The sequence below is a fragment of the Pagrus major genome, chromosome 21 (assembly GCF_040436345.1).
Source record: "Pagrus major chromosome 21, Pma_NU_1.0".
NCBI classification, from domain to species: Eukaryota; Metazoa; Chordata; class Actinopteri; order Spariformes; family Sparidae; genus Pagrus; species Pagrus major.
In genome coordinates this window covers 5051300-5112247 of record NC_133235.1, presented here as the reverse complement: position 1 = coordinate 5112247, position 60948 = coordinate 5051300, and the positions used below count along the sequence as shown (strand labels likewise).

Sequence of the window (60948 nt, the reverse complement as noted above, 5' to 3'; positions counted from 1 at the left end):
TGTTATAATAGCCTTTAATAAATGTTACATCTATAGTTTATTAAACTGTAGTTAATAGTTTGGCTGTTAACAAACAATGAAATGCTTCATAAACCATTTATGAAGCGATTCTAAAGATTCATAAACAAGTATTATAAACATCAGTCGCAACTTTACTGTAAACAGCTGCCTCATTGGTGGTTTATAAAGCATTTCATCGTTTGTTTACAGTCAAATAATTATGAACTCAGGTTTAATTAACTCTAAATGTATTCCGTCTACACACCCGCCACCACCACCCCTGGCGCGCACCGTGACCGGTGCGGCTGGTTCAATGCAGCGTCCAGCCTGCTGCATGCTGCAGACCGAGGGACGGCATGGGAACCGAAACACTTGCTCCGCTCGCGCAGGTCGGCCCGTTCAGAAAGACAGCACGTTCATCAATGAGACGGCGTGGAGCGCGCGGTCACGGCGCGTTAAAAACCTGCACGGTTCGAATTATCATCTGGTTTTCAGCAAAGGGAGGGGTGGGACACACACACGTTTCTAACATGTCAACACACACACACACACACACACACACACACACACACACACACACACACACACACACACACACACACACACACACAGACTCACTGTTGCCTTAGTGATAAAGTTCCATTCAAGTGGAGGTTGAGGAGCAGAGATCAGTGCAGAATAACACAGCTGATGTTTGAAAATATGTCAACAGGAAGATGTCGTCACAGTCACAGTCTTTGCACCTTATACTTTGACAGTAATTATAAATGTAGCCGAGCCTACTTATTATGAAGCTTCCATAACCACAGAAAAGAGACAGTGGACAGTATATGGTAAGGATCCGGAGGCGTTTTAAATGTGGACAGTTGTTGTTGATGCACTTCGTTCGTATCCATGCAGTGCGACATCATGAAAGGATGCGCTCCTCTAAAGGCTGTGAAATGAACAGCATGCTGTGTGTAAATGGACACGATGGAAATCTACAGTGTGGGTTAGTTTACATTCCACACAAACAGGGAGATGTGCAATACTCATGAGGAAGACACGTCTTGAAAGAAAAATACAAAATAATACAATATATCCCACCTGTCAGCATGACAGCTCTGCTCAGTCTGCTCAGGCTTTTTTTTTTTACATCATTTTTTTGTACAAACACAAAATATCAAATCAGACAGCAAATATTTGTACAGCCTGTGCCAAAATGGCTACTGAATAATTTTCCACACTGTCTCCGTCAGTCGTGTTAAACTTAATACGTTGCAGTGTATGAGGAGCAGCTCTGCCTGTCACTCATCAGTTGGGATTAATGGCTCCATTAATGATTTACAGCTGCTGTCACAGGTTTATGTAAACCATTTCCAGAAGGTTGATGGAGACTGAATGCTGATGGAAGATACATGTTTTGGCACTATGTCGTTTTTGGAGAAGAAAGTCAGATTTTCCATATTTACAATATTAATAATTACATTAATTCAGCAATATTTATTTGTTCCATAAGTGAATAAACCAGCTGTTCTCAGAGGAAAATAAGGTGCCAGGACATTGTTTGAAACTAGAAAGGTGGCAGGGTCCGCCACATATAAACAAAGTAAAACAGTATCAATTGTGTTGTTGATCTTTCTCTTCTCATTAACATTTCTGCCCTAAAACTACAGAGTGCTCCTTTAAATGCGGTCCTGCCGGTCCTGTCAGTGTTTGGTGTTGTGTTCAGCACCTGGTTGGTGCGGGGATGTGCGTGTATTGTGTGTGTTGTTTGAGACATGCGGGCTTCCAGCGACAGCTTCATTATGTGGACAGCAACACAAGCCTCATTTATTACACGACATGTTGCATTGACTGGCGATAGGGACGCAAATGGCCTTCTTCCCACGGCCGCGGCCCGTGTTGCAGCTTTCTGGTGCACCACCAAAATACACACACACACACACACACAGTTGCGCGCGCATCCAGCCTGCCCCTACGAAAGGTCCGTTTTGTGTGCAGAACAAAGTGAGCCCTTTCACTGAATTGATTTAATAGATGCGTACTTACAGACCTCAGACCGGTGGGCAGTCTCTTTTCGGTATACCGAGGAGTGTTAATATGTCGCGTGAGGTGTCAAAGAGGCGCGCGCTCCAGGGCCCACCACTGTGCTTTTATTTGTCGACCAGTTCTCCCAATCAAAACCTCTCAGGCTGGCACAAGTGGCGCATCGACCGCTCTACTGGTGCATGTATTTATAGCAGCAGCGCTGCCCACTTACTGCTTAATAAATGAGCGAGCTGCGAGCAGCAGGCTGACTGTTCTATATGTCCTTCAGGGTGGAGAGGAGAGCACTCAGCAACACGTTGACTGCCTCTCTCTACACTCTGCACTGCTCTTGACATTTAAGAAACTGTATTACAACCTGTCTTTTCCTTTACGTCTCTGTTTATCTGATAGAAAGCTGACGATCACAGCTGCTCTGTGAACAGGCTGAACAGGAACAACTAAATATTTTCACTCATGATTTTTCCTTTCCGTTAGATAGATTTGTGGAACATTTGATTCGACTTGATTTTTAAAAATAAATAGAGATATTTAAAACATATACATGTAAAACACAATTTAAAAATGTAATAATAATAATAATAATAATAATAATAATAATAATAATAATAATAATAATAGGGTTTTAACCACCTCGTCCTCTTTGTTAATATTAACACATGAAAGTGTGTGTGTTGTTTTTAGCGACACTTGTTGCTTTAATCAGCGGGAAAAGCTTTATTCTCACTGGACTGTCATGTTAAAGGCTGACCTCAGGGCTGCGCGGTAATATCACAGCATCCTGGGCTATATTATTGTTGATGTAGTATCTATGATAAATTGGTCTTGGACTATATTCAAATAACCAGGAGAAACTCACTCGATTTCTGAAACCTGCTGCCACTGAATGACTCGAGCATTTGATTAAACAGGCGCTGCAGCATTTCATCCTACCTGCCGCTGGTGAAGAGAAACTGTGCAGCCTGCAGGTTTTAGCAGGTGTGTTGGAGAAAAAACGCATACAACTGCGGACAACTGCGAGGTCACGTTGACGCGTTCTAATTTAAAAATATGGTTCTGGATTCAAAGTTCTGGATTTTTTTTTGTTGTGTGTGTGTGTGTGTGTGTGTGTGTGTGTGTGTGTGTGTGTGTGTGTGTGTGTGTGTGTGTGTGTGTGTCACTACTCAGTGTCAGGGCGGTCTGACGGACAGAATCTGATCCGTATCTTCACTTCATCTTCACACACGAAGTGAGTCATTCCAATAATCCGTTCAGACCTGTCAGAGAAACATTGAGTCCCTGCTAAACAAAGAAATCATAATTGACAGATTTGTGGACGGAGTCTGGTGCAGAGAGCAGCCGGTGTCAGTGCGGAGTTGAGATGTAAATTCAGCCCGGACACTGGAGGACAGGAGGCGTGGCGTTCTGGGGGATTATCTCGAGGTGCGCCTCGCGGACCGAGCTGTGATTGGTTGGCGCTCCTGGCAAACGGCACGCGACTATGGATGTCGCTATAAAGAAGTCTCGCGTGCCGGTTCTTCAACTAAAACTAACTGTGTTGACCGTGAGCCGCGAGCACAGAGCAACGAGTTGATAAAAGAAGTAAAAAGGTGTCATTGTCTCCGCAACAACAGGACACAAAGATGGACACCGTGCTGGACCCTTTCTCCGGACTCGACTCTTTCTCTTCCCCTCCTTATTTCGACGATGATGAGTTTTTCACCGACAACTCCTCTAGAGACGGACACTTGGACACTGATGACTTTCTGGATGACGACGTGGACTTCCTTACCAGTCATTTCCAAGACTATTACGGCAAAGACTGCGGCGGCAGAGCAGCGCCTCACGATGGAGACTACGACATCGGCAACCTGTCCTTCTCCTCCTCGTCCTCCACCTTCTCCTACGGCTGCGCCGACAGCACAGCGGACATGTCTCCTCCAATGGGCCATCACGGCGGGCCGCTGAAGCGGAGGAGGCGGATGAGGTCTGAGATGGAGATGCAGCAGCTGAGGCAGGCGGCCAACGTCCGGGAGCGGCGGAGGATGCAGTCCATCAATGACGCGTTCGAGGGGCTCCGCTCCCACATCCCGACCCTGCCCTACGAGAAGAGGCTGTCGAAGGTGGACACTCTGCGGCTCGCCATTGGCTACATTAACTTTCTCGCCGAGCTCGTGCAGTCTGATCTGCCCATCAGAAACTCCAACAGCGAGACGCACGCGCAGCCAAAGAAGGTCATCATCTGCCACAGAGGAACAAGTAGGTCCATTTACAGATGACTGTTTTTATTTTAACAGAAGTGATGCAGGAGTCATGATGAGGCTCGATGAAAAAGACAAGGACTCATAAACAAATTGTCAACCGTTTCTAAGCGTGCACATATGTTACGCATACAGTCATTTGGTTTAATGCGGGTGTGAACAGTCCTGGTGTGTGGGTGAGGATGATGATAACCTGATATTAACCGCGTCTTCTCTTGTTCTCTCTCCCCAGGGTCTCCCTCTCCCAGCGATCCGGACTACGGCCTGCCTCCCCTGGCCGGTCACTCTCTGTCCTGGTCGGATGAAAAGCAGCTCCGAGAACAGAACATTATCCGCACCGCCAAGGTCTGGACACCGGAAGACCCCCGAAAACTGCACACCAGATCGGGCCTCACAGACATTGAAAACGAGCCTCCTTTCGGCCTTGTGGCCTGAACAGAGACACCTGTGACTCGTCCTGTGAAACACACATTGTAAATGTGAAGACTTTAGTGGATTATGTTAATGTCTGTTAATGTGCACCTGAAAGCGCGTTGTGAAACTGTGAACACCATGTGAGCTCACTGTATAGTTTGTATTTAATGCTGTAAATAGTTTTATCACGTTGATAATTTTATTTTTGTAATTCAGGCAACTGGCAATCATGTATTTATTTTTTTCCACAAGTGATAATATATGTTTTAATTTAATTGTAATGAATGAGAGACAAACAATATATTGTTGTACGATGATTTATATTTATATTCACTCGGCAAATAAAAGCACTTACTGATAAAAACAATATGCATTTTTCTTTTTATTATATATATTGGTGTTATTGTTATCTGATCAAATATGAAGCAAGATGTTCAGCAGCAACATGTTTCATTACATGATTCTACAATAACTGTTGAGCATGAAGCTTCACCAGCAGCCCAGCAGCCTGACTCAATGACAACATTTCTGCAAACCATTAATATGTTCAAATCTGCACATGTCATAGGAAACGTAGCATACTGACATATCCATCACATCACGTTTGTTACCTGACTTTCATGTTGGGAGGTGCAGCCAGTGACCGCAGTTCGTGTCTGTGTTTCCACATTTTGGATACTTTAAGGAGACCTCGGGCAACATGATCTTTTATGAACTTAACTAAGTGTTTGTTGTGCCTAAACCTCAGCAGACAATAAGCACAGCATTGTGACGAGAGAAAAATAGAAAATTGAACCTAAACAAACGAAATGTTACAGCATAAAGAAAAGTTTTCACCGATCTGTTTTGCAGACATGTATTTTTATTTGGATGATTGGGTTGTTCATTTCTGACTTTGGAAAAAAAGGTTTGACAGAAATCCTTAGAACAAGGTTCACTAATGATTTAACTGAGGAGGTTAACGATAAAACTGGACTGCATGGAGCGGCTCCTCCGGTAGCCTACATGTACAGTCCTACTTTTTGAGATGGAAACGCAAAACGAAGTGAAAAGAACAGACTGCTTGGTGAAACCAGGGTTACCTGGAAATTTGGCTAAACTTTTTTAGGAGACAGAAGCAAAAGTTTTTTATTCTGAAGCTAAACATATGAACTTGTACAAACTGCATGTCTGTGTTTATTATTATCACCAGCTCAAATTCAAACCTGGTGTTGTTTTACAGTGTAAATGTTGGTCCTTCAAATAATTCATGTTCATTAAACACACATATCATGCTGGCAGATAAATAGATGAAGGGTCTTGTTATGCCTCATATTACATCATATCATTATGACTCGTGCTCACGTGGTGCTGTAAGATGCCAGCCACTAAAGAGGTCACTTTGAACTACAAGTCTAGAGGGGAAGCTAACAGTTAACCCAAACTAATATTGCGACATAAATATGCTAATGAGATGCTAATGAGAGGACACAGTATACCCACAACAGCTGAAGGTGTTTAAAGCGCAGGCGGGCGTGCAGCAGGGTGGGAGGCTGCGGCTGCTGAATGCTGCTCTGTGCTGCCAGGTGCTGCCGGGACAGATTTTCCCGTGGTAGCGGCATCCCTCCAACATGTGCCCCCGCGGCCTCCTCTGCGCTGAGGCCGCCCCCACACCATCCACACTCCGCGTTTATATGAACCATGTTGGGCCAAAGGCTGCAAACACAAGGCTGAGGCGACATGCGCAGCACTGCTGCAGGGCCGCTGTGAGCAGTGTGACAGTTTGGAATTTAAAACCCTTCCGCATACAACAGGTGGGTCTGCTCGTAATTCTTTTGATCAGAATTATTATTTGATGATTCTCATGTGTTTTGATTTTTTTCTGTACAGCCAAAGGGTCTTTTCAGGTCTTTCATTTTCTCAGAAAGCCACATACGTGTTAACCTCATTTATTTGCAAGTTGAGGGAGCTCCTGTTTGTCTCTCTCTCCTCAGCAGACTCCGGCTCCTGTGAGTAAACCGCTCCTCATTACCAGCGCGACAGGAGCATGTAATCCCATTACAGCCATTAGAAAGTCAAATGTTAGCGAGTCAATGCTGGGCCGCTCCGTCTCTTTGGCACAGGGGCCGGTTCTGCTCTGATTGTGCGGCAGCAGAGTCGGGGGTTAAAACAGTGGTAGCATTGTAGTTCCTCGCACCTTAACGCCTTTGTGCCGGTGATGGTTGTTAGTGAGCGGAGCGCAGAGCGCCTCTCCACATCCTTTGGTGCGCTCGCAGCCAAGCGGAAGGGACAGACTGAAATACTCTCGGCTATCTTGTCACTCCGGCTACGGGCTTGGCAAGGCTTAAAAGGACACGAGCATTTCACTGTGACAGGTTTTATTTCCTTTAGTTCTCAGCGGGCCTGAACATTAGAGGGCCACGCCAAGCTGTAATTTGTTGGAGAAAGGCTCGGCGCTGAACTCAAAGGCCGCTGTTTCACCATATAGAGACGCGGCGCGCTTTACACTAGACAGCCGTACTCTGACCACAGCGCTGTGACAGGAGGATATATAGCCTATTTTATGGCCGATTATTACTGAGATTAATCTCTGAATTCTGAAAACTAATTCTGATTTTTTAAAAAGGAATCAGATTATATTATATATAGATTTATATATATTATATATAGACTCAGTAATTTAAAGTCGTATGTTTTAAATTCTGAAATTCAAACTCACAGTTCTGAGGGAAAACCAGGGTTATAAGTTCTTCCACAGAGGTGTCATATCCAGGTATGTTACAATTCATTCAAATAAACGTTTAACTCTCTAAATGTGCATAACCACAGCCAGTCACTGCTGAAGACATCAGTTCAACAGAAAACAATTTAACTTTATACTTCATTAAATATCGCAGACAGATATCCTCTGATGGATATCTGATGGCTGCTGTTACTCTGCCGGTCATTATCTAATAATCCATAAATACAGATTTAAAAACCCAAACAGCATTATAATTACGACTGCACATTAACTCCGGAGAATAGTCTTTAAAATGGGGTCCTTGACTTTTAATAGTTTTGTACAATTAATTGCCAATAAATGTTCTCACCTGTAAAAGTATGACCGCAGGACTTGCACTTTAACTCCTTTGTGCCACATAATAAACAATGTTGACATTGTGCCTGTGAAGCATTTTAGGGGCATACGGAAGCGAGTGAAGGCCACTTTGAAAATGATATTTAAGTTCTGCCTTTTTTCCTTCAGAATTCTGAGAAAAACTCAGACCTCAGAAAAAAAGTCTAAACTAAACCTTTCAGTGTGGCCCTAATGCTCTTCCGTACTTTTTAAACCCCCAACAGTTGTTGTCTGTATTGTCTCAATTTCCTTTAGCTCAGAGGCTACTTAATACACCATAAATGAAGTCGTACAACATATAACTGTAGGACCAAGCTCTGCTTTAACCTTAAACAAATATTTCAAGCGAATTTTAATGAGCTTTATAGTAAACATTTCACATTAATTTCCAGGTGTTACGTGTAATAACTATATTACATACACGATATACAGGCTACCTTTGAACAGCAAACCCCAAACTTTCCTCCCAGCTCACAGCTGGGTAAATTCTGTTATTAATGGGCACAAAACCAGGAAATATATCAATGGGTTATTTTCCTTCTTTCATGCAGAGACACTTGTTGCTTTTTGCCTTTAAATGACAGAGCTTTGCAGCGGTCCAGTCATTCTCTCGAGGGTCTTTTGATGTCTTAAAAGCAGGAAGATGCCAGTGATTGGCAATTTTACGCACCAGTGGCTGGCAGTGTGGGTATTGGTTAGCGCCCATGGCTAAAGAACGAATATAACCACCAAAAAAGATAAGAGGCAATCAGGTTCAATACTTCTGCAGTGATTAAAGAGGCGCCAGCGAAGGTGTGAAGCTTTAGTTAAACTGCTTTGACTGATACACGAATCAGCGGAAAGTAAGAGGTTGTATCGCCTCTAATGCTGTCAAATCCTCTTTAAGGCCGTATGTTAGCGCGCTGGGAGAGACGCCGAACAACAGCCACAAATCGGCTTGATTTGCAGATTATCTCGCGGCGGAAACACAGCCCCTTTGGTCATCTTTAATACCTCTGACTCCTGTTTTTTCTGACCAACTTGGCATCAGTGTGCCAGCTGTGAGGCTGACGTGGTCAGACTCCCGGGTCTCTGCCGGACGCTCAGTTTCGCTTTGCAGGGGGTGTGATGCGTGTACTCGGTGAGCCGCTGGTAACCAACAGGTGTCTGCTGGGTTCACTCTGACAGAGGAGGAAGCAGAGGGAGGTGTGTGTCAGGGAGGGGAGGTAGCTGGGATCACTCTCCCCTCCCGTGCGCTCTTTTCTTTCAGACGTGACCTTCCAATCTAAATTACATCTTTATGAGCGCTTCCTTGTCCCGCTGGAACAGATCGGTCTCCGCCGTGTTCTCCGGGGATGCACCTGGTAGTTCAAACTTTGTCTCTTTTCATGTCCTTGCGCCTGAGTCCCTGGACAGCAGCTGCCTAAAAGCAAGCAAAGAGAGAGGCCCTTGCAGTGTCTTCGAGATGGGTTGGCACCGTTTTCCACGTCTTTAATGTTCCATCAGCCTTTGTGCAGGACACAATATGGCAACTGTAAAGCATGACGTTTTGCAATAATAAAACACATTTTCAATGATGTGACACCAGGCTGAAAGCGCAGCGCGGGCCAGCCAGGCTGAACATGTCCCTGCGTTTGTTTTGTGCGCCCGCAGCTAATTAACAGCGAGGGCTTTTCGCCGCGCCTTGATAAGCCAATTAAATTTATGTCTTCTGTTTTTTTTTTCTTCAGGAGAGAAAGGAGGTGGATCTGGTGTGTTCTCCTTCTCGGACCGGCCATTTTATCTTGCCATCACCTGGCGCTTTCTCCACAAGAGAGCAAACTGTCCCCGGTGCCCCCGGAGCCATACGGCTCTCACCATCCTGCACCATTGTTTCCCGCGTTGATCAGTCATTACCGGGATTTAACAAATCCTCTATTTGCTATGTTTTGTGTCATATTTTCATCAGCAAGATTAAGCAGATGCTGCGATTGTACAATCCAAACTGTAGGGCTACTCAAGGCTGAAAGAGAGACAGCCACTCGGTTGCGAGCGAGGGAGAGAAAAAAAGCTTTGGGCACATCTTCAGAGGAATAAAACATTTAGGAGCCATAAACAGACTTCAACCTGCTCTATTTCAGCCTTTGTGTTGTTTGTGAATAATTAATGTTAATAGGGACAGGTTTGTATACTTTGAATGCGGGACCACAGGTGCGGAGTGACAGGATGAATAACCGGCCCTGATTTTTGCCAAAGCTCGAGGGCTCTTGTCCAGGGTCTCCAAGCTGATGGAAAATATTGTCATCTCTTTGATTCGCAGCATTACTTTCACCGAGAACAAAGCCGGGTGATGAAAAGCTTATGTTGGAGTGAAACAGGCGATGACGGTGGCCGCTTCAGACTCCTGAAAGAAAGAGAAAGGGGGCGAGTCAATGGCAATGCGCGCTTTTGGTTTTGTGCGCAAGTGCTCCATCTAACTCAAATAAAGGAGCCTTTCCAACTTTTAAAGGACCACTTTTTGCCTTTAATAAAGGCTGGACGGCTGTAGCCATTAAGCATATGGTGCTAAGGCGCTGGTCTTTTGTCCCCGTGAAGCCCTTGAGATACTAACTTGTGTTCTTTCCGGGATATTTAACTTCTCAAAAGCTCCAACTTTATGCGCCGGCAACAAGTGGCTCCGGGGCGCACGAGCAGCTTTGCCCATTGAGAGAAGCAGGGTGGCTAAGACAGAAGAGTTAGTGAGTAAATAATTAGAGGAGGGTTTTTTTTCTTTATCACACACACGCTGTCGTACATTTTAGGGACATTTATATTTCTGAGCACGGAGAGAGATGCGTTAGCTTGGATTTGTTCCAAAGGACTGTTCTTGTTGCGCATGGATATCCATGGCAACGCATGCACAGACCGGGGATGAAGCGAGTGCGCATGGAGTCAGTTTGAACTCCCTTAGAATGAGAGAATAAAATACACTCTGCTACTCATAAAATTCACTGTTGGAGCCCCCCTCAGGGTACATTGTGTTTGTTAATAAAATATCAGCTGGTGCTATAGTGAACAAATAAAATGTGAATTCACGTGAGAAAGGATGACTGAGAATATGTCAATATTAAATGTTTGCCTATGAACCTCCTATAAAAATGACATCCTCCGTATAAACTCTGATTTCGGCTGCAGTGCGTTCATGCGTAAAAGCTGTCGGCCTGTTTCCACTGTCGCCTTATTGCGTAATGATGCGTCTGCTGCGCGCTGGGATAATTCAACTACAGTTGGCTGCATCTTACTTCCCCATGAAAGCACCTCAGACATGTGATATGCTGCACTAACAGATAGGACCAATTTTATGGTCAGCGGCGGTGGTCAGTGTGATGGCCCGTCCTGGTGTCACACATCCACTGACAAGTTCAACGTATAAATCCAACACCATCACACCAGCAATTCAACAAGTACGATGTGTATAGAAACGTTCTCGCGTGGAAGCTGTAAATAAATAAATAAAAATAAGTGTGCCGAAATGACAGATAACAGCATAGTAAAATAAAACGTGTCTCCATCTGATATGTTGACGTATTGAAACACAATTTTTTAAGGCAAAAATGTCGCTGCCTGCTGCTTTTGTTAGGCTTATATCACAGCCTACCAAAAATTAAGGAATAGCCTACCCTTTATATTACTTTGCAAAAAGACGTATTCTTAAAGTGCTCCTTGGTCTAATTCGAAAAATGAGCTTTTTACATTTTTCCTTCAGTGAAATGTATATCATCAACCTCCCTCTACAAACAAAGTCGGAGCCTGAACCCGTCCTATTTGGAAAAATTACTGAATGGACATTTCGCTAAAATGGGTATGTGTGAGTGTTTGTGTGTGGTGTAGTGTGACGGAGCCAGTTGGCCGCCTCTGGCCTCTGAAAACCCCCCTGGTGGACGGAACACGGCGGGCTGACCTCCGCGCCAGAGGACGGGGGATGCGCCTTTGACTGAATTAGCCATAAAGACGTCTTGCTATGATCTTTGTTGCGGCTGAAAGCAGGGTGGATATGAGAGGCATTGTGCACAGCTTTTGCGTGCCCCATCATGAAATATTACAGTCTATTCACGAGGAAACTGCTTTGAAAAGATATGGAAATGAAGCAGACGGGGCTGATACCAGAGCTGGTTTTTAAAACAGGAGACAACAAGTAATAAATAATGTTATAATAAATAAGTAGGTAAACACTTCTTACATATCCCAGGGAACAGAAATGATCGCAGGCTCTGAGCAGACATTCATGAATGCTGAGGAGAAAAGCTCTACCTCAGCGAGCAACCTGCACGCCTTGACAAATGATTCATTTTCTTTTTTAAGTCTTTAAAAAATCCCTGAATAACTCAACAAAAAAGTGATAAATTACAAATATGCAAATTTCAGTCACGGCCGTTTGTACGTGTGCGTCTCCATCCATCTCCTACATTCTGCGCTGCTGATCCCCGTCGTGCGGTAGAGGACACTCAGCTCTTTTGTTCCCTCCAACACTGACTCCAGCCTCCAGGGACGGGAAAGTTTCTTTTTTTTTTTTTTTTTTTTTAGTTTTTAGTTTTTATACCCCCACCCCCACGCCCATCCCTTGCCCTGTCAGTTGCCAGGCTTCAGAGGTGTAAAAGCATGCATCATTTTTCACCAGCTCTCCGTTTTGATATCGACAAAGGCGGCTGCTATGGAACAGCCTCTCCGCTTGTTCGCTGGCTTGAACTTCACTGATGTCCGACTGCTCTCTTTTCCTCGTCTGAACGCGGCGCAGCGGGGATGGATTTGCAAGACAAATGCAGCTGTGTGTGTGTGAGGGAGTCAAGTGGCACAAAAAGGCCGTTTCAGTCAGCCGATGGGATGGAGAAAGTCAGCATTATGCAGACGTCAAATCAATCAAAAACAAAAGCCCGCATGCAGAAAATACTGACTTTATGGTGTTGAAATTGTGGCTGATTTTTCTGTCACACTGGGAAGACTGCAAAGTGAACCGGACCGTTGTTGTAGATCAGACAGTTTAAGATAATGGTTCAAATGTTTTACTGCATTCATTCCGAATCCTCCAGATTCTGCCTTTTATAAAGGAGTACATCTCTCAGCCTCAACAAGTGGCAGTTCCTCAGTGACTGTGGCTCTTCTGCAGGAAGCTGAGGAGGACTTCATCTCATTTATGTGCGTGATTTCAAGAGCACGAAGAATATATGTATTAAGGATTTAACCAGAATTTGTCGAAATGTATTTAAAACGGCTTTATACAAACCATTTCCTAAAAGCAGAAATAAAAACCCTGCACTCACATTGTTGACTGAAATAAGCAGTCTATCTATAAAGTGTGAAAAATGAAAGTACTGAGTGTGAACTCATCGCATTTATCAGAGTAATGATCAGATCGGATGTGGTGCTGACATTCAGCACAGGTCAAACAAAACAAGCCATTTGTGCCAAGTTAGAGTAAAAAAAAAATCTTAAAGGAAAAGTTCGCCCAAAAATGAAAACTCAGTCATTATTAAGTGTTAGCGCACCCTGTCTGAGGTGGCTGCACGAGCTTCAGGGTGTAAATACCGTCTTTTTAAATCAATTTGGGATGTCACGGCTTCTGGAGATTTGTATTACACGAGCTGTATGGAGTCATATAATGTTTTTTTTCTTTATGTTTTAGCGACTTCAGTAGCTCCAGAAATGTTTTGTGGACTCCGACACCTCACCCGGCTCTCCATCACCATGGGGCTGAATAGATAATGACTAAATTTTCAATTATGCGCGAGCGTTTCCTTTAACGTTCTCCTTTTAGAAATTATATTACAATGCGTTCACATACAGACTGGAAGAATCAGGCTCAAACCTCAGGGCGACCTGAGCCACACTACTCTGGGCACTAATACCAAAGAGAACATGTCCATGTCTGCAGCCAGCTTCACTTGCACGATTGAAGAGTGAGAACACTGAGAACATTGAATCCAGTGTGAAACACAGGCTTCCCAATGCTACAATATAAATTCATACAAACTATTAATAGGTAGATTCCAGTGAGATTTTTAAATATTTTTCCTTCACTGCCAACCTAATTAAATCCAAATAAACATTAGCACCAGCCTTCTTCATACATCATTTCAGACACTGGATGAGCGTTTCTCTGTGAAATATAGCGGTGCTCTAGAGGTAAAATATCAAAATAGTCAAGTAAAAACTGTATTTAAACACGGTTTATCTGTAAGATCATAATACGCTTTGTCATTAGCACTAAGTTAAATATCCCTGTCTAACTGTTCCCTGTCTCTCTCTGCAGCTGAACCCCAGCCGGCTGTGCTGTAAGTCACAGCTCGGTGGCTGGTGGCCAGTGCTGACTGGGAAGACTTCCAGCCTCAGAGGGACTGTGATTAACCCAGGAGCGGTCAAACTCGGCAGGACGCCCTCCACAACCAGCCACTGCTATTTATCCACTTTCCAATGAAACCAATTACTTTTACAGCAAGCCTCGGAGCCGACACTATATGTGTTGTTCTAGCAGACCAATAGAGTATAGCTGTGAAAGGAGAGGCAGACGTGAAGTAGGAAACCCTCCTGAGCTGCTTCAACAGGCTGTAAAATATACCTAAAGTCAGTTCCCATGGTAACTAACTGATGTGTGGGAGAAGCCAGAAGGACACACAAAACCTTTTCTAAAACTCACCTATGTTATATGTATTTCTACTCATCTTCTGGTATTAGAGCAGTTGTAATAATAGGAATTGTAGCCAAGGATGAATCCACATTTACACTTTTATTTTGCATTGTGATTACTGTTTGAATGACTGCAGAGCATTAAAGTGAGCCCGCTCCTCATTATATCTATTTGTATGACTGTTTTTATTGAGTTGAAGTATCCTAACACTATTAATGCATATTTTACTGCACTTGCAATAAGTCATACATTAATGAACATTTTCCAAAGCATGCCATAATTTAGACTTTTTCACAATGTGTTTCCAAGTCTGCCAAGCATCTCTTGGTTTTCATTGATTTCCTTTCTGATTCAGTTCCCGAGTATTAAATACAGAGCAGTAGGGATGATTTATTTTTATAGGCTAACATGGAAGCTAGCATCGCCCTGGTCCCTCCACAAAAAGCCCTCGGGCATTCTCAATTGGATTTTTATCATAAACTTGTGTTTGTGTCAAACACAAGTTTATCATGCTTACATATTTTGTTCATCCAGATAATCTTCAGATGAACACCACTTTGTGATTTTGAAGTAAATTAAAAGTGTAGCAGTAAAAAGCTAATGTTAGGCTATAAACAGACGACATCACGGTCACATGACTTAAACGTCACCACCACTGAGCGTCTTACTACACAATTACTATTCAGGTTTTCTATAAACTGATCAATGTACAAGTTGTAAAGTCAGAGTTAGAACAGTGTGTAACTAAAGTGGGCCTGTAAAGACGGACTAGTGAGTAGATGAGTCTCCGTGTTCGCTGTGACCGCTCACCGTTTTTAACACATGCGTTAAAATTCACAACTGGGGTGTTCACTGACATAGTGTGTCTGAGAACAAAATGTGAAAATCTATTAGGCCTGTTAACCACGGACCTTGTTTCAGGCATTTAACCAAAAACCCATTCAAAAAAAACCCATTGACTTCAAGACGAGGGAACCGGAAGTGCAACAATGCTGACTTATTCCTGGGGGTTGCGGCACTCTGTGACCTCGCAGGAACGTTAAACTTATTTTGAAGTAAACCGTTACTGAGTTTGGATGAGTAGGGTTTAAGTGCAGCTCTGTCCATAGCACTAAAAAAGAGCAGAGATCTATAGATAGACAGACAGACAGACAAACAGACAGGACCTAGCCTACTGTTTTTTGTGGATGTAAATAGAACTGTCATCCCTAATTCAATTTCTCTTCTACATCTTAGCAAAACACAGGAAGGAAAAATGATAGGATAGTGGATAGCGCTATAATCAGCTGCTTATAGTGAATATTATGAATGATTAATGAATAATGATCTGTGATTTTTATGCATTTCATGACTTTATTTCTTCCTCTGGTCACTGGAGCAGCAGCCTGTCTGTGTTCTGAGACCTCCTCATTTACAAATGAAGCATGAGATGTCCTCACGATATTATCTCCTGCTCACCAGACACTCTGTTTGTTTTTTTGCCTTTAGGGGCTCCGTAAAATTCTTACTTTATTGCTCAGAATTCTGATCCTAAAGTCACAATTTCATCTAATCTCAAAATTTCTACTTTAAAGGTGCACTCTGTAGTTTTGGGACAGAAATGTTAATGAGCAGAGAAAGATTTTCATTGGCTGATTTTTTTGTCTGCCTAAACAAACTAAATAATCAAACTCTCTTTGTTTTCATGACTGAATAAACTGAATAAACAAACTGACCTTAAAGGACAACACAGTTTATACGGTTTTACTTTGTTTATATGTGGCGGACCCTGCCACCTTTCTAGCTTCAAACAGTGTTCTGGGACCTTATTTTCCTGTGAGAACAGCTGGTTTCTTCACTGATGGAAAAATGACACATTTCTGAGTTTGTATTATTACCTTAAAAATATTGTAAATATTAAAATTCTGAGTTTAAATTTCTTCTCCAAACCTACATAGTGCCCCTTTAATCATAGTCGCACAATTCTATGGGTAAAGTCAAAATTCTGAGAGAAAAGTCCGTTCTTGTACTTGTCATCTACATAATGAGAATATTATAACACAGGAAGTCACAAAAGTGTACTTCATAAACAGCAATTTTCCTTTACTGGTACAGGATTCTCCAGACTGTGTTGACATTACCACCTCAAATAAGCTCAAGGAAAATGCAGATTTGAGTGCTGACAAAACAAATGAAGGGTGGAAGGTGTTTCTCTGCATCAGAATCCATGTCAAGAGTCGGATGAGTGCTGGTTTTATTGCGGCGGCATCATGTTGTGCTGAGGGTTAGAAGGGTGGCATCTGTCTAATAAATGTCATGTAAAAGTGTTATTGGGTTACTAGTTGTTAGTAATGTAGTAAGCAGAGGAGAAGGGCAGCTGGCACAGCTAATAAAGCAGTCATATCCCCAATCACTGGCCAGCCTAATTGACAGCCACATGAAGAGAGAACAGCTAATTGATTATAGGCTTGTCCTATTGACTGATGGGAAATGAACTCTGTGTGTGAGTGAGTGTGTGCACTTGGATTTCTCTTTTTAGGAAACACTTTGGTCTATATTTCTCCCCTTATTGAAAGTCCTCGGTCCTAGCGACATAGCGGGGGGCCCTCAGACTTCCAAATACAGCACCTCCATGGCGGCATCGGATTAAAGTATTGAGGGGTTTCTTAGTTATAGCTTCTCCTGCTCTGAACTGGGTTCACTGTAAAGAAAGGTCTGTGTCATGCTCTCATCCCTGCCCCTCTTTTTAAGTCTGTGAGCTGCTCCTGTCAGAGAAAATTCCTTTAAAGAGCCTTGTTGGCATTCCTCTGTGTTTTGTGAACCACAAAGGCACAGAAGCTGCAGATCACTCGTCATTCTATCAGTCAGACACTGGCTGCAGCAGCACAGGAGGACGGTAGAAAGTTCACCATTCAGCACAGTAATTGTCTGTTACAGCTTTGGGGTAATGAATTGTAACTCACTCATTACAGTTAATGAACTGTACTTGGCAAGCTTTTGACATAGCAATGCAGATGTGTTGCTGCAACAGGCTAGCATTCTGTCTCAATGCATTGGGGTGGCAAGAGTCTAAAACAACAGCAAGTGAACAGATGAAGATGGAGAGTATTTTCTAGTTTTAGGGCTACTAGATGTAAAGATGATAAAAACCTTTGCCTTTTCCTGTCCTCATCTTCAGGAACGAAGGACATGGACAATAATGAAATTATAATTGAAACAAGACTAGTTCAAAGCCCTGTTAATGGCAGCATTTTGTATATAGCCCACAACCAAATATTGCTGGATAATAATAATTGATAATAATTAAATTTATATAGCACTCTTCAAAAACATGAAAACAGAACATAGACATTGCAGTCAGGAGGAAATAAAAACACACAAAAAACAATAAACAGAATCTTAAAAATAAATATATGAATAACTCTTATTCATATATTTATTTTTAAGATTCCGTTTAAACAAAAAACACTAATTAAAAGCCATTTCATAAAAAATATGTTTTAAAGATATTTAAAGGAGGACACAGGGGTGGCTTCCTTGATTCTCAATGGAAAATTTTTCCACATGGTGCATGCCCTCCCACCTTCTGTCTCAGGCCTTGGCCTGGGAACCAAGAGCGGCAGCTGGTCTGCAGATCTAAGAGTTGGAGTGTAAGGGGTTGAAGGGTCAATATTGTAAAAAGGAGCAAGGCCGATCAGTGATTTAAAAAGACGCAATACAATTTTAAAATCAATTCCAAAAACCACGGGTAACCAGTGCGATGAGGTAAGAATTGGGAAAATATGATCATATTTTGCAATATAAAGTCAACTGTGTGATTTGTTAAAAATGTTTAGAGAAAATTAGGTGGTTCCATCACAACCTTTAAATTCCATTTTGCTGCATAAACTGCATTAGCACTGAGCACTGGCACTGGATGCACATTATGGAGTGGTACAAATAAGAACTACAGATCCCAGGCTGTTTGTGTAAGGAGTTCAAACTTTGTACCTGACAAAATTCTAATGCTCTAATTCTCAGCTAATTCTCTGAGGAGCATGAATGTACTCAGTTCATTTTTACATTTATATAGATTTGGGATAATCTTATGAAAAAGCTGAACAAATGACCTGACGGTTGCAATAGCCAAAGTGTTACCAAAACAGGGCTTATCCTCCAAGTTCCCATAGTTGACTTACTTCCTGTGCAAAGTATCACTCTGCCCACCATGGTCAGATTATGAGAAATGATTAATACTTCAGAATTCTATCTCTTTAAATTAGATTTTTTTTTTTTTTTTTTGTTGTTTGTTTTTTCACTAGAAATATCTAACCAAATCAAACCTTACGGTTGGCCAACTTTGGCCCATGGGCCCCACATTGGGCTGCTCTGATTTAATCTATTAAGATAATTTCATATCGTATGTCAAAGAGTTCCTATAAACAATGGAAGAAGCATACTTTATGTATAACTACCAAAAGTATGATTTTTGTTCAAACACTTTATACTAACCATCGTCAATAGATGTCAAATTAATAGTTAATTAAACTTTAGTCAATAGTTATGTGACTGTTAACGAACAATGACATGTTTTATAAACCATTTATTAAGCAAAAGTTTATTGTGAAGTGGGAACTGATATTCATAATAATTTGTAAATGGTTAATAAATACTGTGTAATTCATTTTAAAAAAATTATCTGGATGACCATTATAAAATGTATAAACCTTTACAAATGCTTAATATGTGGATTGTAAAGCATTTCATTGTTACATAACTTTTATTTAGCTACTGTATCTGTGTAACATACACCTGGTCACAGACCATTTTAAAATAGATTCGAACTCTGAGGTGAATTTCAGAATTTAGAGAGTTTTGCAAATTCTTATTGGAGGTCAGAAGATATCAAGGAATTTAACAAACAAGTTGTATGTTAATTGGGAGTGCAGGAGAATGTGGTTTCACACATTCATTGCATTAGATGTTTTCAGCTCAACTGGAGTGGAAAAACAATGTTAATCAAGCAGGAAGTCTATTAAAGTCTGTGAAAATTTAGCTCAGGACCTTGGAGAGAGTTTGTTTATTCAGACCTTATAAAGATCACAGTGCAAAAAACTTTTGTGAATTGATTTTGCTTTACTCTGTCATCTCCATGCTGCATACAGATCGAGTTGTTACTTACACTGCAGAAGTTAAATGTCTTTTCTCACTTGTTTTAAGAAAATAGTGTTACTACATAGAAAGGACTTGTTTCTAATATGTATTGTCTTGACTGTAATGAATTAAGTCTTTATATTCTTAAAAAAAAGTTTAGAAAATGTCCTACTTGTGCGATAAAACTTTTCCTTATAAAGGGAATGTTTAACTTTCCGCCCATGCCCCATCAATGTTCATACCCTCGTCTGTGAATCACCGCATCCTCCACTTCAAAGACTTCCATCACCGTTATGTTCCACCATAGATTGGCAATTCATTGTGGTTAAAAAAGAGCCATTGGTTTGATCCCATCCCAAGTCATTTTTTTGTTACCTATCAAAATGAATGTCAGGTCCGGCCCATGGGAGGGGCGACATGACATTTCCACGGCAGCTTCTAAACAGGTCAGCCAAGGAAACCATGGAGTCCAAAGCGGTGGGAGGGGGACACTTTCAACCAAAACCGTGTAACTGAATCTAAACCAGTGGTTAAACCCATTCAGCAGTGCAGGAATGGGGAGAGCCCTAACAATACAATACCATTCATAGGCTAACACAGCCCCAGTGGAATGACCAGGGAGGGGTTTTAATCAGGCAGAAAGGCACTCAGCCAGCCAGTCAGTCAGTCAGACTACAGAGGCCATTGCTTCACATAAAGCCCCACATCCCCACACCTACATCTATCTCTCTGTGTTTGTTTTGCAGTGTGTGCTGCTTGACTCTCTCATTCTTTCAGAGAGCTCGAGGAATAAGAAAAATGTAAAGGCGCTTCAGTTGGCAGTGGCTGAGAGATGTGATAAAGTGAAGGGGGAGTGAGAGGATGGAAAATGGGGAACTGAGAGTCAGTCTGCCCTCAGCCTGACCTGCAGCTTTCAGGGGGCTTGAGCACATCAGAAATCCCATTGTGGGAGGTGATTAATTGAGAGTGATAACTTACCATGAACAGAGATTGTTATAGGCTTTAATGTGGTAGGCCTGGCTTTTTAAACGCTGCTTTCACGTAGCTTTGTAGTCCAGCATATGGGCCCAGACGTATTCACTGACAAAAGACGAACGGAAATTTATCACGCTTGTATGTCCTGCTAACAACGTGTTCTCTCTCTCTCTATTTAAACACTGATTCTCTTTTAGCCTTACTGCCTTTTGAACCTCAAACGCTGATGGGGAAACCACGTTCATACAGTGGCACTAACATGTTTTGGTTAAAAGTGTAACCGCAACTAATGATTATTTTCATAACTGATTAGTCTGTTGATTAATGTTTCAATTAATTTTTCAGTTCACAAAATGCCAAACGTAATGACTCTCAAGAGGCTTTCAAGAGTCTTCAGACTGCTCAACAATCAAAAAACCTAGACATATTCAAGTTACATTTTACATGACCTTAAACAGAAATAAACATCTCCCAACACTGGAGAAACTAGAAGCAGCAAATATTTTGTGTTTGTATACTTCATTAGTGACTTGAGTAATTTTCTGTCAATTAATCAAAAATGTTCTCATTAAAAACTATGACAAAAATGTTTGATGATAACCTTTTTTCACAACTGAAAACTTGATAAATTACGTTTTATTCAGTAATGAAAGCGAAGTTGAAATGTGTTACAATTTTAGTGAATTATAAAAAATGAGGATTTGAAGTGGACTGACCTCTTTGACCTGTTGCACCAGTAAGCATTAGATTGCATTTAAGAAATGATACACCTCTGCCAGTAGTGTTAGCTCATCTATTTGTTCTTGAAAGGAAAATAGTGACACATGAAAAACCCAACATGCAGAATAAATGTTGGCAATGTACGTTCCTGCAGACCATGGATATGTTGATACTTTACATTTCTTTATGCTGCATCTTTATGATTCTTCAATGTTCAATTTGAAATCTTGTGTTGTGACAAAGCTGTGCTTGTGGTCTGGTTAGGTTTTTAACATGTTTGCCTTAAAATACTTGCTTTGTTGCCACAGAAAAAACAAACAAAAAGAACAGTTTTTGTGGCCACAAACATGGCTAGAAATTGTCCCGAGTTTAACTAAGTCATAATGTTATCACAGTTTCTTTTGTTAGTACAGTATCAGTGGGGATGAGACCAGTTAATGTAGGCCGTTAACAACAAACAACAAGTCTTTCCCTAAATGTAAACACTAGCTTACTTCTTTGTAATTGTCAGCATGCTAGCCTACTTGTTTCTTTGTTTTGTCCCAGTTTTGATCCATTTTATGTTTTAGCTTTTGCTCTCAAGGTGAACACAGACTGCCAAGTTTCATAATGTTGGGTGTTATACTGTACTTCATGAATGTACAGAGAGCAGAGGGGAAAATCAGAGTGAGAAGCACAGTGCTGAGTTTAGTCAGAGCTTAAACTGAATTAAAACACACAGATACACATCCTTGGTGCCTGCTGTTGCTTGCTAGCTTACAGCTAATGTACAGTAAGGTGTTCTGTTTGTGTGGGGGTATGGGGGTAAACACGTTCAGGTAACACAAATAAACACAAATCATCCTGAGGTCAAACTTAAATGAGTAACATGAGGTGAAAATTCACTTTGCTTCCTGTGTGAACACACATTAATGATGGTGACAGCTGTAGCTTTGATTAAAGGAACGATACAAATTAATTATGCATGAGACTTAAATATTACTGACAGAAACTAGACTTATATCTTTACTTTCTGTTTTACTAAAGCAAACAATGCATCAATCAAATGACAAAAATGTGACTTAAAAGAACTGACTGAAAATAAAACAAAATCAAAATCACATGTAAAAATGAACACACGATTTATTGATTCTAAATAATGAGTAAATAATTAGACCAGAAGTATTTTGAGCTGTTTTACTCTTATCTGCTTCGCTGCAGATATGATGTCTCACTGGGATACCACCACTGAAGAAATGATGTGTTGATCTCAGACCAAAGTGCTGTCATGGTTTAAACAGATGGGACGAGCCAGAGAAAAATAGGGAAACGGGAGGCCACCGAGCCGAACAGGTCTTATGTGGTGACACAAAGTGTTTGCTCTCAGCTTTTCAGCAGTGTCAAGACCTCGGGGCCCTGTCCACAGACCCTTATCTATCCCAGCTCAATTACTGATGTGTCAGCAGTGATGTATGAGCTGAGAGGGGCGGGGGTGGGGAAGAAAGGTTGGGACCTGGCTGGAGGTGGCCTGAGACCACATGGTTGGGTCATGGTGGGTGAGTTTGTGATTGTGTGTGTGTATAGACTGGGGCAATATGAGGATACCCAAAACTGGTGGTGGTGGTAGTATGTATAGAAGGGAGGGGGAGGGTAAAGCTGTGGGCGGCCGGCCCATTGGGTCACATCTTTCAGGGTGTTAGCGGGTGAAGTCCAGTTGCTTTTGTCAAGGGCGACTGCCCTCCAGCACGCTCCTTGTCAACCTTATTGACTGCTTGACTGGACAGAGCAGACAGTAGTGGAGGAGGAGTAGCAGTTTCTAAACCACTTCTCAGGATGGAAACAAGGCCAAACACTTGAGGTGGCCTAAAAAGTACCCGAATTTCACTGTGGATGACTGAACAAAATCCTGACCTCAAAGCTTTGACAGAACTACTTGAAGATTTGAAGGAAGGAAATAAGATCAAGGAGTCCTCACTGTCATTCCTCCACAGTCAGAGGACCTTGGTCCCATTGAACATTTAGGGGACTTGAAGACTGAGAAAGCCAAACATTCTGTGACAACACAAGATGCTTTGTGGAACACTGTCAAATCATGCTTGGGTAAAATGGGTCATCAGGTTTTGTACAAACTTGTGGAGTCTGTGCCAGCTCGCGTGCATGCTCTCATTAAAGCGAAAGGCAAACACAACAAAAAGTAATATATTCTGAAATTCATGGACTTTTTTCAAAGATTCCCGTTTTCACTCAAACTGTTGAGACGATCATTTGTAATAAAAAAATAGTATTACATTTAAAACAAAGAAACAAATGTAAAAAGTATTTTGCCTAGCCGTCTCAGACTTTTTTTTTTTTTTTACATGTGTGTGTTTGTGTATCACACACAATTAAACACACCCAGACACACAAACATGTGGACACACACAAAAAACCGACACAAAAACACACTCATATTTACATAACTAAAAAAAGCCATCTGTTTTCATTACCAACAAAGCCACAGTTGAATTGACTTGAACTAACTAACTCACAGCACTAGACGTTTGGACATACAGTATGCTGAGTTACTGATAGTTATTTCAATGTCTGTGGAGGGAGGTGCTCTTTGTGTCTATTAGAGGACCCAAGAGTCACATCACCAAACACAGAATGTAATTTTTTTTATAGATACATCATATGAGATGAGAGAATAAAACAAGTCTATTTAATCACAAGATTCATATAAGAAAAAAGAAACAATGCTGATTGCCTAAGACTGGACTGGGATCAAAAGTAGATAACTCAAACTGACTGTAAAGGAATAAGGATTAATTATCCAACGCACTGAGGACATTTCTCTCAGCTGAGTTAGAATAGAAAAATCCTCCAAAGTTTCCTGATGCTGATTATTAAAACATATTCCTTCAAAAAGAACATGTTGTGTTGATTGCAGTTCTGCTAACTATGTAATCCATACTTATCAAAGTTCATGAGGTGGGCTGATTGAGTTTTATAAACATCATCAGTTGCTGTATAATCCCCTGTGTAGTCAGTCCAATGATTCACAACAGTGTGCACTGATACAAACAGCTTTCCCCCTCAGCTTCCCTTGAGGTCTAATCATCACATGGGATGTTAACATATTTGAGAGTCTATTTTTAACAACAATGGTATAATCTGCTAAAATGAACAGGCTGGCTTCTGTGCATCTGATAGCTCAGTCTGTAGTGTGAGCTTCCATATTGACAGGGGGTGGGGGTACTTGAACACCCCGCTCAGACTTATCTATGCTAGTCATGGAGGCTAAGCTCATTAAGCCCACAGACCAATTATCACTAAGTCAATATGAGGCCTGCAGATTATTGCAGTTAACTCAGCTGTGTAGGTCAGTGTGAGTCTCAGCATCCTCATCAGGAGCTTCAGGAGGAAACACAGCCATGACCTTTGCTCTTTTCTCACTTTATCACGACCCCAAGGAAAACACTGCCAGGTGTCAATGGAGACAGTCAGAGGAGACAAGTCTTATATGAGATATATTTTAGATGGAAGCTTTGGAGTAGGAGTGGCTTTTGAAAATGGATTTTGTCTATGATGTCCCTATTGATTTATCATAGGCTGCCAAGCAAGTATTGGGCTCTTCAGCACACAATTGAAAGCTTAATTAAAGACAATAAGAGCATCTGCTTAGAGTTTCGGTTGAAGTGGTGCACAAGATTTGAGATCAACCAAAAGATACCCAGTTTTCACTGACAATATAACCTTTTTTGACATGTAATCACAGGGAAAGCACAGATCTGGCTAATGACACAGATGATGTTGGATTACATTTAAGAGTCCTAGAGCCCTCAGCAGGTTTTAAACACAGCACTTGACAAACCAAGTCAGACAAATAAAGTGAGTATCTTTCAAAGTTACAGCCTTGGAACCCTTGAACAATAGCTTACTTGATGGTTTGATGACCAAAACATGGTATTCAATGAGTACCATTTGAATTCAATCATTACAATCATGGAAGTGAAGCTGAAAGGCAGCCTGCTAGATATCTTGCCTGATAAGTTGTAGGTAGAGGTTTGATACCACCCAGTGACTTTAACAGCATGAAGTAAATTTCGGGTGTAGTGGGTTGACATCTGAAGTGAGTCCAAGAAAGACATCATGAAAACATTTATGTTGAACCACAAGAAGCTGCAATTTGGACATCTGTAATCATAGAAACGTGTCAAAACTTTTATCTTGAACCTCATAAGAGTGTCACTTGGACATCATTAGTGAATGTGAAAAAAGATGTCTAAAAAAGAGATGTTCACCTCAACATTGCATTCTGACATTTTCCCTGCAATTTTATCATTGATTTTAGAATTCCACTGCCTAGTTTCTAATGTTCAAGTAAGGATTTAATCTCAAATTAATTCATACACTGCACAGAAAATCTTTCCGATACTAGATATTCATATTGTCATCGACATATGTGCCGTGGATTGTCAGACATGAGACAAATGTCAAATAAGGAGTTGATGCGATATGATCCAATCTGATACAATTATTAAAATTTGATTCATGTAGTCATCCATTTTCCATGACAAATGAATGGTCCTTTATGAAGTATATCAGATATACTTAATAGAAGACTGGGATCCCAAGTATTTTTGTTACTTAATGGCATGAGAGACAAATGTATCATGTCAGAATAACATGTCATTGTGTTTATTACCTTGGCAAAAGACACAGACAAAAAACCTGATTGATTACCTGTGCAGAGTTGTGGCTAAGTATTGGCTGAAAAAGGGGTATATCTTCTTGATATCTTGCTTGGGCTATTTATACTAGCACCTACCGCTTGTTGTCCACACTGGTTTCACCGTGTTGTCTCAGCAGTTGAGATTCGTCATGTACCTGGTGAACTTTAAGGCTATTCTACAGACTTAACAAATGGCCAGACTTTTTCCAATTTCCCTTCTTTCTGATAAAATTAAAATGCCTTCAAAACTTTATATTTAAGATGTGATGGCTTACTATAAAGCGTGTTGTCATTGTCGGACGTGGTTCTTGTTTTTCCCTCGCAAGCAACAGTACACTTACACAACTCTTGAAAAAGTAATGTGAGAGTCTTGGCTTTCACCTTCATCCTTAAAAGAAAGTGGAGATACTATGCAGAATTAGCAGCAAAGCTTAAGTTAACAGATAAATAACTTGCGATTCAGACTGGTGAATCTTTACATCCCTATTAAGCCTGAAAAATCTATCTGTATGGGTGGAAGCCAGTAAGACTAAAGGATTTGAGGGCATTTTCCATGTTTTATTCAGTTCTATTTCTCCGCTCTGTCTCACCCTGAATGATTTGAAGCAAATCCTGCTAAGAGTAGAAGCAGAAACCCCAGTGCATGTGTGTTCGTGTGGCTGCATGTGTGTGTGTGTGTGCAGTGAATACATTTTTGTTTTCCCCATGGCCGAGAAGACAAATTAAAGTCTCAGTAGTATGAATATTCATCGGCTGAGTGAAAAGCTGGATGAGATGAGTAGGGCTTAACGGAACCTGCACCTGGTGAACCTTGATCTGTTTGTATCAAAATGTCCTGCAGTTAAATACAAGTGGAAGAAACCAATTTACAATAATGTGTGTGTATGTGTGTGGCACCACAGATCTGTAATGAAGAAGAATGAACACACGTTCAGTGAAGAGATAATGAATATGTATGCTTTATTTGATTTGTGTTCACATACAGCACTATTCAAGGTAAATATGATAATGGTGACTTCCAGTGTTTGTGTGTGTATGATTTTATCTGATTATTTTATTCAAGATTCAAAATGAACTTTTCATTAAGCAGCATAACTTTGTATACTGCAATTTCTCTTTGTAATTCCCTTAGCACACAATAAACAGAAACTATACAGACTAATTCATGAATAATTATCAAGTCAGAAAAATCAACTATTAATAATGACAGAGTGTTGATGAGTTCAGGAGTCTCAGCCTGAGGACTGAAGCTGCTCTGTAGTCTGGTGGTACAGCAGCAGGTACTTCTGTATCTGTTGTCAGATGGCAGCAGGGTGAACAGACTGTGGCTGGGTGGCTGTTGTCTTTTAGTATCTTTGGGCTCTGTGCAGACATCTCACTTCACTGATGTCACTGATGCTCTGTAGATGGTACCAGTGATGTTCTGGTGGTTTTAATCGCCTGCTGTAGAGCCTTCCTGTCCTGGGCCGTGATGAACCATGCCAGTTTGTGATGTTTCCAGTCAGGATGCTTTCTATTGCTGATGTGTAAAAGTTGACAAGAATTTGGCAGTGGAATCTAACCTTCTTAAGTTTACTTTGATCAGGTAAAGGTACAGGTTATGTATAGGTTTTACAGGGTACTTAAAGCACCCAAAGTTAGCACAATGGTCTTTTTTGAAACATGCCTTTAAATTAAGCCATGTCTTCTTGTTGCCGTTTGTCAAAGATTTCACACATTTCAGAAAAAATACAAAAGACATTATTTGTTTTAGAAGTATGTTTTATGTAATCTCTCTCCCTATGTCCTTGTAATTATCTTGGGGCCCTGATGCTCATTTTAGAACCAGTAGGTTGTGCATAACAATCAGTGTGGGTGTGTGTAGGTTTTCTGTTGATTTTGTCTGACATTTAATCAGCCAACATCGCTGCAGTTTGATGTCCAATTTCAGGTCATTTGATTAAGAGTAACTGTGTTTTTTCATGTTTTTCTCCAGTTACCCAGAATACAAGAAAAAGCAAACCTAATGATCCCTGTGTATTTCACAAGTCAATAGATCACATGTGACTGAGTAAAGATGTCATTCAAAACATGTTAAGTCTACATCCTGATTAAGGAGGCGTTGCTTTCTGTGTTTCTTAAAATCCATTGTGTGTTTTTCTGCCATTCTCAGGCTCCACCCAGTGAATGGCAGTATTTGTGCCTTTAGTGCTCACTGTGCCAATAGCTCAAGCTCCTACAAAGAGCCTGGGTTGACCTGGCTAGCGCTGTCCTTTCTCATGGCCCACAGTCCTGCATTGTGAATGGGTGTGATGGCCTTTCTTCAAGACCTTCGGCCACTGTTGTGAATGGGGTGGAGTGGCTGATTTAAAGCTTGTGGTCAGAGAAGTAGGTGAAGGTCAGGGCAGCAGAGGTCAGCCCCAGAACATCTGATTTTCTTCAATATGCCTGCAGTCACATAGATGGAGCTGTAATGACCATTAGGACTGAAGCAGTCTGCCAGGGCAGCCAGCGCACTGTCACACAAACATGATGTAGAGCTTTCACAGGCAGTCATGCTATTTTGTACACTGAAAAAAGTGAGGTCATTTAAAGGGTCAATTCACCCATTATAAGACACATATTTTCTCCCTTCCATTCCTTCTCTAATGGGATCAATCCAAGCGAATCATTTTGATTGGATTCTTGCAGGTTTTCTTGCAGGTTTTAAGATATTTGTCTTTTACAGAGACATTCTGGTTATTCTGATAGTGGTGGACATTGGATCTTGGTGGCATTGCTCTGACCACTACTCAACACCTACTAAAACACCAATTGCATCGTGGTGTCTGAAATTCATACTTTCTAAATCGATACGACCACTGAGTCCATACCCATTCTAGCAGACATCACAGTGAAGGCTTTTTTGTCTTAATATTTTACTAAAATATTGTTCTTGTCATGAGAGTTTTCTCACTACAGAAGAAGTAATGAATCAATCATGCTGTACCAAGTAAGATATCAAGTCGCAACACAACAATGGCAGGCATGTTGATTTTATAAAAACAGTGTGACAAAGGTGACTTGGGATGAATAACCTTGCTTCTCCCTGCTCAGATGGACTGCTATAAATGCATGATTTACCAAAAGGCAACTGAAACTGTTATATCCATATGTGCTCTTTTCAAAACCACCACTACTATTACTTTGCTAAAAAGAGTCATTTTACCTTGCAGAATATGGGGGTTGCTGGTCTACCGCTGCCTCGATTGGTTAGTTTGTTCATAACTTTGGTGTTTTAACGTAGTAGTACACCTTTAATTGAGTGGACTGCAGTCAGCTGAGATGAACCCAGTGAATACTACCTCTCTCTACCTGTCAGCGAGCTAGTCAGTGCTGCAGTGTGACCTAGAGACCCCGACAGCTCTCTTGGAACTATTGGCGCTATTTTTCCTGCCAGTCTCTGCCCTGCTTGGTCTGTGGTAGGTATCATTTTAATGTGATAATATGCCTGTGTTGCAAATTCGCTAATTGGAGCATACTATTACAGTTTCTCGTCACTGCTGATACAAATAGTTTTGATGTAAAATATTCACAGGCAAGTATTTTGCATTTTCCTGTCATTTATTTCAGATGTCCCCAGTGTGTAAATGCCTTAAGAGGGCAAGAAGAACGAGAAGGCCCTGGGTTGCATTGCATTGCATGTTGTCCCATGTGTGTGTGGGTTTACTCCAGGTGATCTGGTTTCCCCCACCATGAGCAACATGAACCAGCAACATGAACACCTTGCAATACCAAGGCACCATCATAGTGCTAGAGTTGGACCCCTCTGTACGGTGGCTGCTCACCGATGGGTTATATGCAGAGAACAGTTTGAGTGTGTTGTACTAATTTGTTTTTATGTGACAATAAAGAATCTACTTCTTCCTCTAAACAAGAATTCTTTGAAATGACCCTTTATGATCTTATTTTAAGACTTCTGGTATCGCTGACCATCCTGACTTTTAAAAACTCAAGTGAAAATCACTGCACTGGCAGCTAAATGGGCTTTGTTCAAGCAAAAGAATGTTCACATCTAAACTGTTTTTAGATTAAAATGTTCAGTTTTATAACGCATATTTTGTTTGTTTGTTTCACATTTTTTATCCTTACAATAGATATAATTGTAACATATACCACATGCACTGGTTACATGCAAAAAAATATCATTGTAAGTAGTTGCAATTGTGTAAAGAAACAGCTTAAAACAGCTAGCATATTCAAAGTGTGGGCTAACTTTTTCCAGATTTCCAGTCAACAATGAGGCCATAATGTGGGAGGGACTCCCTTCACCTCTTGTCACATTATCAACTGGAGTGAAAGCATGTGTTAAAAAGGCTTTGAGTGTCGCCGGGGTGTTGACTGACTGTGTGAGGGTGATTGTGACTCCATTTGTGTATGCTTATGTGTGCATGGAAGTGTGCTTGTGTGTGTGTGTGTGTGTGTGTGTGTGTGTGTGTGTGTGTGTGTTAGTGAGTGAATGAATAGCAGCCTGGGCTGTCACATTAGCCATGGTTGGGAGTGTAAGTGGGCGTTTTTCTGTCACTCTGTGTTTCGGTCTAGCTGAGACGAGCCTGTCAGAGTGAAACCCTCAGTTCTCTTTCTCAGTCTGGGAGGACAGAGAAGAAAGAGAGGAGTTCAAATGGAGGAAGAAAGAAGAGACAGACCTCCTGCTCGTCCAGTTCCTGATGCGCTTTGTGCATTGAGACAAGACAGTAAATGTGTAGGAGTTTGTCACTGACAATAGACTGCAAACAACATCATCTGCCTCCTTAGTCACATACCTACAGCTTCTACAAAGTCAAATCATTGGCTGATACCATTAACTGGTCCTTCAATGAAGAAAATGTGTTGATTTTAAGTTTAAAGCTAGGGTTGGTGAGGTATTCTAAAAGTATTTGTAGGAATTATCTTCAATTAATCAATAAATCAAATGTTTTGACAATTAAAAGACAAAATCAAGTATCTGTGGCTGTTGTAAGACATTAATAAGCCAATCCAATCATCTCATTTTGCACGTGAGAAAAGATTAGACAGGCTACCTATCTTTATACCTACATACCTGCCCATGCACTCATTGCCCATGACCTACCCATGACTGGATATATTGCTAAAGCTATAAGCAAGGTAGTCGTACAAGAATAGAAGAGAAAGTGCAACGGTGAGTATAACACAATAGCCATGTTCTTTGCTAACATTAATTGTGATAATGTTCGGTTCTTTCTTACATGTGAGACATGAGTTATGGCTAGCTGGTTACGGTTAGTGATGACAACAATATACTGTGCTCACCCCTGAGCCAAAGAACAAATGAACCGCTGTGGCAGCATCTGATTTGTTCAGCAGCTAACCCAGTTAGCACAATGCGCACACCTACAGCAGTAAAGAGCATGGTATCCTTTTGGGACTGAGGTACATTTGTTGCAGCTATTTTACTTGTGTTTATATGATTGTGGTATTTACTAGAGTTGTTTATTAATGTATTCATTAGACTAATACAGCTGAGAGAGCTTCTGGAACATAGCTGCTAACACACATCTCCCTGTTGGCCAGCTAGAGCTACGGGGCATTCTGGGGTTGGTGTAGCCAGGCAGTGTGTGTTCATGTGCTTTGGAGGATTGGCTCTGAAAGGAAAAATGTACCTTGCTCTTACAGGTTGCTCTGATCTTACCAGCCCCAGCTTTAAAGGCACGTTCTGTGATCCAAATGTCCAAAAAAAGAGAGTTGCATTATTTGGAACCTCACTTTATTTCATAATTAGGTTTGCAACACACACTACTTCTTCACCTGACACAACACAGAAGTTAGACAAGTTCACCAATGACAGCATTAGAACATGGCCACTGGCTTTTCATCTCATGTGCTTGTTGTAAAGTCCATTATGTTCTAATGATGACCTGAAGATATGTTTATTACAAAATTGTTTCACTTTTGGGGAAATGGATCAAATTATAAAAAATATTTATGAACTGATATGTCTTTAGTTTTTTTGCTGGGTTAAAAATTCTTGTTTAGATTTTGTCTGGGTTTTTTTTTGGTTTTTTTGTTTTGCTTTTTGTACAGTATAGTTTTTCCCCAGTTTTTAGATTCAGTTTTTTTTTCTCTCTTTTTGTATTCTTCTATTTACCTCCATTCTGTACTCTAGACATAAGAGAGACTGTTAGGGTTGAGATGGTGGACTTCTGGCTTTTTTTCTTTCTCTAGTAATGCAGCGTGCTCTTGAATATGTGATTAATTTCATTATTCTATATGCAATATTGTTTATTCACAAACAGACACTTTCTAAATCACTGCCTAAGACTCTTACTCCTGTGACTTTAATCACATGAATAAAGTGATAAAATAAAAATAGTAATAATATTAAGCAATAACAATGTAATGGATCGTTTTCCCTAAAAAAAGGTTCAGGGTTTAAGGCCTTTGGGGGACACTGGGATTGGGCCACAGTTTTACCTTCAGACATGGTTAGATGACACTTCGTATGAACTAGTTTGTCATGCTGATCCACATGTATCACATTAAACAAGAGGACATATTTACACTATTCCCAGCTCCTTCTCATACTGTTAATTGGTCTGAGCGTTAAATTGAAAGCTGACTGTGACAGTTACTTTTGCATTGCTGCTGTTTTAAAGCATTGCACTGAGGCCTTAAGTACCTCCAGAGAACATCCACATTCCTGATGTTGGTAAAAAGTGTTGGTTTGGACACCTTGATGAATGCACTTCACTGTTGACTCTGTGGTGAACCAGCAGTTGTACATTAGCTAAAAATCAATAGCGACGGGAGCCATATGTGTGAGCCGCCCGTGTCTGTTTACTCGTTGTCTGATAGCACTAATGCTGTGATCAGAAGCTGTGAGGTATTGTTGATTAAGCATTTAAGAGACGGACAGACTTTAACCTTCCTGCCACTGGGTGCCAAAGGTGACATGTTAACACTGGACTGTGGCATTTTTTCCTGCCTCTAAATCTCGAAATCACCTCTCCAATGTCAGATGAGCAGTCAGATTGCATTTTTCTGCCCGAACCGAACCAAGCGAGTTTGATCGCAGGGTTAAACATATTTAATTGTGTCTACTTGTGCGAGTAGTGCGAATGAAATCAATATGGACCGAAAACAAAGAGATTTCTCTGTGATGTAACTTCAATAAATGGTTCAGAAGGATGCCAAAATAACAACATCAACGCAGTTGTTACACAACATTCATTACAAACATTTAGGGCGCACTCACACTAGGCAATCCGTACCATGCCCAAGCACCATTGACCCCCAAAGTCCAGTTTGTCTGACTAGCGTGTGTGCTCCGTACCATACTCAAGCACAGTACACTTTCTTGACCCTGGCACAATTGAAAAAGGTGTGCTTCAGCATGGTACGGCACGGTACGCTTGCTCATGCACGATGACAAGCACCAGTGCGCAATGTGTACATGAAGTATAATCATGCGTAATACGCTACCTTGCATAATCAAGAAATCCAGGAATGTGAGAGGGCCATCTATGACCAAAATGACACAAAATAAGCCAGAAAAAGTCAGTAAAGTCATGTTCTCTGTGTTGTTGCGACCGTGCTATAATGTGATGACATATGTACAAGAGGTAACTGGCTGGAGCAATGTGAGGGCAGGCCAGCGGGGGACTGGGAAGCAGGGAAAAATCGTGCTTTGGCATGGTTAGGAGCAACTGGGCCAAGGGTGACTGCGCCCTTGCTGTGTAGATACTCATGAAATTTCATTCTATGCACAACTACCTTAGTGCTATTCAAATCATTCCTATCTGACTATTTTGTAAATCTAAATCAATAACTTCAGAGTGCAAACTTTTATATGGCTTCCAGCTCCCAGCTCAGTGGCAGGTGAAAGCAAGAATTATTTGCGGATGGTGCCATTTTCCTACAGTCATTACACTGCAATTATTATTCACTTCAGAATGATGTTATAGCAAAAAAGTTGTCTATTGACAGTTGAATTTTTATTTGTTATTTATAAATAAAATCTATGAAAATCAGTGATAATACCACCAGCTCTACCTCTCTCTCTCTCTCTCTCTCTCTCTCTCTCTCTCTGAATATATATATGTACACACAGTATATATATATATATATATATATATATATATATATATATATATATATATATATATATATATATATATGTATATATATACATACACATACATACATACATACATATGTGTGTGTGTGTGTGTGTGTGTGTGTGTGTGTGTGTGTGCACCACAAACAACAGTAATGTGTCATTACCTGTTTTATTGTGAAGCCAGTTATTGTGTTGTGTTTTAAAAGAAGCATTCACATCCAGTTATGGGCTCTAGTTGCACTAAGCCTTGTGTTGAGGCCCTGTGGAGACTGACCACTTCTTTGAATATACTAAAGCCTATATTGTCTTCCAGGTGATGATTAGTGACTACAGAAATCTTGAAAGATGTGCATGTTTACTCTTAACACTTAAGGAAGAGCCACTTGAGCCACCTCAAAAAGCAGGTTTCTATTTAAACACAAGGGAGGGAAGGCAGTGATTATCGAATATGCCTTTAAGTGCTGTTGTTGTAATAGTAATATAATGGTTAGCTTGAAGACGCATGTATCTGTTTGTGCATAGGAGCTGAGAGGCCCATCATTAAGACTGGACACAAAGGTCCGACACAATACTGTGTGGAAACATAGACCAGAGTTAAAAGACTGCACCTGCTTGTCTTTTTTCACCTTGCGGAGGAGAAACCTAACACCCCAACAGACCCTCTGAAAAATGTTGCATCAGCAGTAATCACCATTACATTTGTTAGGCCTGGTGTTCATTCCAGTATCACAAAACACACATTTTCAATTACAGCATAGTTCATCCTCTATCCTTAGACCCTCAATTCAAATAAGGAAAAAAAAACACAAAACCCTTCAACGAGACAAAATGGAAGAACCTCAGGAAGAGCAACAGAGAAGGACTCCCTTTTACAGGACAGACAGACATGCAATAGATGTTGTGTATACAGAATAGAATTACCTTGAAGTAAATCAAAATAAGCAGCTTCATGAAAGTTAAAGGTGTAATTTATAAGAAAGGTTGATCCTATAGGGGGCTATAGGGGGCAGTATCACTGCTGCTCTATGTACTCTTTGCTGTTAACAAGTAGCTCACTTGGTCATGGAGGTGGTAGCCCTATTAGCTGAGGCAGTCTACCTGGACCGCAACTTCGAATCACGTATGAGTCACCATGAGTACACCTGGAGACTCGAGTGGGAACGATCACAGCCCGACTGATAGTATACTTTAAAAAGGAAACTTGAATGTTGGTTCATTTTTTGAATGTTTTAAAAAAAATCTGGCCACATCGTTCAAATTGCCCTTTTAAAGGTACAATTGTAAGATGGTTGTTGAGTCTCATTTGCAGGTCGTCAAATACTGAAGCTTTAGGTAGGTGGCCAGCCCAACCTACTCATCCCGAAGCCTGAGTATCTGACAACCTACGATATTCATGTCTGTGGATGAATCCAACTGACTTAAGGTGATTCTGTCTTTTTATTTACCTCCACCAGTACCTTATCCACTGAAAAATCTCCACATCTACAAAAGGGAATGGTGCTAAATTTGGTATTTTCCTAGATAATGGAGCACCAGCATGAGTTCGTGTTTTTAGTTGAGATATTTCAGAATGAATTAACATTGCCAAATGTTGTACAGACATTCATATTCCTCACGAGATGATTTGCAATAACTTTGATGACCCTTGAATTTTCATCGGCCACTTTGGTCAAACTCCACTGAGTTACCTTGGTATGTAAGTGTGAGTGAAGCTTGGGCTGCATTTTTCTGTCCAAACCTGACCAAATCCGAGAGTAGCATCCTGGCCGATGTAAACTCAAGAGGCATGGGTTTTTTTTTTACGTCCAAACCCGACTTGAGCCTGACAGAGGAGCTGGAGCCAGTTTTTTGTGTTATCCTGTCACAAAGATACCATAGTTACAGTTTGCCTGGTTACACTTCTTACTGATATGTAAAATGTAGACGACCGTGAAAAGGCATTGTTCTATGAATATGATGTGACCAAACCTGAACTGGGACATTATTTCAGAACCCAGTCTGGCCCGTTGGGACCCATCAGGACCTATCCTTACCAAACAGGTTCAGGTCGGGTATCCATTCTCTAAAGATCAAATATCTGGAAAGCTAAAGTTCCTCAGCCCCTCTGTGTGTTTTATGCTGCTAGTGCTAACACACTAAATTTAGGTGCTGGAACTGAACTGCTGTCCCTAAGCATAGTTTAAAAAGTTTCTGGCATGGCTGCAGGCTTGCACTTTGTCCACTCAGGATGCTTTCAGCCTAATTTTTTAGTGGTCTGTCTCTGACGCATGCAACAGATATGCTTGTACTTCATCATTTTGTCAGTACAGCTGCCTGTAAAACCACATAACAGTTAGTGTTCCACTGGTGCTTTATGAGCATAACTGCAACCCACAGTATCTCTTCAGGCACACTCACAGATAAGGGATGTTCTAGCTGTGGCTTTGGCCCCACACTGGAAGGCCTTGCCCCCACAATATTATACAAGCCTGCTGGTTTTGCTCCAATAATCAAAATCACTATAATAAACACGAAAAACACGCTTTTCAACCTATCGTGCCACAGTCTGGAAACCGAACACTGCACTTTGCTACTCCAGTCAAAGGACTAAACACACACACACAAATGCACTAACACACACAAAAAACAAACCCATGAAAAAAAGCAGAAGCACTGAACTTGAAATGGTGTGTTGATGGGGGGAGGTTGGTCATGCGACATAACATGGCAGGCGACTGAAGTGACCTGAAGGGGAAGGTCTTTATTAACAAGATGTCAAAAACAAGGGGGCCTCCACCAACTCAGGCTGCAGCCAGCATCTGCTTCTATACCATTACGTCCACTAACATTTATCTTACCATTTGTCTGATGGTCCATCCATCTCTCCTTCTATCTGACCACCGTGCATGCCTCACTTTGTAATAAGTAGAGAGTTTCTATCAGTGAGAAAGCACTATTGATCTAAGATCAGTCTGTCTTTTATTATGTTCACTGCTTGCCCATTTTGATGCTTATTAGTATTGTGTTGGTTGCTGTTGTATGACAACTCCTGAATTCCACTTCTGACCATGAGCTGTAAAGGTAAAGTGCTCTCTTTCATTCTTGATATTTTCTCTTTATTCAACCACCCAATACGTCTCTTTATAGAACGACTATTATTGTCTCATAAAAGACTTGTCAAATGGTTAGGGTTTTCTGACAGGTGCCTCTGAAGAGGTGTTCTAAAACAGCATTTCTACAAGTGGGGTTAAGGAACACCCAAGTAAGGCCCCGGAGGACCTTTGATTTTCACTGTCGGACCATTGTCTCCTCACATGACCTTTTGGATTTAAAAGTCCAATATTAGATCAGCAACAATACTCCATCTTGGTATATGGCACTAAATCTGATCCCTGTGGTTGAAATTGAAAAATCCTTGTGGTAATAGTTCTATATTTAGGAAAGTATGTTTATTTGCATTATGGTCGAAATTAGATGAGGAGATCGATACCGAAGTCACATTTGTTAATTGAATATGAAGCTATAGCCAGCAAGTGATATATATAGTGCAATATTTTTTTGAAAACACAAATAGTAATCCCTACAATATTGTTGATATTTGGTTAAAAAAATCGCCATGCCCCAACCAGACTATACACAAATCACTTGGCAAACAGTCGCATTATTGGATAATTCTGACATTTGGGAAATTTTGGCATTTATCGTGTTTTTCAGAGATATGGCCAGGATATGTTTAGACTAGCTTAGTGCAAACACTGGGGGCTAGGAGAAGCATTTAGCCCAATTAAAACTGAAAAAATACTATGTCCACACACCTTGTATCTTCTGTATTCACTGTTAAACTCAGAAATCATTGTACTGTGTTTAATGTGTTTCATTTGCTAATCAATAATCCAGCATTTTACTGGTGCTGAGGATGTCATCCATATAGTCTCCTGGCAAGAGACGGGGGTCAGGTCAGGACACTTATGTGGTGAAGTGGCCTCTTTTAGTCTTTCAACAGCGCCTTTGTGTGTTTGCAAATGGGGGATGTGTCGGCAAGTGACAACTCTGCTCAAACGCTGGACATATAGCTGAAAGGATTATAAATGATGTAAGAATAATAATATAAGCAATCAGAACTTTTGGTAGATTATGTATTAGACATACATCACTATCCTTTCAGAACATCAACTTCAATATACATATGCTTCTTAACTGTAGCCCTATAGAGAAGGTAGTGCCATTTTCTACCTTTTTTTCTTGGCGGTGGCAGTGTACCAGATCCTTAAAGTAGTCTATTTTTTATTATTATTGCCCTCTATCAACATTGGATTCCAACAAGTTGGGCTTGATACATTTAAAAAAAAATCTATCACTATTATGCTCTTTAAGCAGTTGATTATATTCACAAATTACTTATTGATTGATTTTCATTTGCATTTAAATATAAGGACTATGTTCAGCCTACATAGAGTTTTGAAGTCCAGTGCCATTAGTTTTAGTACTAAAGTTGCCAATATCAGATTTTTACAGGAATGCTCAACAATATTATTGGCAAATGCTGTGTTCGGTGATAGAACCCTTCATATACAAAAGTGCACACCAACACTGATTGGTTTAAAAATGTTTAATTTAATCTTTGAGTAATAGTGAACAATCAAAATAAATGAACCAAACTGAAAACTGAAATGTTTCCAAGTGCCTTCAAAGCCACATACCAACCTAACATGCATATGAATTATCTCATATGGTTGAGACAAATCTGCAGTGCAAGATTTATGTTCAGTGTTCAATGCAGGAAGCAGATAAAACATGGTGGTGGAAGGGCATGTAATGCATTTGACTTTATATGGCAGACTGGAGTGTGCATCCTATTTACAAACTGTAACCATGATCAACATGGTGATTTAAAGGCATCATAAAGGATAGATTCACAATTTTTCAAGGTTGTGCATATGTGTACACACACATAAATACAGAGTTGTAAAAAGTACACAAAAGTCATACTTGAGTAAAAAATAAAAAGATGTCATGTTAAAATATTACTTTGATAAAAGTGAAAGTCTCCCATACAAATATAACGAGTAAAAGTACCTGACAGTAAATGTACTTAAGTATCAAAAGCACACGTAAAAGTATATTATATATATATTAACAATTATGTGGGTTTGAAATTTGGCATTTTTCTGATTAGAAGGAAAGTGTGTTTTTTAACCAATAGCAATAGAAGTCTGCAAAGTAACTAGTAATGTAAGGTACCATATTTGCATTGGAGAAAAACCACTACTACTACCACTACAAGTGGAAGTATAAAGTAGCAGAAAGTACCTCAAAATTGTGCTTAAGTGCAGAACTTGAGTCAATGTACTTTAATCAAGTACATTCATTCACTGATAATTCACATAAAAGGCTTGAGAACATGCGAAGCATGCATGGCGTACAGTTTGCAGAAAAAAACACGCTTTGACAGACAAAAGCATCCATAGGGGTCTAAATTTGATATCAAGGTGGAACAAAACGATGAAAAATAAAGGTTGTGACAAATGTTTAATTTTAAATGAGCCTTTTGGTTAACACTGGCACATTTACAGTGACATTGTTTATATTATGTACAGTGTCTCTGGAAAGAAATAAAACAAACTGAAGGATCAACATAAAATGCAAAAAACTCAGTTGCAGCTTGTGCAATCTTTCTGTGCACATTTCATTCCCCTGGCTCTATTTTTCTCATAAAAACATCTAACAAGATCCTTCCAGTCCAGTGTGTCTTGGGGTGGTCCAGCCACAGCCAACCTGCGGCACACATCTAGGTGTATATCTTTCAGTTTGTTTGTGGCCCGAGACCTTACTTGCTCTTGAGAAGCAGCAGCATTTAATAACTGACACACTGTAACTTATAGATGCCTTGCAGTCATGTGACTCCAGACAATGTCTATTGTTGTAGCTGCCATGTTGGGTACCATACAGTAGCTACATAATTCTAGCACTCTTCACTAGTACCTGAGCAACTGACTGACTGTTTTTTGGAGCTGTAAAGCCCCTAACGTTAGCTAGCTATCTATCTACTTCAGGGATAACTTTGGTATATTTAAACCTGGGCCCTATGTTTACATATTTTGGTTACGGAATGACTAATACAACAGTTTTTGAATTGGTCCAGCAGATCGCCTCAGCAGGCAGCCGCAGAATGGCTGCAATGGCAATTTGAGCAACTTTGCCTGTCAAAGTAACTTATGTCCACTCAAAGTGCTTGTTTTTGCCACTGACAGGCTCAGATTGTTATTTCAGGTGGCTGACAGCATTATAGAATGATCCCTACAGAGATAGACCTTTGTGATAAAGATTAAGATCCTTTTTATTTAACCAGAAACCGCCATTCTGACGTACTTTTATTGTACTTTTTGACTGATTCAGCCCGTTTTGCGGCTGCCGGCTTTTTATACCTAGTCATTTAAAAACCACAATATGTACAAAATAGGGCCCAGGTTTAAAGATACTGAAGTTATCCTTTAAGCTTATCTAGTTTTCATTACAAACATCTGTTTGCCTCATGAATAATGGCAATGAATCGCTTACCTTGATCATGTGAATGTGTCATGCCATTCCCCCGTTGGCTCCAGCTCCACACTTGATAGCCGCCTTTGAGTTACATAGGAAGGGAAAACCCTGACAAGTACTCTTTTCTTGTATTATGAAGATGGTATTTGCCTCTTATTATTTCCTCATATCTCTGGCAGTTGATGACATATGGAACAATAATTGATGTTTTAGGTAATGACAGATCAATAATAGTCAATAGCGATTTGTGATTTTTTTCTATATAATATTAATTTAGATTATGGAACATCAATGATATAAAAAAACACAAAATCAGCACAGTGTTAAACAGATCACAATCTTACAGCTCTTTTAAGCTCTCTTAATGGGGTCGTGAACCAGAAAAGGTTTAGAGACCCTAACTATACATCTGCTCTGTTGCTCCAGTTGCCATCAGTATATATCAAAAGACAGCATTTCCTCATTTTCACTTTTTTAAAAGGGAAAAATTGTGAGATTTTCAAAAACAAAGCAAAAAAACTCAAAAAAACAATAGAAGCAGTACATCAGGGCTGTGGCAGAATGCCAGTATACTTTTAAGTCCTTATCAGTATTTGCTGTTGGCTTGCCGGGAACCAACAACACCTCATCATAAAGGTTCAAAGCTACAACTCAACTTCACCCATTCACCATGTGTTTCAGCCATCTCGGTCTGCAAGCATGTCAATCATTAACTGGCTCCGTGTTACCTTGGACAGGGCTGATAACACCCAATAAAGCCATTTAGTGTGTCTCCATCAATGGCCTGTTGGTTTACAGCAACACACAGCCTCAAATCTATTGGCATCTATTGTATTTGATGGACAGTTGAACAAATACAAAGTGAGACATGAGTTGCGGTTGAACTTTCACTGATCTGAAAAATAGCAGTTGTTTTAAAATGCTGCCATTAGCTCTGGAATGGTTTCCCACTATTAAGTAGGTAAGGCACTCAAACCAACATAATATATCTATGATGAAAGCACTTTGTTATTATATGTCTTTGGTTTGTAATAAGTATATATAATCTGTGGCAGAGCTCATCTGTAATGGAGATCACTTTGATTGGCTCTTGAAGAGAAAAATAAAGGGATAGCCCCTTGAAGCTGTTGCTGCAGTGTCAATGATTTTACCCAATTAGTGCAGTTTTTCCTTATTTTTTGCTTCCTTCGCTGGTGCAACTTTTCATCAGCCATAATTTCAATAGAAGTGGCTATATTAGCAAGAGTGCTGTGAAAATAATAGGATTACTCTGCTTTATCATAACAAAGGTTTGTATATCTGCTGTCGTTATATCTGTATGACGTTTATGAAACTACCTACACCTACACCTATTGGTATGGAAACTACACAAACTAATTAGCCATTGGCTGTAGTCTTTGTTGTGGGCTCAAGTGCAGTTTTTTGGTCGAGACAAAGCCAACATGAGGTGATGCAACAGTCACTGCTAGTTCTATAATGCCAAGTTCTATAACGGTTTGGTTTGTCTGGGCTCTCAGATCCTCTGGCAGTTTGTCCCAACAGTAGACAGCATAGTAACTAAATGTCACTTCACCATGTTTTGTCCTGACTTTTGGAACAGTTAGTCTACCAGTTCCAGATGAACTAAGAGGCCTGGAGCGTTGATACAGAAGAAGTTAATCAGAAATGTATTTAGGCCTGAAGCCATGAAATAATTTATGGACAACCAGCAGTAACTTCATACAAATCAATTGTATTACTGACTGGTAGCCAGATCTGAGAATGAGTGTAATGTATTCAGCTTTCTTACTTTTTGTAAGAACTCTTGCAGTGGCATTCTGAATGAGCTTTCAAGATTCAAGGTTCCCTGAATTGTAATCGTGATTCCACAACACATAGGGTTGTACAACATTTTTTATGATGGAGTGTTGAGAATGAGTTCAGGAGTCTCACAGCCTGTGGAAAAATGTTGCTCTGTAGTCTGGTGTTACATCAGTGGATACTAATGCTCCATAGATGGGTACCAGTAATGTTCTGTCAATCAACAGCATTGTGACCGGGTTCTGACATCTAAACCACTAAGTTCAAAGTTCTAAAGTTCTAGTTTGTGTTTGTTAGTCACACTAGTACGGAAAAAGGGGTGTAACAGGTGGCTCTTTGCTTTCCTTTTCACTCTATATTTTCTTAGGTTAACTCAGAGCACACCAAGCTGGTAATGTGAAGTTAATACTTCTCAGACCAGATCCATTGATGATCACTGGGCATAAGTGCCAGCACAGGCAGTGATGAGGTTTCATCAAGTATAATCTGCTAAGATGTGCTTTAAATGATAAATAAAGTGCTTTAAATGGAATGCAAACCCCTAACCATGACCTTTATTACTTTCTGATGAACACACCCAATACCCAGTGAACAGAATTCATTATGCAGAACAGTCATTATGCAATACAAGGTTGTATCATAAAATTTATGTTGTAATTCCCTAAAATACGCACACAATAAAACAAAACCTATACAGACTAATTTTTAAGTAATCATGGTGGAATGTTGAGAGTTCAGGAGTCTCACAGCCTGAGGAAATAGACTGCTGTGTAGTCTGGCGTTACATCAGTGGATACTTCTGTATCTCTTGTCAGATGGCAGCAACAGACCACAGATGGAAATACATACTGCAAATGCATACGTTTTCCTCAAGTGCTTCAAGTAGATAGTGTAGATTGAAAGTACACTGTGTGTAAATGCTGAAGGTCAGGCCTGAACAAATGCACAGTGTTGCTGCCATTTCCAGTTTCAAAAAAGACAATAGTTCTAAAAATAAGTGAAAAAAATTCATCAAATATGCTTAAGATGCTGACAAATCAACAGATATTTCATGATAAATAATTAAATTAATTTATTGTATTTCTAAAACTAAATGATATATCAAATGTAGTAAGTTATGTGACTGTAAAAAATGACTTTTTGGTTGAAGTCACATTCAAGGTCTCCGGAGTGATTACAGCCTTTCTGTTCTCTTAGATTAAATGTGCCTTAAAAGTGTGGACAAACATCAGAGGTTGTAATGACTGTCCCTGGTGTAAACGACTCATCAATCACTGACAGATATGGTGTATATTAGTCTTGTTTCTACTGGAGCCTTTGAGGTGGCTCGCCAAGTTACATAAGCATGCTGAATGGCAGTCAAACATTTGTGCTAGATAAAGAAGCCCTTGAAAGCTGTGAATCCACCTGTATGCTGTTTGTCTTCTCTCAGAGAGCTCCCACACATTGTCCGACAGTGCTCAAATATACAAGTGTTGTCAAACACTGCAGGGTGTTGGCAATCTGCGCTGAGTGCTCAGTCTCTCTTTATGTATACATACATGTACAAGCAGACAAGTGCTCAGTGGCTCCCTGCAAGTGTGATGTGACTGTAGTATTAAGGGGTCTGTATGTTTCCTCAAAACTGCATGTCCGATGGTCAAATAGCTTTTGAAACCCCCTCCCTACATCACTCCCAGTTTGATTATAGGGGCAGCCAAGTGAAACACTATGGCTCAAACCTATTTCCAATTTGTACCCCTACCTTTCGTTTTTGAGTGCCTCCTCAGAACAGAGTTAAAAGGGCTAGTGGTTGAAATCTTTCCCTTTGAAATGAGTCAACCCTTCAAGACCCTTACATGTCAGCAATAGTCATTGATGGTGTTCATGTAAACAGACATTTTCAATGTGCAGTCCTCAACTGTGGTGATATCTCTTGCATTACCATGGCAATCCTGATATTATCACTAGAGGTCGACCGATATGTTTTTCTCTACCAATACCAATTATTAGTAATCAAGGAGTTTGATAACCGATATTTGGAACTGATATGCCTTTACAGTAAAAACAAAAATCTTGGTGTCAAAATTTAGAATTTGATATAATACTAACTCTAACACAAAGCTTAGCATATGTTGAATTAAAAAATAATGTATAGTTTATATTCTAGTTTTCCAGAATAATATACTACTGGAATATAATTACTAATGCATGAAGGTGTTCATCAGTTTAACTGGTTAAGGGAGAGCTCATATTAATTGCTTTTGCTGCTGGATGGTTCAATCAATATATTCATTGACTTTTATCTAATAATGTAAATCGGCATTGTAACTAGTAACTAAAGTCATCAAATCAATTTAGATGAGTATCATTTATAAAGTATCATTTTTGTTAAAGAGTTGAAGTATAAAGTATCAGGAAATGCAAATACTCAACTAAAGTACCAGTGAAGTACCTCTAAATTGTATTTATTTACTTCACCACTGGGATTAACAGAGACCTTAGATGCAGTTCCATTATGCCTGAAGTCTCTAATAACAATATCCTGCAGAATTGCACTCCTCAAACTTTAAAAGACAGAGTCAGACAGCTTCAGGACACGTCAGTGGTGTTGCTACAGTTAACTTGTTGACACCGAGAGTATGATCGGGCCTGGTAAGTGCAAGAAATAATATGTAAATTATAATGTTATCCTATCAATGTTTTGCTAGTCAACACGGTAAATAATGGACCAGCACGTGCACTTGATGATGCATTCAATTAGCTCTAAGAAACGTGTAATTAGCATACATTATTAGCTGACGTTACATGTAACATGTAAAATCACCAACACATATGGGCGAGTTGTCACTTTCAGATAGGCTATTGACAGGCTAACGTTAGCACTAATGTTACAGTGCATTATTCAAGCATTTTCAGTGGTGTAATTGGGAAACTGGGCATGCATGTCACAACGGAAACACAGTAGATCAGTATAGAGGATTGTGGTGTTTATAACGTCGGAAATACCCACTGCTTTACCCTCCAAATGCGGCTCTGCCAGCTGTTGACTGACTATTATCTCTCATGTGAGGTGTAACCAAACAAATTAACTGATTCTAATTGACAATCGGAAAAATAATCTAATATCTGAGCCGATAACTGTCCAGGCCGATAATCAGTCGACCCCTCATCATCACAATGCCATTTTTGCCATTTATCTGATGGAGATAGAAAAGCATGGACACTCGCAATTCATTCAAAACTTCATGCTATCAATCAAGTTGTTAGATAAAAAAGAAGACTACTTCATTACCTGGTCACTAGTAGTGCTTTATAGGCTAACATTAGCAACTTGTGCTCCTCGCCCGCCAGTCTGCACTGATATTAGTGGAGTGATACAAAGTGCAGCAATGCCACTGCTGGACTTTAGTTTAATTTCAGGTGTCAGTTCTCATAACCCTTGATTTGTGTGCTTCTAAAAATCCTCTGTTTGGAGGGCCATGTAGCCCTAACACTTCACCCTCCACCTCTATCCGAACAAGAATGTGGACACCCAAGTGGTTGGGATGTATTGGAATCTGGCCTATGAGGGGAGACTGAAAAGTTGCACCGTCATCTCTGTCTTTAAATGACTTTATAACAAGATACTGCCTTCCAGTCATACATCCCACAAAGTAGTTCTGAATTAGCAAAAGCCAGAGCCAGAAGAGTAGTATATGGAAGTGCAAGGGGTAAATGTTCAAATGTGTTGTAGTCATGTTAATGCCTAAATAAAATATAAGGCAGTCATTCTATTTTCATAGAACCTTAGTTACATATGTAACTCTCATTTTCATGGTTCATGTATAAGGTGAAGCTTTTTTTTTGCTGGTCATCATGTAAAGCAATGACACCTTTTTCTGATGGTCAAGTGGCACTTTTCTGATCGTTTGGTTAGGACTCAGCATAGGAAACAATGGAAAGTGACAGAACAGGTTATGTCAGAGGTATGAAGGCTCGATGGGGGTAAATGTGATATTTTCTTGTATTGTACCAATTCACAGTCTGTCTTATTTTGTCAGTTTCATTTATAATTATGATGTAATTTATACTTGAATAATTTTAATTTTTCAGATGTTATATGAATATAGGAAAATTTGAAGATAAATATAGGCCCAATAGGCAGAGTATGAAGTAGACAGATGCACTTTTAGTCGCAGAAACAAAATTTACAAGAAAAGTTTGAATATAATCTGGATAAGCGTATTTCTAATATCTTATTTATTTGGAAAATATTGTCTTTACCTGTCTGGTTTTCTGAAAAGAAAATGATTAAACAGATATTATTATTATAATAATATGAGTTATTATTAAAGAATAAGAGTAAAATAATTAATAATTCATGCATGAAATGTTTAACTTTTCTGCAACATATACTTCTGCAACCTGGAGCATTAAGACAGATTTTTAGATCTAGAGCTATACACATGTTAACACTGCATACATACATAAGATTAAAGCTGTGAGCGGCATGCTGACATGCACTTCATACACACACAAAGACACACGCTCTGTCTTTTCAACTTTTCTTTTAATATGCAACACAAAAGGCACAGCACTCCAGCTGTGAAGCAAATATAAGTTCCACTCTTGGACAAAGCAACAGAACAACTTTCTGCCTTTGACTCCGTCCAATGAATAATAAAAAGCTCTCTCTCTCTCTCTCTCTCTCTCTCTCTCTCTCTCTCCCTCTCTCTCTCTCTCTCTCTCTCTCTTTCTCTTTCCTTCTCTCTGTCTCTCTCTCTCTCTGTCTCTAGCTCTTCCTTTGAAATGAGCCCAGTACATTAGATACAAAGAGTATAATTCAGGGGGTCTGTTTGTTGAGGTGGATAATGTGCCTCATACTGGTGCTGCATGTCACTCAGGTCAGTGCTTTGTAGAGGGCCAACATTGGCAGCTGGGTCTGTCCACCCACCCAACCACCCACCCACCCACACACCCACACACACACACACACCCACACACTCACACACACACACACACTCACACACACACACACACACACACACACACACACACACACAGTCATACTGTGTGTGTTTGCGTGCATGTGTGTGTGTTGTGTTATTTGTTGAGAGAGATAAGGGGACTCCTGTAAAGTGAGGTTGCAATAGCAGAGTTTCCATTTGACAATTTATTTGGATATAATGTTGTACTGAGTGTGTACAGCTGAATGGAAACAGCTTCATAATATCTCAACCATTCACTAACCAGTAATTGTTTAAAGGTTCATTTCAGTGTCATGTGCAGTTTGAAATGTTAATTTCACTTGAAACTGGGATGAATTGAGAAGAATTAGCGTTGTGGACACTTTTCTACTGTTTGGAGCTTGAATTAAATAATTATTGACATTGAAGTTTAACTTTAGCTAGTTTATCTCTATTTTTATACTGGGCTAAAAGCTTAACACTGATGTTGTGGAGGAGGCTTATATCATCATTTTCCAAAAGCCATAGTTGCATAAATATAAAACTGTTGTATTATGATTTATCCACTCAGGAGACCCTTATTGGAAGAATTGTCAAAAATGCCAGTTTGGTCTGGTTGGAGGGCTATAACAAGGAGAAAAGGATACATTTAAAAATGTAATCAAAAGGATAAATTCAGATTTTCAAATTAGTCTGAAAACAACATTCAGATATTCATATGAACATTGAGTTTCGACTCACTGTAATTATTCTTTCTCTGCATACTGGACATTTAAACTTGTTTTGTTCTGTCTGAGATAGTTGGTACAGCCTTTAGGTAAGTTAATCTATATAGCACCATTCAGACACTAGGCTATTCAAAGTGCTTTACAGTGGCATAGACATATATTGAATGCAAGACATTAACACATTTTTAACTAATTGTCTAACTCAATTAGACAATAAAGTAAGAAAATGGCAAATAAATAGTTCAAAGTATTATATATAAGAATAAGTACTAGACCTTTGTGATATAATTTGTTGAGGTGTGTACTTACATTATCCCGATTGTTTCCAACAGTGTTCAAAACTTCCATGTTTACTCAAGCAAACGGTGTGTTTCATTAGGTTGCCGCCACTACTTCCAGGATAGAGAAGTCGGCCAATGAGACAAATTTTGAGGTGAATAAAACTTAACATGACCTCATCTGTGAACATTTGTGCCTGAATCACATCAGGTAGATTTTCATCAGCAGTGGTGGTTGTTTAGTGGTGTATACATCAACAGTGAAGCAGTTTTGACAGCAGGATCATTTGTGTTTATTTGCATTACTCATGCAGTGCTTAGCTGCCCCAAACAGCCGCTTTACTTTACTGTACATTAGCTGTAAGCTCAAAATTCAGACCACACTCTTTGAATTCAGTAGCCAACTCACCAGGGACTCCAGTTCTCTCTCTTCTTTTCCCCTCTCCTCTCTGTAAAGTTGTTCATGAAGTAAAGTACATTTCAGCTCTAGTCAGCAGTCAACATTACAGTGCATTAACACCCGAACACAGAGTGAATATACAGTAAATCCACTTAGGATTACATCTATAGTTTAAAAAACCCTTCACTATGATTAAACAGTGATGCATGAGTTGTTACCCTTGTTTTTACTGTCTTCTGTAAATATGTCTGTCAGTATGCATTATGATAATTATAATGAAAATGATCCTTATGTAAATAAACAGATGAATACATGATCTTTATATATGTAAATAAAGATTATTTCCCTGTATAACTGGGGAGGAAGAATCCTTCAGGTGTAAGTGGCACTATAAGGGCTGTAGCCGTGTGTAATGGCCATGCCATGTTCTTCAACTGCTTCTTTGCTTCTTACATTTCTCCTAAACACTAAACTAAATTCTGGCCCTTTATATGCAAACCAGGTAATTTGGGGCATGTTTAGAGACAGTTCGTGTGCGTGCGTAAAATTTCAGGATGATTGAGATGTATGAGGAGACACGTGGGAACAGACATACGTGGGGTTTTATAAATGTGACATAAAGACTGTGTATGCATGTTTCCTGTTTTGTTTGTACACAGATTTCTACACCTGAATATAGACAGAGTTATATAGATTTGGCCCCAGGTGTTTATTCTCCAGAGGGTTTGGCTCTAATCCAGAGTCTGTAGCGGCTCTTAGTAGCTGAGCAGTGGCTCTTTCCCCTGCTCCTCCCGGCCCTCCACTCCGTAAATATCCTTAAAGTTGTAACATTGTAAAGCCACAGTTAACAGTAATGTTTTAAGCCCTGACTTAAATGAGTTCAAGTTTAGCAGATCCCAGGTAATCAGGAAGCTTGTTCCACAGGTGGAGAACACTGCTTCACCTTGCTGGTCGTACATTAAGCAGTAACTGAGCATACACTCTCACATAGGTCATATTCTAATGCAGGGCTGATAACAAAGACAAATGTACATTTGATGACAATATAGATCCAATATGGTGCTGCGGATGGCTGCCTCGGTACTTTGCTCTCTAGTAGTTTTGGTGTTTTTGTGAATTTGTCCGGTTTTCTGTCACCTCTCTCTGGTCACACTCACCAGAGAGGAACTTTTAAACATTGAACAACCCTCTGTTGGAAGATTCACAGAGATTCTTGTCGGATAGATATTTTTTTTTGCCTCCCTCCAATGATTAGCTTGTAAGCATATTTGACGTGTTTCCACCTGCATACAACTGTCAAACAACGCCGACACTTTGTCCTCCTGGAAACATCACTGATGATGTTTATTTCAAGCAGGACCAACTGAAAATGGAAATACGTTTTTTTTTGTGTGTGTGTGGGTGCCCTCCTGTACCCTCTCTTCCCTCTATCCTTCCACTCTTTCTGTGTCTCTCAGTTTGGTTTCATTCACTGTGAAAGATGTCAGCACTGTTTAGTGCACAGAGATCATATTTGAGTAAAGGAAAACTTCACTTCATTTTCTAAACTGAAAGGGAGCTTTTCTGCTTCCACTGGAGGGAGTCCAGATCTGTTTGAATACAGCAGAGGAAACAAAGGCCTCCATAACAGCCACTTTCATTCGCGTTGGCAAAACGACACAGTGAATCGCAAATTAAAGGAAATAAAAAGGTGGGAGGATAAATCAATGCAGTCAGTGTCAGAAGTCACGCTTCATGAGGCTGAGTGTGTGAATGCTAACTGCATGCAGTCAGAGGCATGACAGAGCGTCATAAACAGACCCAACAAAAGACATAACGCAACAACACTTAGGGATTAGAGTCTAGCATCTGGGCTTCAGTGTGTGAGTGTGTGTGTGTGTGTGTGTGTGTGTGCGCATGCGTGTTCATTGCTGTGTTGTCCAGTATGCTCTGCTTGGTTGGCCAGTTGTAGTTGTTGTCCATGTGTTGCTGTCTTGCTGGCTGACTGGCCCTGGCTAATTGCTGGCCTGCTTAATCTGTGTGGGCACTGAGCCATTCACCTTGGCATCGACAGATGACCACTCCTATCAGGCCTGTTTGTGCCCCAGCCACAGTGTGGGCCTAATGGAGCACCACAGGCATGGAAAAAATAATAGTACCATTTTCTTTTGTTCATAAGTGGTAATTAATGGCCTTAGGAATGGTTTATAAATTATTGAATAATGCTTTCTGATTCAAATTTGTATGAGACATTCACCAAAGAGAGTCAGGTTTTCAAGTCACCCAGAGCCCACCCACCCAGCATCCAAGGAACAAGCACACCAGCGACCTCTGCCGTCCTCCACTAACTTGAATAGAATTAAATAATTTAATACTAAGGCTCTTCTAGACTTTTCAGATGTTATTACACCGTATGCATCAAAGAGTCCACTACCACTAATTGCCAACCCTGCCTGCCTCTGAACTACCCGTCTCCTCTGATACCTGGTAAACACTCTGTGGTCCAGAGACTTTCACTATGTCACCACATTTTCCATTGTGTGTGCGTCCTGTGAAGACCCATCTGCTGGCTTTGCGATCCTCTGCCATCACGATGAGGTAGAGCATTATAATGAAGTATTGTAAGGCTGCAGAGATATCTGGCCTACAAATCATTAGATGTAAAATTCCCTAGATGTAAGAAGCGGGTATGTTTTATACAAATGTCGGCATCATGATGTTAATAGTCTCCAGTAAAAATATTATTTTTCGACCATATCATGCAGCCCTATCATGTCCTATGCCTACCTGTCCTTTACATTGCAAGTGGGGCCACAATGTTCTCTAGCCATCGCTGGCTAAGCTATTAAGGTCGCCACTCACCATTAGTCATTGCTGGACAAAGCTTATTCATTGCAAATATTGAATCTCTCTGCTGGCTAAGTTACCCATGTTGCTGTTGATTCATTGTTGAATTGCAAATTTCAGTTACTTATAAATTAATGTACATAATGTCAAAGTAGTAGGTAATGATGACTTTCTTGTCTAAGCTTAATCTTTCCCCTGGGTTAGGGTGACCTAGCCATTGCTGGCTATGTTCAGGACACAGCTGACCTCTTGGCCAAGTTAATTATTTGCAGAATTTCAGGTCGGTGTCTGTTATTCCTGTCTCCTAGCCATAGTGGCTAAGCTTTGACTTGTTGTACATGCTGATACTCATGGGCAAACCACATGCATCACTCCTTGTTTTTGTTTTTGTTTTGTTTTTTTCAGTTTGGCTACTGGAACTTAATTTTCTTTTAATTTTCATGGCTGACCTTGATTTTTGTTTGGCCTCCTTTACTTCAGGTTGGTCCTGACAGACCCATTGTCTATGCAGACTCATGCATCACACATGGTGTTTTTCAATTTGTTTGACCATCTTAATTTCTGTTTGCCATTGCTGGCTTAAGCCACTACATCAAGAGCAGGGCATTGCTTCCTCTAGCAATTGCTGGCTAAGCTATTAAGAACATTGCAAACCATCAACATTGCTGGCTAACTGGGAGAGAGCGAGAAAAAGAAAGTTGCTGTTCAGTCAGTACTTTTCATGCATGATTCACTGTTACATTAATCTCTTTACATCAACTTTTCATGTTATAGTCGGTTTCATTTCTTAACAGATTATACCATCTTTGTTTTGAATGTGGTCATTTCATTCCTGCATGGTAAGTAAGCTTTCTTTTGGGGGTAACATTGGGCCCCTTATTTTGGGGCATTGTCTTGCTGCTGCTCAGGGCAGATGCCAACCAATCACAAAATATCCCCTGTGTGAGCGCCGAGGACTTTCTGACAAGACTCAATTATCCCATCATCTGCTGAAATAAACATTTTGTTTACTTGATTCACTTGTCTCTCTTGATTGAAATAGTTTTTACATTATATCAATGACTTTTTGTGTTGCAGACATAACTACTGAAGTTAGCATGTTAACCAGTTAGCCCCGGCCTGTCCTTTTTCATACCACCCCAAACTCTCAGTCTGCGCTGCCAGCTGTACGTCTAACTGAGCTAACTAGCTAACAGAATTGACCTCCTCTCAAGGTAGCAGGAGTTAGCGATCACTCTGGTGATATGCTGCTCCCTTTGAGTACAAATTTGAGAGGAAGCCAATTTTTAGATATATTTAAAGCACTTAAGAGACATTTTTCTAAAAACAAAACAAAACAAAACAAAAGCTCTGTGTATTTAACTTAATCTTTCCTTTTGCTTCTAATTTGAAATGCTGACACTGAAGAAGCATAGGTAACCTTGCTTCATCATTATAATGCCCTGTGAGGATACATGAAAGACCAGCATGCAATACCAAAGTTGAGTAGAAAATCTGATTTTCTTTATCACACTAGGTAAAAGCAGTCAAATATACAGCACAAACCAACATCACTCAGGCAACAGAAAGGCCAGAAAAATGTATGATGAAAATATTTTAGGTCATATATTGTATGTAACCATAAGCCCATAAGCCATAAGAGGGATGCTTCATGCTATCAGGGGCATGTGAGTAATGAGAGCTTTACTCTTTACATTTTTTAGTGCCTTCATGGGAATGTACTTAAAAGCTTTGCAGCATTTGGATGGAAACTTGTCCAGTAAAGCAGTGTGGTCCTACTTGACAAGTCCCCCTTGATACTACTAGAGATTACCAGATACAAAGGTGTACATCTATGAAGCAAGTGCCCAGAAAATAAGATGTGGCAGCGACAGCATTCTCTGACAAAAAAAAAATGGAATATTTGAAAAATACACCTCCTGATTTCACAGCACCCAACAGTGTCAAATCTGCTCCCAGCTAACTGCTGATGTACACAGTTGAAGTCCAAACATCCACTTTAAATTAAGACTCAGTTTTAGGATCTGAAGCTGTAACAAAATGTGGAAGTGTATGTTTAAAGAATAAGCTAGTCCCCTTTTATGAGTCCTCTGAGTCTGCCTCAGGCCAAGCCTTTCAGCTGGTTCACTGCAGAGCTTTCTGTGCTCTGAACATAGATGAATAGGGAGCACAGTGTCTGGAACTGGCCGCCACTAGCCTGCCAATCAATTTGTTTAACTCCCCAGGCGAGGGCAGTGATTGGTGGACCCTGCACACACACTCCCTTCCTGCCAACAAAGCAGCCCATATGCCCTCCCAGCAGGGGCCGGCCCTGATATGGGGGCCCATGCATTTAGAGACCCGGTTATAGGAATTTGGAGCTAATAGGATGAAAGGACTACCATCAGTGAATTGAAGCACTGAGCAAATCAAGTGGAATGCACATTCAGGGTGTCACTCATCATCCAGCCTGTACCTCCATTCCACACTCCCCACAGCCACACTGCACCACTGACAGGGACTAAATACTTTGAGTAGCATGGAGGTTAATTTAATTTATCATAATAACTTGAATTAAAGCAGCCTAATGAGAAGATCATTGTTGTGCAACAGATTTTAAAGGTGACATATGAAGGATTTAAAAAATATGTGATTGTGGGATTTTGTGTGTTTATTTGTTACCGTCTGTTTCAGTATATGTGTTTTTATCAGCCATTTGAACAATCACACTTAAGAGGAACATATTAAAAGTAGGACAGAAATGCATTCGGACAATGATGTACTGGATGCATAGCACAAACTTACTTGAAGGTTAAACACATAAATATTTACTAGACAGAGAGGGTCTAACACAGGGTCTAACACACTGTTTGTGAATCTCACAGGTGCTTTATTATGTCATTCCAATTTTCATTCTGACTGTTTTGATTGTATTGACTTCATACAATTGATTTCTTTTTGTTTCTGTTTTAACTAATGTTTTTTTAAAATACCAGTGTTATTGGGGTCCTATGACTCCAGTGAACAGCTTCAAAGATTCAGAATGAATTTAACTGCATTTATGCAATACAAGATTGTATAATGAAATTCCTCTTTTAATTCCCGAAGCTACATAAACACAAAACAACGAAACAAAACAAAAACTTTACAGACCAATTCACAAATGATAATCAAGTCAGAGAAATAAACTATTCATGGTGGAGTGTTGAGGATGAGTTGAATGAATGAATCTCACAGCCGGGGGAATGAAGCTGCTCTGTAGTCTGGTGGTACGGCAGCAGATACTTCTGTTTGTAACTAAAATGCCTCACAGAAATTGGAACAGTTGTATTCAAAGAAAGATCGGGCTGACCCAAAGTGAACACATCATCATCAGATCAATACATCAAGCTTAATTCCCTGAGAGTAGAAATTTTTTTGGTCCACATAGAATAAAATGTGTTTTCAATTGAAAGGTGTATGCATGAATTTAAAGTATAATTCTGGTTAAAAAGATAATCATCATGATCCAGGGATGCAGCAACAATCAACTGAAAGAAGTCTAATTAGCTAATAATTAATTGCTAATAACACCTGAATCGGCTGTGGTCAGGTGCTTCAGATAGTCTAAGTAAACTGGTTGCAACCTGATTGTCAGATTGTGTGTCTGCTCATGTGACTGTGTTTTCAGATTTTAGCTATTTCCTGACGAATACAATATTATCATCACTGACACAACAACAACTCAAATAAATCTAATTTTTAATACATGAATTTTAAATATTAATTCCATTAACTGGAATTTGCACTCTGTCATGTTTGTTTGTCCTGGAGATCCCCTATGCTGCGGTTCAGGGGCACATAAAGAACAACAATGCAGTATCACAATAAACTCCAGCATAATTAGAAATCCAGCCAATTTATTATTAATTCCATCAAATATTTCATCAGTGTATTAATAATTAATCCATACATGTTATCCATTTAACTTGGATTAGTGTTCATGACACTCTGAGGATTTCTAATTATACCCAACAGAAACATATTTACGATGCTTCTAATTGGGTTTCGGTAGCTCTCTGCTAATAGTTTTTGGATTAGTAAAATCAAGCCAATTACAATCTAACCACCCAAACATATTGAACCCAATGGATCTGAAAGGATTTGCCTGACAGATTTATCTTCCAAAACCATCGCTTTTACATCTGTGGGCCATTTGATGCCCGAAGCTGATTGTTTTCACCCAACAAACTATTTGGAAATAGTTGTTAATCTCCTTCCCCAGTGGAGTCTGTTTTGGTCAGACATAATCTGCCAGAGTCTGATTGAGCTGCATAATCCCTGGATGAGGAAATGTACGGCCCCCGCCCCTGGCCCCTCCAGCCTCTATTGGATATCTCTGTTGGTGGCTGGAGATGTGACCCCACCCCCGTCTCCTCTGGCGTAGCTTCTCTACTGTATGAGTCTGCCCTGGGGGCTAAACAATATGCTCCTATTTTTTTAATTAATCAAAACCTAAATCTGTGTCTCTAAGAGCAGATCTACACTGTCTGATTTATGATGATGGTCTGAGATGATGAGGTTTCTTCTCTATCTTTCTTCTTCTTCTTTTTTCTCTCTCTCTAGCCGACCATACATCCTTCCCCTTTTTTACCCTTTCCTCCTCTTTTTCTCCCTTGTCTTTGTTTCTTTCTTCCCTCCTACTCCCCCAAAGTGTCACGTCAGGGACTGATTCAGGGTCAGTATTATTTGTCCCATGATAACTTGTAGCAGTGAGAAGGCAAATTGCATAACCGAGCCCAGAACAACGTCTGGAGCTTCACTGAGACTCTGTGCAGCCGTTGGAGATGCAGTGACGTGGAAGTGACTGACAGCTTGGCCGGTCGAGGAATGAATGGAGGATCAATGACACATATCAACAGACAACTCTGAGCTTTGGGAGGGGGAGGAGGGTGTGTGTGTGTGTGTGTGTGTGTGTGTGTGTGTGTGTGTGTGTACGTATGTGTGTGCTAGCCCTACTCCAAGTTAATTCAGACTGAAAGGTTTGTGTTTGTTTTTTTTCCGTGCCATACATGCATAAGTCACTTCCATAATTATAACTGAACAGTTTATCTTAATGATGAAAATGTTTCATTGTGTGTTTGTGATTTAGAGCTGCAACAGATAATGGTAACATCATTACCATCCTTAATAAATAGTACATTTATAGTTAATTAAACTTCAGTTAGTAATTATTTGACTGTTACCCATGACTAACCCATTTTAAACCTTTATAAAGTTGTTTACAGTAAAGTGTCAACTCATGTTTATAATACTTTGTAAATGGTTCATAAACACTGCGTAGTTCATCCATAAAGATTATTTGGATGACCACTGTAAAAAGTTATAATTGATGTTTATAAACCTTTACAATTGTTTATTAAATTGTTAATACACATGTTATTGTTTACAGTCAAATAACTATTAACAGAAGTTTAATTAACTATAAATGTATCATTTATTAATGACAGTTATTATAAAGTGTTAAGTCCAGCTTCTTAAATGTGAATATTTTCTGGTTTCATTACTTTTCCATTACAGTATATTAAAAATCTTTGGGTTGGATATTTGAGGATTTCATCTCAGGCTTTGGTAAATACTAAAACAGGTGTTTCACTATTTTCCTACCAAACAACTAATCAGTTAATTGAGAAAATAATCTTCAAACTAATCAAAAATGAAAATAATTGTTATTTGCGGTCCTAAAGTGATTTGTCCTATTAGGTAAGAACTTCCAATTGTTTAAACAAGCCATACTAGCAGCAACTTCTACAACTCTCCCTGCATTGACTACACCTTTTCTCCATAAGCAGACAAGTAATCCTCCAATAATACCTTGTGATGGTCAGACATGGGGATTCTGTGTTCATTGAGCATTCCCTGCACTTTGAGCGCCCTCTGCTGGCTACCCTAGAGCTGAGCATCATCCCCCTGTTAGACCCTTTTATATAAGAGGTACATATACTACCAGCCCAGGGATCACTTAAGCTTGGAATTAAATTCTGTCTTTCACTAAAATGAGTTAATTTTACTGTTTTAGTATTTAGTTTTAGTCTGGCTCTCAGTGTTTCACTGTTTAAAAGTGATGAGGAGGGGATATTTTTGATTGAGAAGATATTATATCAAATATTGTAATACAAATTGAATTAATAGTCATACTTGAAGAGGTTAAAGAAACTGGTCAACAATATCATTATTAGACAGTTACTAATACCCCATCATGGGGCTTGAATTTCCTTCATTAAGGACACAACTTGACTGAAACAAACCTGTGCTGAAGAAGAAAATAACAACATGACTTGGGTCACATGTCTGTCACTTTCCAAACCTGGAGCACTAACAGTTTAAAGCGCTTACTTTTATAATACAACTTGTCTGCGCCGAACAGAAGGCAGCTGGCTTATATTTATTTTATATACTGTTTATGTAATATTTTGTAATACTGACAGCTCTGATAATGATAATTACTGAATCATTTAATATTCTTGTGTACACTGTTATAGTTTATGATGGGTCATTCCATACCAACTTACCTATAGGCCTCCCCGTTCAAGTCATGGATTTTCTGAAGAAAATAAATAAATAAATAAATAAATAAATAAATAAATATTTGAATTAGATTCACGGGACCATACCAAATCATAAAGCTGTAGTACAAATCATTTTCTAGTTATAAATGTAATCATTTTAGTGATTTCTTTTGTATGTGTATTCTAAGCCTCACCAACTGCCTTTTCATTGGATTCGGCTGAAATTTGTCCTGAACATCCAGGAGACACTGATGATAATTTGTCACATGTATTTGTTTAAATAGTTGTTGCAGAATGGTGACAGTAGTCTAATTAAATTAATAACAGGAAATATGATTTTGCCTGAACGAAGAATCTAAAGATCTCCACTACCTTTCACTTTGTTGCAACCAAATGTTGATTCTGTGTAGTGGGGGGTTCTGAGTTGGCAAGAAATGATGCTGACATCATATTACTCTACTTTGCTGCTCCTAACTACCATGTCACACTCAAGAAGCTGTTGCACTATTTGTTTCAACTCTGATCATGGGTAGTGCATGTATACTGCTTGGATTTTAATTGTGAGCTTAATTTCGCCTTTCTAGTTTCTATTTTCTCCTATTTATATTTTGTTTTACTTCTAAATATGTATTTTTAGCTCTATTTGTCTGAACTTATTTTTGTCCTTGTGCTGCTGCAACACACTGAATTTTCCCTCTGCAGATCAATAAAGGATTTTATGTACTGATCTTCCTGTTTTATCTACATGCAGGCTTGTTCAGCATCTTAGTGTATTTACTTGAAATTGATTCATTTCCACTGAGAGTTCAAGATTCCCCCTGAGAAAAAAACTGAGCTGTATGATGGTTCATATTAGGATTGTAATCTCGGTTTTGGTGGTGGTTTCAGTACATCATTGCAAAAATGTTATCAAATGTCTGTTTTAGCCTTTCTATGCATGTGTCTGTGTGTTGATTTGTTCTGCAGGGGATATGTTCATGTTTGTTGTTGTTTTTGTTGTTGAGGGGCCAAGTTGTTGGGGTACTGATACATTCAGACCACACTAGCTGAGAACAATAGACCATCTGTGATCAAGAACAATGGTAATGTCACCATAGATTAGACAGACAGAGGGAAAGAGGCAGGGGTGAGGGGAAAGAGAAGGGAGGGGGGAGATAGAAACCTGATCAACATGAGAGAATAAGAGAGAGAATAAAATAAATAAATGCATAGATAGATAGATGGACAGACGGGCGTCCGGACAGACAGACAGACAGACAGACAGATAGACAGAAAGTGTTGTGTTGGAGTGTCATCTCCTTGCAGTGTCCTTTTTCGTAGCTCAGTATTTCTGTTAGCTGTTTTATGTCTCCCTCTAGTGGTCATAAGGGAGTACAACAAGTCTGCACCAAATCATAACAGATGTTATCTCAGGGGACTTTTCATGTAGAGCAGGTCAAGATTGTGAGGTACAACTAACAGACCTTGTTCAGAGGACCAGAGGGGCCTAGCAGAGTAATATGATTTTAGTAACATCACTGTTACACAGCTGATATAATAGCAAGATTATCTAAAGCCTTGTAAACGAGGAGGAAGATCTTGAATTCTGAATAGCCAGTGAAGTGACATAAAAATCAGTATGATATGAGAGAGCTATGAGGTCTAGTGAGTAGTCTGGCTCAGCGTTTTGGACTAACTGTAATTTAGTTATGGAATAGATAGCATTACAGTAGTCCAAGCGGACGCAAAATGAATGGATAAGCATTTCCAACTGCTGGAAAGATAACAGTGGCTGTATTGTCCTCAGTTGAAAATACCAGGCCTCACTGACAGTCAATGGACCTGCATTAATATAGTCAGTCTTGATGTGTTTATCACATTTCAGCTTGTGGCCCAAAGTGATAATAATTAGGTTACCAGTAACAATAATAATAATAATAATAACATCTACAATGTGTATAGGCATGAGCTGCCTGTTAATATATAACATTAGGAGTCACAAGATCAATATTAGTCTGTCTGGTCTTGTGCAGCTGCAGATATCTACAGTAGTCTAGCAACATATATGGAGGGCAGGATAGATCCCCCTGACACATGGCTCTTAATAAAAACTGCCTCGCTTTCCCACACCAATTAGAGAGATGTTCTTTGAGGGAAGACAAAGTCTCTCCCCTTCAGCACTGTTGTTTAACCGTGTTTCTGTCATGCTGGCGAATTGACTGGAACAAACTTGAGACTAATGTGGACGCATTTGAAGAAAATCTTTACTGACAAGATAAATGGGAACTCTTGCTGAACTCACAATTTACTGATTTGAACAATTTTTCCAGTTCAGTTAATAAGTGTAGGCTACAGTCACTGACTCTGTAGTTCTTTTTTCACATCACCATTTAGACACTCACTTGCCATTACTAGCAACTTAACAGTTATTACATCATGATTGTCTTTCAGTAAGACCTGTGTGTCAGAGGTTGTATATTACAATTTAGCTAACAGCGACACTCAGTGATTCTAGTGATTAAATATACAGTATAGCATTAATTTTTAAAATCTGTATATGTATTTACTAAACCCATAATCCCTTTTCAAAATCGGTCCCTTCTGTAATAAATAGGGCTAAGTGCATATTTAACAGTAATATTTTATCAGTACATGAAAAATGTAACAGGATGTTACAAGGCTGTGCAGCACGATTTTGTTGTTTGTCAGCTGAGAGAAGAAGGTGGTGATGTGGACGGAATGTGATTCAGAGTGTGTGTCAGAAGGACCATTGGCGAGTCCTTCGGAGAGACCTTCGGAGAGACCTTCGAAGGCCGCGTCAACCTTTGTTAAATGGGACGGTCTAGCCTTCAGAGTATTTCCTGGTTGCGTCACCAGATGTTCCCGCCCTTACCCTTACGTCACGATTTCTGCCGCCCAGGACCACGAAAGAGAGTTGACTGAATGGATTTTATGGTTTTATGAACGTCT

General features: G+C 39.9%; 1 protein-coding gene and 1 long non-coding RNA gene across 2 annotated transcripts; both read left to right on the top strand.

Moving 5' to 3' along the window:
* Positions 1-3596: 3596 nt before the first annotated feature.
* ptf1a (pancreas associated transcription factor 1a) lies at positions 3597-4973 on the top strand. The gene is made up of 2 exons (XM_073491851.1): positions 3597-4266; positions 4501-4973. The coding sequence occupies exons 1-2, from the start codon at positions 3651-3653 to the stop codon at positions 4701-4703; spliced, it is 819 nt and encodes a 272-aa protein (XP_073347952.1). The 5' UTR covers positions 3597-3650; the 3' UTR covers positions 4704-4973.
* Positions 4974-6233: 1260 nt separating this feature from the next.
* Positions 6234-9868, top strand: LOC141016902 (uncharacterized). The gene is made up of 2 exons (XR_012180620.1): positions 6234-6475; positions 9489-9868. It is a non-coding gene; the product is annotated as an uncharacterized lncRNA (long non-coding RNA).
* The last annotated feature ends 51080 nt before the right edge of the window (positions 9869-60948 follow it).

Excerpts from the sequence above, each read along its gene's own strand:
- ptf1a (XM_073491851.1), top strand. The coding sequence starts at position 3,651 with ATGGACACCGTGCTGGACCCTTTCTCCGGACTCGACTCTTTCTCTTCC. Across the intron at positions 4,267-4,500 it reads CATCTGCCACAGAGGAACAA|GGTCTCCCTCTCCCAGCGAT; the intron begins GTAGGTCCATTT and ends CTCTCTCCCCAG.